We start from the raw sequence: 72,089 nt of genomic DNA on the forward strand, positions 1-72,089 counted from the left end.
TCTCTGACTGTTTAGGCAGAGGGTGCGCACTAACCTTGTCATCGCGCCCTCTGACCTGACCGTCACAGCCAGAGGACAAGAAGACGGAGCCCAGCAGGTGGAACGGGGACAGGTGAGTATTACGCAATGCTCACCCTCCCCCATTATACTCATCCTCCCAGCGCGGTCCCTGCTTTTCTTTCATCCCGGGCCGGCAGCTTGTTCCTGTGTTCAGCGGTCACTGGTACCACTCATTAAAGTAATTAATATGCGCTCCACCGCTATGGGAGTGGAGTCACATCCATATTCATTACTTTAATGAGCTGTACCACATGACCGCTGAACACAGGAAGAGCTGCGGCGCCCGTAGACCATCACATTGGAGAAGCATGGACCGTGCCGGGAGCAGGTGAGTATGATGTGACAGCCGCCGCTCCCCCTCCCCCACGACCCCCTGGGAATGACTCGAGTATAAGCTGAGAGGGGCACTTTCAGCCTAAAAAAATGGCCTGAAAATCTTGGCTTATACTCGAGTATATAAGGTAATTATGTACGTTTTTACACTTTTACATTTTTAGATTATGAACATCATGCAATAGATTTAATGGAGGGCCCGATGCTATGATAGAAACAAATTGAAGAAATTTCATTGTATGTGTATTATACTATGATGGCAACTGAAAAAGCTTAGCTCACCCATTCGCTGCTTACATGACTCCCCCTCTAGTAGTGGTTGGAGCTGATGAATTTGTTCCCATCTTGGCCATGAAAGACTAAGACTAGTAAAATATGATGTACTGTTATCATGTTTAAAAGCCATCTATTGCCTTTCTATTGCCTCATACCTTTCCGATACCTTCAGCATTCAATGTGCCTTTCTTAACCCCTTCACCCCGAAGCCTGTTTTCACCTTCCTGACCAGGCCAATTTTTTGCAATTCTGACCACTGTCAATTTATGAGGTCATAACTCTGGAACGCTTCAACGGATTCTGGTGATTCTGAGAATGTTTTCTCGTGACATATTGTACTTTATGACAGTGGTAAAATTTCTTTGATATGACTTGCGTTTATTTGTAAAAGAAACAGATATTTGGCGCAAGTTTTAAAAATTTTGCAATTTTCAAACTTTTAATTTGTATGCCCTTAAATCAGAGAGTCATATCACACAAAATAGTTAATAAATAACATTTCCCACTTGTTTACTTTACATCAGCACAATTTTGGAAACATAACTTTTTTCCTTAGGACGTTATAATGGTTGAAAGTTGAGCGATTTCTCATTTTTACAACAAAATTTGCAAAACCATATTTTTTAGGGACCACCTCATGTCTGAAGTGACTTTGAGGGTCCTATATGACAGAAAATACCCCAAAATAACACCATTCTAAAAACTGCACCCCTCAAGGTTTTCAAAACCACATTCAAGAAGTTTATTACCCTTCAGGTGCTTCACAGGAATTTTTGGAATGTGGAAGAAAAAAATAAACATTTACCTTTCTTTCACAAAAATTTTCATTTAGACCTAATTTTTTTTACTTTCGCAAGGGTAACAGGAGAAAATGGACATATGGACATATGTGGGGGAAATCTCCTGTTTGGGCACACAGCAGGGCTTGGAAGAGAAGGAGTACCATTTCACTTTTTAAATGTAAAATGTGCTGGCATAATTAGCAGATGCCATGTCATTTTTGGAGAGCTTGTTATGTACCTAAACAGAGGACAAACAAGTGACACCATTTTGGAAACGAATCCCCTTAGGGAACTTATCAAGATGTCTACTGAGCACCTTGAACCCACAGGTGCTTCACGGAAGTTTATAACGTTAAGCTGTGAAAATAAAGAAATCACATTTTTCCAAGATAAATCTTTTTTAGCTCCAAATTTTGCATTTTCATAAGAGTGCCATACAATTTGTAGTGCAATTTCTCCTGGGTACTACAATACCCCATATGTTGGGGAATACTACTGTATGGGAGCACGGCAGGGCTTGGAAGGGACGGAGCACCATTTGACTTTTTGAATACAAAATTTGATGGAATAATTAGCGGATGCCATGTCGCGCTTGAAGAGCCCCTGATGTGCCTAAACAGTGGAAACCCCCCAAAATGACACCACTATGGAAACTAGACTCCTTTATGACCTTATCTAGATGTGTATTGAGCATCTGAAACCCCCAGGTGCTTCACAGAAGTTTATAACGTTAAGTCGTGAAAATAAAAAAAATCATATTTTTCCCACAAAAATCTTTTTTAGCTACAAATTTTGTATTTTCACAAGGGCAAAAAGAGAAAATGGACCCCAAAGTTTCTTGTGCAATTTCTTCTGAGTTAACTGATACCCCATACGTGGTCGAAAACTACTTTTGAGGCACAGTGCAAAGCTCAGAAAGGAAGTAGCGCCATATTATTGTGCAGATTTTGCTGCACTTGTTTGAGGGTGCCATGTTACATTAGCAGAGCCCCTGAGGTGCCAGAACAGCAGAACCCCCCATAAGTGACCCCATTTTACCTATTAAACCTCTCAATGAATTCATCTGGAGGTGCAGTGATTATATTGACATCAAAGGTGCGTCACCAACTTTTATACCATTGGCCAGTGATGAAAAAATAATTTACATTTTTACCACCAAGATTGTGTGTTAGCCCCAAGTTTTATATTTTCACACTGGGAAATGGGTAGAAATGCCACCAGAATTTGTCCCACAATTTCTGCAGAATGTAGAAATACCCCATATGTGGCTGTACAGTACTACTTTGCCATACGGAATGACATGGGAGGGAGTGCAGATTTTGCTAGACTTGTTTGTGGATTCCATATAAAGAGCCCCTAAGTGCTAGAAAAGCAGAAACCACCTCAAGTGACCACATTTTGGAAATTATAACCCCTTGGGAATTTATCTACAGATGTAGTGATGATTTTGACTCCATGGGTGTTTTCCAGAAACAGACAGCAGTGGATATTGCTGAGTAAAATTGCAAACTGCTGTTCTAGTGACCAGTACGTTGCAGTCACCAGTGCATTATGCCAATTCATGCTTCTGGAGAGGTTCTCATTATTACAGAAATGCCAAACATGTGGGTGCTTAATGTTGTTTAGACACACTGGGGCTCAGAAGGGAGGGGGTGCATTTGGATTTGGGAGCGGAGAATTTGCTGAATTTCTTTTGGCGAGAGAGGAGCCATTTCGCTTTTCCAGAGCCTTTGTGCTACCAGTAACGTGGAAGCCCCCTATATTTATAATAACAGATGACAGATCTGAGTGGGGACTTGCTTTTTTGTGGACTGAGTGGAAGCTTTTACTGGGAAAATTAAAAAATCGTTTGGGATCACATTTATCCTGCGCTCTACGTTGAGCACTTACTTTGGGGTTTCCATCTAAATCTCAGAGTGACATGACAGAGGAAACTCCAGAGGCATCCATTCACTATAATGAGGCAGCAGATTTACTCTGGACTCCATCTGACCATTGTTCAGCGGAGTCCTTTTCAGAAGTGCACAAAATTGTGGCCGACGGCACTTCTATGCAATCCTAAAAATACAGACATCGCCGGATCATAGGTTATAGGGAATTTTCTGCTGGGCATTCTGTCTGAATCACTTATATCAGAGGTTTACACGGAAATCCCGGTTTAAGCACTCAGTGCAAAGCAGGATAAACGTGCGATTAGCCTTACTGAGATCTTTGGGAGGCAGAATGAAAAAATCAACAGCATATTTAGAATTGGTTTTATTTATGTTTTACACCATTCATCATGCAATATAAGTGATTAGGCATCTTTATTCTTCAGGTCAGTGCGATTATAGCAATACCAGATTTATATCGGGTTTTTATGTTTGGCAGCTGTCACACACTAAAAGGTGCTTTTTATTGCGAAAACTAGTTTTTGCATCGCCACAGTTTGAGAGCTATATTTTTTCATATTTCGGCCAATGGCTTGTTTTTGGGGAAACGAGCTGACGTTTTTATTGATACCATTATTGGATCCATGACCTTTTTTGATCGCTTTCTATTCTGATTTTTGGGAGACAGAATGAACAAAAACCAGCAATACAGGAATTTCTTTTTATTTTGTTTTTTTTATACTGTTCTGTGTGTGGTAAAATTGGTAAGACCACTTTATTCTTTGGGTCAGTACAATTACAGCGATACCTCATTCATATTTGTTTTATGTTTTGGCGCTTTTACACCATAAAAACTATATTATAGAAAAAAAATTTTTTTTGCATAGCTTTAGTCTGAGAGCTAAAACTTTTTATTTTTCTGCTGATGGAGCTATATGGCAGCTTATTTTTTTTCAGGACAAGATGATTTTTCATTGGAACAATTTTTATTTACATCCGTCTTTTTGATCACGTTTTATTGGACTTTTTGATGAGCAATATGATGATAAAGCATTGTTTTTTCGCTTCGTTTATTATTAATTTTTTTACGATGTCCATTAAAATGGTTAACTAGTGGGACAGTTTTATAATAATAATAATAATAATATTTATTTTTACATAGAGCTAACATATTCCACAACACTTTACAGACGTTATCATCGCTGTCCCCAATGTGGCTCCCAATCTAAATTCCCTATCAGTATGTTACCGTAAAAAAAGAAAGTATACAGACAGAATAGCATGGGATCCCAGCTGATTCCTTCTGTGAGATAAAACATTTCCCTGACTGTTTTTAAACAAAGTTTCACTTCAAAGGAAGAATAATTTACAATCCTGTGCTGTAATGTCTGTATACTCTCTTTTGCTTCCTCCCATGCCCAGGAGCTGTGGTATGATCAAACCATGTTCCTGTACGGTAAGACACAGCCATTACACAGGACTCAGTTCGGGCAAATTTATAAGATTATCTCAGCACAGGAACATTTTATTTAAACACATGCAATTGCGGAAATTATTATTTTTTCCTATTTCTATTGATTAAAATGAAGTTTTAGTAGTTTGAATACACCTTTAAATTAATCTACAATGTACTATACTACAAAGAATGAAACACTATCAAATGTTCTATGATGTACAAATAATTTATTTTTACTCATTTTGAGACCTGTCTGTATTGTGACCTACAAAATTGTTAAAGTGCTGCAAGAATTTTATTGCTGCCCTCCCTATAAGGCCAACCAAACTCTTCTCATGACTTTACATCCCAGGGGTTAAATTTTAGGAAAGAACATACAGGGAATGGCTAATGGAATTAAGGGCAAATAATAGAAGGATATAGTGAGACTATTGTATTAACAAGAAATAAATCTAGATGAGTATAAGGTAAGTGTTTTTTAATTGATTGATTGGAAGGATATTCTGTGGGTTTTATCAAGGCAAGCAGTCATTTACCTTGATATCTGTGCTAAAAGGCCCAATGAAAAAAGCGATAAGAGAATTATGCAGTTTTGAGAGATAAATTATTCACAGGATAAAGCCATTTTCTCCCGACATCCCTAATGTGAAAAAAGCTTTAAATCTTTGGTATAGGTTTCATCCTTGTAGTGAATCTGATAGTTTGTAGGAAATATTGGTGACAACTTGTAATGTATTTTAGGCTTTTTACCCGTCAAGTATCATTGTGCGTTCAAGGTGAAATACCAGGATCTTCTCCAACATTTAGGCAAATTATCAACATGGCAGTGAAAATATTCATATTATAGACCACTGTAACTTAAGTTTACTGTGTTTATTTGTTTATAATGCTTACAACACTTATTAAAGATTATGTAATGTTAAGAAAGTTGGTGGTTATATGGGAGTCTATAATAGAATAATTAGTTGCCAAGACCACTTAAACAGGATGGTTGCTGTCTCACTAGTACTAGCGTTCGACATGTGGTGGAACATGTTGATAAATTATTGTGGGAAGCTGGTGATGATCCATCTGTCTTGTTCCACATGGGAACCAATGACAGAATAGAGATATGTGAAAGATCCTTAAAGTGGTTGTCCACCTTTGAGGAAACAGTAATTTTTATTTTTTACCTACATGCATTTTTTTGGTCTAAAAGTCTTATTTGCAATTGGGTTTCTTAACATATTTTGCACTGTTTTGATTTTAGAGACTTCGTTTGTCTGCACATTGGACAGTAATGTAGTCTGTGGCCATACACTTGCTGGGAGGAGCTCAGAAAAACACAGAAAAAAGAGTTAGAAATTTCCTGAATTATGGTTGCAGACTTCAATAAGGAAACAATTTGTCTATAAAAGCAAAATTTTTAATTAAACTATATTGAAAAAATGATTTTTTCACACAAAATGCATTAATTTAATTATTTCCCAAAGGTGACCACCCCCTTTCACCTATTGCAGACTGCCCATAGATTTTACCTGGTCCCACTCCTACCATGCAGTGACATTCTGAACCACAACTGCATAGTAGTGACGCTACATGAGATTGTGTAGCTGCAGGAGTGTGGATCAAGAGCTGGAATCCCTATTAAGAAGGCACAGACCGTGTTTATTGCCATCTATGCCATCTCTTCCACTGAGACAAACTCTATCAATCAGTGATGCCGGGGCTATCCCCCACCATTGGGAACAGAATAACAATTTTTGTCAAAGCCCCTGGCAATTTCCATACTGTACTGGGGACATGGATGGGAAACACATTTATGTTAATAAGCCGCCACAGTCAGGGTCCTGATACTACAATCATAAGCAGTACTTTCTGTGGTGCTGTTGGCCTTGGACAATAGCAACTACAAGTTTATAATTGTAGATATCTGGGAGGGTGGAAGAACTGGAGATTCAAGTATCTTCTATAATGGATCAGAGGCTTCTTGTGCTCCAGTGGGGACCAAGGATCCTGCTTGGCTCGAGCGAGGAACATGGGCCATTTGTCATAGTTGCAGATGAGGCCTTTGGACTTTCCACCAATGTACTGCACCCTTATCCAAGCTTGATAACCGGTGACGCACATTTAATTACCATCTTTCCATGGCTAGGAGATTGGTGGAATGCACCTTTGGAAACTTTTGTGCTAAATTTAGGATACTCATGAGTGCCATACAATTAAGTGAGCCTAATGTGAATGCTGGAAACAAAGCATGTGCAATCCTTCACAATTACACATGCGTACCCGATTATCCTGTGCCTGTGTGTACATAAAGTTTCACAAAATCGTTCCACCTCTTTGGGATCCGGTGCGTGTTGTCTTTGATAACTATTTTATGAAGCCTGAGGGAGCTACTCCATGGCAAGACAGTTATGTTACTGTACATTTCTGATTTCTGTTTATTGCACTGTGATATAGAACATTACTTCCTTTCAAGTATGTATGTTGTGTAAATCATTACATTCAAGCTGTGAATACCCTGTCAAAGAATTTGACACACACATTGGTAACAATTAGAACACTGCTTTAACTTTTTGCTGTACAAATCATTTCAACTATTTATACCTACCTATTTGTACCTACAGCAATTGTTTTTTGGGGGTGCATATACAAATGAAATTGGGCAGCATTCCCAACAATGCATAAAAAATATGAAAATGATCACAAGTAAAAAAAAAGCGAAAACTGTTACACAACCAATACACACTACAAATTATAAAAAGAAGCGTGTGACCTAGGAGGAGGAACATGGCTGGAGTATACTGACATTTGGGATGTTGTATGTGATGGCTGCAAGTTGAGGGTGAGGCTGATTTACCAGTATATGTCTGGCCTAGGTTTGTTCTAGCTAGTACCCACAGAAATGTGGAGGTCGACGTGCTTGGGCACAATAGACATAAGCGTCAACTTCTGAGCCATTGTCAGCTTTGTAAGGTCCATGTGAACCAGAATATGCCATTGGATAAAGGTCAGGAGAAAGATGGTGGTTGAGAAGCCACAGGGAGTGGAATACCTGTATTAAGGACACTGGTCCCAGTTTACTGCCAAAGCTCCAATAGAGTGCATAATTCCATGGCCTCATTAGGTGAAATAGCAGCTTGAATCAATATTTGTAAAGCAGCCTGGGTCCAAAGCCAAATGCAGTTGGGAACATAGCGCAAATAAGGGGCCAAGACGCTGCAAAAATACTCCTCATCATTTACAGGGGGACTTAACTAATCCAGGACCCTGATATCTATATCAGCCACAGTATTGGTGGTCGACTTCATTCTTTTGCAGCTCCTTCTTGACACACATGAAGGCACAGTTGGTTACTCAAGTGGTACTGGTACTGGCAATCATACACAGCCTCATATTCCTCAGGGTTCACAACCTCTGCTGGGCCAGATATTTCTTAGGGGTTCCCTGACTCTTATTCTAAAGCTGGCTCAACATCTCAATTGTTGATGTCCTACCTGAATTATTAAATAAAATATCACTACAATGCACATGTGTTAACATATTTCCACCAATGACCATACCAAATCTTGCATTTACAGGTTCAGCTCTGTAATAGGAGATAGGAAATTCAGCCATTTGTAATAAAAGTAGGGCTGCTTTTTTTTAGCAGAAGATAAGCTTTTGCCTCCATACATTCTTTCACTCCAGTATTGGTCCCTGCAGTTTCTCCAAATACACCGTCCATTGTAAAGTAATGACACATTTGTTTTTTTTAAAAAATGAGCTATTGAAGTATAGAAAGAATGTGTTATAAATTATTAAAATTGTATTTCCATAAGCTATAACATAATTTTTGTTGAGCTGGCAACTTCATATGGGGAACCCCAAAAGAAGCAAATCTACCATCAATGTTTTATAAAGCAAATGTTATGTTACTCCTGAAGTATGTGCATTAACCCCTGGAACACTTGTACAGTATACAGTAAAATAATTAATTAAATGACGGTAACATATATGACCGAAAAACACATCATAGAGTACCAACCATTCTCCTGCCCATCACAGTACTAGATGACGGTGTGCTTGTGGGGCTAGAGATAAATATATATGTTATATTATATTATATTATATTATATTATATATATATATATATATATATATATATATATATACAGTACAGACCAAAAGTTTGGATACACCTTCTCATTTAAAGATTTTTCTGTATTTTCATGACTATGAAAATTGTACATTCACACTGAAGGCATCAAAGCTATGAATTAACACATGTGGAATTATATACTTACAAAAGAGTGTGAAACAACTAAATATATGTCTTATATTCTAGGCTCTTCAAAGTAGCCACCTTTTGCTTTGATGACTGCTTTGCACATTCTTGGCATTCTCTTGATGAGCTTCAAGAGGTATTCACCGGGAATGGTCTTCCAACAATCTTGAAGGAGTTCCCAGAGGCGCTTAGCACTTGTTGGCCCTTTTGCCTTCACTCTGCGGTCCAGCTCACCCCAAACCATCTCGATTGGGTTCAGGTCTGGTGACTGTGGAGGCCAGGTCATCTGGCATAGCACCCCATCACTCTCCTTCTTGGTCAAATAGCCCTTACACAGCCTGGAGGTGTGTTTGTGGTCATTGTCCTGTTGAAAAATAAATGATGGTCCAACTAAACGCAAACCGGTTGGAATAGCATGCAGCTGCAAGATGCTGTGGTAACCATGCTGGTTACTACGCCTTCAATTTTGAGTAAATCCCCAACAGTGTCACCAGCAAAGCACCCCCACACCATTGCACCTCCTGCTCCATGCTTCATGGTGGGAACCAGGCATGTAGAGTCCATCCGTTTATCTTTTCTGCATCACACAAAGACACGGTGGTTGGAACCAAAGATCTCAAATTTGGACTCATCAGACGAAAGCACATATTTCCACTGGTCTAATGTTCGTTCCTTGTGTTCTTTAGCCCAAAGAAGTCTCTTCTGCTTGTTGCCTGTCCTTAGCAGTGGTTTCCAGCAGCTATTTTACCATGAAGGCATGCTGCACAAAGTCTCCTCTTAACAGTTGTTGTAGAGATGTGTCTGCTGCTAGAACTCTGTGTGGCATTGACCTGGTCTCTAATCTGAGCTGCTGTTGACCTGTGATTTCTGAGGCTGGTGACTCAGATAAACTTATCCTCAGAAGCAGAGGTGACTCTTGGTCTTCCTTTCCTGGGGCAGTCCTCATGTGAGCCAGTTTCTTTGGAGCGCTGGATGGTTTTTGCAACTGCACTTGGGGACACTTTCAAAGTTTTCCCAATTTTTTTCTTAAAGTAATGATGGCCACTCATTTTTCTTTACTTAGCTGCTTTTTTCTTGCCATAATACAAATTCTAACAGTCTATTCAGTAAGACTATCAGCTGTGTATCCACCAGACTTCTGCACAACACAACTGATGGTCCCGACCCCATTTATAAGGCAAAAAATCCCACTTATTAAACCTGACAGGGCACACCTGTGATGTGAAAACCATTCCCGGTGACTACCTCTTTAAGTTCATCAAGAGAATGCCAAGAGTGGGCAAAGCAGTTATTAAAGCAAAAGGTGGCTACTTTGAAGAACCTAGAATATAAGACATTATTTCAGTTGTTTCACACTTTTTTGTTAAGTAAATAATTCCACATGTGTTAATTCATAGTTTTGATGCCTCCAGTGTGAATGTACAATTTTCATAAAAAACAAAGAGACAGCGCCACAATGGATGGTGAAAAAATAGGAGCTTACATTTATTCTGCCTCCTGAAGCAACGTTTCAGTCAACAGACCTTTATCAAGCACAGTATACAGCGTTCTAACCACCATTATATACACATAACCCCACCCACTAATTAGCCTAGCACCAATAGGGTGTCAATACAAAAGTGAAAAAAAAATTATAACCTTAACACACATACAAAAATATTAAAAACAGTCCCATAGAGTCATTACCACAAAGGCCCTTCATATACTAGGCAGTTAAATAGCTCTGATCGCTCTTATAAGTAAATCATATCATTTTAGAGCTACTACCCCTTAAAATGTAAACAAAGCGATACCACCAATCAATAGACAGAATTATAGTCACCATGGCAATAACCACCCCCACAGGTATGTCCTTTTAGTGCACAAAACAATCATGGTAATAGCTACGCCCCAACCCACAGCACACACCAGTGTGAATGTCCACTCGCAATGTTCAGACCCTATCAATCAAACACTGATAGGTAAGATCGATGTAGCTGTGAATCATAAGTTCCTCCATGAGCGTAGTTGAATCAATCCTCTGGTGAACACACAGCTGGCCAAACTGCGCACGTACAAGGCAACTGCGGCTTGCACTTCTCCGGTGAAGGTATTGTGCATGTCATCCGAAGTCCTTCTCAGTCAGCGGTGTCTAAGTACCGAAAGGCACTCGCTGCGTATGTCCCAATCCAAAGGCTCCCTCTGGCCTACCAAACCGCGCACACTTCCCGGAGTTATATTATCGAACCCATTTTATTCACATCACTTTTTCAGGAGTGCAGCTACAGGACCAAGAATGTGCTCAGGGTACATAAATTAAAAATATTATACATATGGAAAAATCTTAATTCCCAAAAGGGGAGAGCCATATATGCTGCCATAAATGTGGATCAATTGTCAAAACAACCAACATATCCATATACAATTATACTACGTGTAATTTGTGTAATCAGTTAGTTCCACGCAATAAATGTAAATGCAACATCAGACCCAGCTGGAGCATAACAGAGTAAATAATGAATGATCAATAGGTCGAAAAGAGTCTCAAAGAGACAGACTGACCATAAACCCATCTCCCTTACTGCTATCTGCCCAGCCTCAAGCTGCTTAGCATTCACAATCCGGCACGGGCATAACCATACTACAAATTCAACGTTCCAGTTGGGTCTGCTGCAAACAACACTCCACCACAAAAGGCAATCATCACAGAATAAATACAATAACATATTTTGTAGGTATATACATATATTAATGCTGACATAAATGTGGATCAATTATCGAAACGACTTACATATCCATATACATCTATACTACGTATAATCTGCGTAATCATTATGTTCAACACAATAAATGCATGCACATGCAAAAAATGCATGTACATGCAAAAAAACAAACATGTGCAACATCAGACACAACCGGAGCATAACAAAATAAATAATCTATATATATAAGAGGCATCGTGATTATTCGCTAATCCCGCCCCTGCACAGTAGCTCTGCCCCACCACATCACACATAATCCCGCCTCCCACCCCATTACCACACACAATCCCGCCCCCCACCACATTGCCACACACAATCCCGCTCCCACCCCATTACCACACACAATCCCGCCCCCCACCACATTACCACACACAATCCCGCCCCCCACCACATTACCACACAATCCACCCCCCACCACATTACCACACACAATCCCGCCCCCCACCATATTACCACACACAATCCCACCCACCACCACATCACCACACACAATCCCGCCCCCCACCACATTACCACACAATCCTGCCCCCACCACATTACCACACAATCCCGCCCCCACCACATTACCACACACAATCCCGCCCCCCACCACATTACCACACAGAATCTCGCCCCCACCACATTACCACACACAATCCCGCCCCCCACCACATTACCACACACAATCCCGCCCCCCACCACATTACCACACACAATCCCGCCCACGCACCACATCACCACACTTACTCCTGCCCCCCACCACATCACCACACATAATCCCACCCCCCCACCACATTACCACACATAAGCCGACCCCCACCACATTACCAAACATAATCCCGCCCCCCCACCACATCACCACACACAATCCACACCACATCACCACATTACCACACACAATACCACCCCCCCAACACATCACCACACATAATCCCGCTCCCCCACCCCATTACCACACATAATCCTGCCCCACCACCACATCACCACACATAATCCCGCCCCATCACCACACACAATAACACCCTCCCACCACATTACCACACACAATCCACACCACATCACCACACACAATCCCGCCCCCCCACCACATTACCACACACAATCCTGCCCCCCAACCACATTACCACACACAATCCACACCACATCACCACATTACCACACACAATCCCAACCCCCACCACATCACCACACATAATCCCGCTCGCCCACCACATCACCACACATAATCCTGCCCCCCACCACATCACCACACATAATCTTGCCCCCCCACCACATCACCACACACAATCCCACCCCCCCACCACGTTACCACACACAATCCACACCACATCACCACATTACCACACACAATCCCGCCCCCCACCACATTACCATACACAATCCCTCCCCCCACCAAAAAACCACATACAATCCACACTACATCACCACATTACCACACACAATCACGCCCCCCACCACATCACCACTCATAATCCCGCCCCAAATAACATTACCACACACAATCCCGCCCCCACCACATTACCACACACAAGCAACACCACATCACCACATTACCACACACAATCCCGCCCCCCACCACATCACAACACATAATCCTGCCCCCACCACATCACCACACATAATCTGGCCCCCCCACCAAATCACCACACACAATCCTGCCCCCCACCACATTACCACACACAATCCACACCATATCACCACATTACCACACACAACCCCGCCCCCCACCACATTACCACACACAGTCCCGCCCCCCCACATCACCACACATAATCCCACCCGCCAACCACATCACCACACATAATCCCACCCCCCACCACATCAGCACACATTCTCCCACCCCCAACATCACCACACATAATCCCGCCCCCCACCACATCAACACACATAATCCCACCCCCCACCACATCCTCACACATAATCCCGCCCCCACTACATTACCACACATAATCCCGTCCCCCCACCACATTACCACACATAATCCCACCCCCCACCAAATTACCACTCATAATCCCGCCCCCTACCACATTACCACAGATAATCCCCCCACCACATTACCACACACAATCCTGCCCCCCACCACATTACCACACACAATCCACACCATATCTCCACATTACCACACACAACCCCGCCCCCCCACCACATTACCACACACAATCCCGCCCTCCACCACATTACCACACACAATCCACACCACATCACCACATTACCACACACAATCCCGCCCCCCACCACATTACCACACACAATCCCGCCCCCCCACATCACCACACATAATCCCACCCGCCAACCACATCACCACACATAATCCCACCCCCCCACCACATCAGCACACATACTCCCACCCCGCCACATCACCACACATAATCCCGCCCCCCACCACATCACCACACATAATCCCACCCCCCACCACATCACCACATATAATCCCACCCCCCACCACATCCTCACACATAATCCCGCCCCCCACTACATTACCACACATAATCCCGTCCCCCCACCACATTACCACACATAATCCCGCCCCCCACCAAATTACTACTCATAATCCCGCCCCCCACCACATTACCACAGATAATCCCCCCACCACATTACCACACACAATCCTGCCCCCCACCACATTACCACACACAATCCACACCATATCACCACATTACCATACACAACCCCGCCCCCACCACATTACCACACACAATTCCGCCCCCCACCACATTACCACACACAATCCACACCACATCACCACATTACCACACATAATCCTGCCCCCCCACCACATTACCACACACAATCCCGCCCCCCCACATCACCACACATAATCCCACCCGCCAACCACATCATCACACATAATCCCACCCCCCCACCACATCAGCACACATACTCCCACCCCCCCACATCACCACACATAATCCCACCCCCCACCACATCACCACACATAATCCCACCCCCCACCACATCACCACACATAATCCCACCCCCCACCACATCCTCACACATAATCCTGCCCCCCCTACATTACCACACATAATCCCGTCCCCCCACCACATTACCACACATAATCCCGCCCCCCACCAAATTACCACTCATAATCCCGACCCCCACCACATTACCACAGATAATCCCCCCCACCACATTACCACACATAATCCTGCCCCCAACCACATTACCACACATAATCCCGCCCCCCACCACATCACCACAGATAATCTCACACCCACCACATCTACACACATAATCTCGCCCCCACCACATCACCACATATAATCCCGCCCCCCACCACATCACCACACTTAATCCCGCCCACCACATCACCACACATAATCCCGCCCCCCAACCCATTACCACACATATTCCTGCCCCCACTCCATTACCACACATGATCCCACCCCCACCACATCACCACACATAATCCCGCCCCCCAACACATTACTACACATAATCCCACCCCCCACCACATCACCACACAATCCTGCCCCTCACCACATTACCACACATAATCCCGCTCCCCCACCACATAATCACACATAATCCCACCCCCCACCACATTACCACACATAATCCCGCCCCCACCACATTACCACATATAATACCGTCCCCAACACATCACCACACATAATCCCACCCCCACCACATTACCACACATAATCCTGCCCCCACCACATCACCACACATAATCCTGCCCCCACCACATTACCACAAATAATCCTGCCCCCATCACATTACCACACATAATCCCGCCCCCCACCACATCACCACACATAATTCCGCACCCCCACCACATTACCACACATAATCCTGCCCCCCACCACATCACCACACATAATCCTGCCCCCCACCACATTACCACAAATAATCCCGCCCCCACCACATTACCACACATAATCCTGTCCCCCCACCGCATTACCTCACATAATCCCACCCTCCACCACATCACCACACATAATCCCGCCCCCCACCACATCACAACACATAATCCCGCCCCCCACCACATCACCACACATAATCCCACCCCCACCACATTACCACACATAATCCTGCCCCCCACCACATTACCACACATAATCCCGCCCCCCACCACATCACCACATCACCACACATAATTCCGCACCCACACCACATCACCACACATAATCCCGCCCCCCCACCACATCACCACACATAATCCCGCCCCCCACCACATCACCACACATAATCCCACCCCCCACCACATCCTCACCCATAATCCCGCCCCCCACTACATTACCACACACAATCCACACCATATCACCACATTACCATACACAACCCCGCCCCACCACCACATTACCACACACAATCCACACCACATCACCACATTACCACACACAATCCTGCCCCCCCACCACATTACCACACACAATCCCGCCCCCCCACATCACCACACATAATCCCACCCGCCAACCACATCACCACACATAATCCCACCCCCCCACCACATCAGCACACATACTCCCACCCCCCCACATCACCACACATATTCCCACCCCCCACCACATCACCACACATAATCCCACCCCCCACCACATCCTCACACATAATCCCGCCCCCCCTACACTACCACACATAATCCCGTCCCCCCACCACATTACCACACATAATCCCGCCCCCCACCAAATTACCACTCATAATCCCGACCCCCACCACATTACCACAGATAATCCCGCCCCCCACCACATCACCACAGTTAATCCCACACCCACCACATCTCCACACATAATCTCGCCCCCTCCACATCACCACATATAATCCCGCCCCCCACCACATCACCACACTTAATCCCGCCCACCACATCACCACACATAATCCCGCCCCCCAACCCATTACCACACATATTCCCGCCCCCACTCCATTACCACACATGATCCCACCCCCACCACATCACCACACATAATCCCGCCCCCCAACACATTACTACACATAATCCCACCCCCCACCACATCACCACACAATCCTGCCCCCCACCACATTACCACACATAATCCTGCTCCCCCACCACATAATCACACATAATCCCACCCCCCACCACATTACCACACATAATCCGGCCCCCCCACCACATTACCACACATAATCCCGCCCCCCACCACATTACCACATATAAGCCCGCCCCCAACACATCACCACACATAATCCCACCCCCACCACATTACCACACATAATCCTGCCCCCCACCACATCACCACACATAATCCTGCCCCCACCACATTACCACAAATAATCCCGCCCCACCACATTACCACACATAATCCCGTCCCCCCACCACATTACCACACATAATCCCGCCCCCACCACATCACCACACATAATCCCACCCCCACCACATTACCACAAATAATCCTGCCCCCATCACATTACCACACATAATCCCGCCCCCCACCACATCACCACACATAATTCCGCACCCCCACCACATTACCACACATAATCCTGCCCCCCACCACATCACCACACATAATCCTGCCCCCCACCACATTACCACAAATAATCCCGCCCCCACCACATTAACACACATAATCCTGTCCCCCCACCACATTACCACTCATAATCCCGCCCTCCACCACATCACCACACATAATCCCGCCCCCCACCACATCACCACACATAATCCCACCCCCACCACATTACCACACATAATCCTGCCCCCCACCACATTAACACACATAATCTTGCCCCCCACCACATCACCACATCACCACACATAATTCCGCACCCACACCACATCACCACACATAATTCCGCACCCCCACCACATTACCACACATAATCCTGCCCCCCACCACATCACCACACATAATCCTGCCCCCCACCACATTACCACAAATAATCCCGCCCCCACCACATTAACACACATAATCCTGTCCCCCCACCACATTACCACTCATAATCCCGCCCCCCCACCACATCACCACACATAATCCCGCCCCCCACCACATCACCACACATAATCTCGCCCCCAACACATCACCACACATAATCCCACTCCCACCCCATTACCACACATAATCCCGCCCCCCACCACATTACCACACATAATCCCGCCCCCCACCACATCACCACACATAATCCCGCCCTCCACCACATCACCACACATAATCCTGCCCCCCCAACCCAGCACCACGCATAATCCCGCCCCCCAACCCATTACCACATAATCTCATCCCCCCACGCCAATACCACACATTATCCTGCCCCCCAACTCATTACCACACATAATCCCACCCCCACCCCATTACTACACATAATCCCGCCCTTCAAATCACCACACATAATCCCACCCCCCACCACATTACTACACATAATCCCCCCCACCACATTACCACAGATAATCCCGTCTCCCCACCCCATTATCACACATAATCCCATCCCCCAAATCACCACACATAATCCCGCCCCCCACCTCGTTACTACACATAATCCCCCCCACCACATTACCACACATGATCCCACCCCCACCACATCACCACACATAATCCCACCCCCACCACATTACCACAAAATCCTGCCCCCCACCACATTACCACACATAATCCCGCTCCCCCACCACATAATCACACATAATCCCACCCCCCACCACATTACCACACATAATCTCGCCCCCCCACCACATTACCTCACATAATCCTGCCCCCCACCACATTACCACATATAATCCCGCCCCCAACACATCACCACACATAATCCCACCCCCACCACATTACCACACATAATCCTGCCCCCCACCACATCACCACACATAATCCTGCCCCCACCACATTACCACAAATAATCCCGCCCCACCACATTACCACACATAATCCCGTCCCCCCACCACATTACCACACATAATCCCGCCCCCACCACATCACCACACATAATCCCACCCCCACCACATTACCACAAATAATCCTGCCCCCATCACATTACCACACATAATCCCGCCCCCACCACATCACCACACATAATTCCGCACCCCCACCACATTACCACACATAATCCTGCCCCCCACCACATTACCACACATAATCCTGCCCCCCACCACATTACCACAAATAATTCCGCCCCCACCACATTACCACACATAATCCCATCCCCCCACCACATTACCACACATAATCCCGCCCTCCACCACATCACCACACATAATCCCGCCCCCCACCACATCACCACACATAATCCCGCCCCCCACCACATCACCACACATAATCCCGCCCCCCACCACATTACCACACATAATCCTGCCCCCCACCACATTACCACACATAATCCCGCCCCCCACCACATCACCACATCACCACACATAATTCCGCACCCACACCACATCACCACACATAATCCCGCCTCCCCACCACATCACCACACATAATCCCGCCCCCCACCACATCACCACACATAATCCCGCCCCCCAACACATCACCACACATAATCCCGCCCCCCACCACATTACCACACATAATCCCGCCCCCCACCACATCACCACACATAATCCCGCTCTCCACCACATCACCACACATAATCCTGCCCCCCCAACCCAACACCACGCATAATCCCGCCCCCCAACCCACTACCACATAATCTCATCCCCCCACGCCATTACCACACATTATCCTGCCCCCCAACTCATTACCACACATAATCCCACCCCCCACCCCATTACTACACATAATCCCGCCCTTCAAATCACAACACATAATCCCGCCCCCCACCACATTACTACACATAATCATCCCCACCACATTACCACAGATAATCCCGTCTCCCCACCCCATTATCAAACATAATCCCATCCCCCAAATCACCACACATAATCCCGCCCCCCACCTCATTACTACACATAATCCCCCCCACCACATTACCACAGATAATCCCGCCCCCCCACCACATTACCACACATAATCCTGCCCCCCACCACATTACCACACATAATCCTGCCCCCCACCACATTACCACAAATAATCCCGCCCCCACCACATTACCACACATAATCCCATCCCCCCACCACATTACCACACATAATCCCGCCCTCCACCACATCACCACACATAATCCTGCCCCCCACCACATCACCACACATAATCCCACCACCACCACATTACCACACATAATCCTGCCCACCACCACATTACCACACATAATCACGCCCCCCACCACATCACCACATCACCACACATAATTCCGCACCCACACCACATCACCACACATAATCCCGCCTCCCCACCACATCACCACACATAATCCCGCCCCCCACCACATCACCACACATAATCCCGCCCCCCAACACATCACCACACATAATCCCGCCCCCCACCACATTACCACACATAATCCCGCCCCCCACCACATCACCACACATAATCCCGCTCTCCACCACATCACCACACATAATCCTGCCCCCCCAACCCAACACCACGCATAATTCCGCCCCCCAACCCACTACCACATAATCTCATCCCCCCACGCCATTACCACACATTATCCTGCCCCCCAACTCATTACCACACATAATCCCACCCCCACCCCATTACTACACATAATCCCGCCCTTCAAATCACAACACATAATCCCGCCCCCCACCACATTACTACACATAATCCCCCCCACCACATTACCACAGATAATCCCGTCTCCCCACCCCATTATCACACATAATCCCATCCCCCAAATCACCACACATAATCCCGCCCCCAACCTCGTTACTACACATAATCCCCCCCACCACATTACCACAGATAATCCCACCCCCATCACATTACCACACATAATCCCACCCCCCACCACATTACCACAGATAATCCCGCCCCCCACCACATCACCACACATAATCCCGCCCCCACCACATTACCACACATAATCCTACCCCCCAACACATCACCACACATAATCCCGCCCCCCAACACATTACCACACATAATCCCGCCCCCCAACACATCACCACACATAATCCCGCCCCCCCAACTCATTACCACACATAATCCCACCCCCACCCCATTACTACACATAATCCCGCCCCCCAAATCACCACACATAATCCCGCCCCCCACCTCGTTACTACACATAATCCCCCTCACCACATTACCACAGATAATCCCCCCCACCACATTACCACACTTAATCCCGCCCACCACATCACCACACATAATCCCGCCCCCCAACCCATTACCACACATATTCCCGCCCCCACTCCATTACCACACATGATCCCACCCCCACCACATCACCACACATAATCCCGCCCCCCAACACATTACTACACATAATCCCACCCCCCACCACATCACCACACAATCCTGCCCCCCACCACATTACCACACATAATCCCGCTCCCCCACCACATAATCACACATAATCCCACCCCCCACCACATTACCACACATAATCCGGCCCCCCCACCACATTACCACACATAATCCCGCCCCCCACCACATTACCACATATAAGCCCGCCCCCAACACATCACCACACATAATCCCACCCCCACCACATTACCACACATAATCCTGCCCCCCACCACATCACCACACATAATCCTGCCCCCACCACATTACCACAAATAATCCCGCCCCACCACATTACCACACATAATCCCGTCCCCCCACCACATTACCACACATAATCCCGCCCCCACCACATCACCACACATAATCCCACCCCCACCACATTACCACAAATAATCCTGCCCCCATCACATTACCACACATAATCCCGCCCCCCACCACATCACCACACATAATTCCGCACCCCCACCACATTACCACACATAATCCTGCCCCCCACCACATCACCACACATAATCCTGCCCCCCACCACATTACCACAAATAATCCCGCCCCCACCACATTAACACACATAATCCTGTCCCCCCACCACATTACCACTCATAATCCCGCCCTCCACCACATCACCACACATAATCCCGCCCCCCACCACATCACCACACATAATCCCACCCCCACCACATTACCACACATAATCCTGCCCCCCACCACATTAACACACATAATCTTGCCCCCCACCACATCACCACATCACCACACATAATTCCGCACCCACACCACATCACCACACATAATCCCGCCCCCCCACCACATCACCACACATAATCCCGCCCCCCACCACATCACCACACATAATCTCGCCCCCCAACACATCACCACACATAATCCCACTCCCACCCCATTACCACACATAATCCCGCCCCCCACCACATTACCACACATAATCCTGCCCCCCACCACATCACCACACATAATCCCGCCCTCCACCACATCACCACACATAATCCTGCCCCCCCAACCCAGCACCACGCATAATCCCGCCCCCCAACCCATTACCACATAATCTCATCCCCCCACGCCATTACCACACATTATCCTGCCCCCCAACTCATTACCACACATAATCCCACCCCCACCCAATTACTACACATAATCCCGCCCTTCAAATCACCACACATAATCCCACCCCCCACCACATTACTACACATAATCCCCCCCACCACATTACCACAGATAATCCCGTCTCCCCACCCCATTATCACACATAATCCCATCCCCCAAATCACCACACATAATCCCGCCCCCCACCTCGTTACTACACATAATCCCCCCCACCACATTACCACACATGATCCCACCCCCACCACATCACCACACATAATCCCACCCCCACCACATTACCACACAATCCTGCCCCCCACCACATTACCACACATAATCCCGCTCCCCCACCACATAATCACACATAATCCCACCCCCCACCACATTACCACACATAATCTCGCCCCCCCACCACATTACCTCACATAATCCCGCCCCCCACCACATTACCACATATAATCCCGCCCCCAACACATCACCACACATAATCCCACCCCCACCACATTACCACACATAATCCTGCCCCCCACCACATCACCACACATAATCCTGCCCCCACCACATTACCACAAATAATCCCGCCCCACCACATTACCACACATAATCCCGTCCCCCCACCACATTACCACACATAATCCCGCCCCCACCACATCACCACACATAATCCCACCCCCACCACATTACCACAAATAATCCTGCCCCCATCACATTACCACACATAATCCCGCCCCCACCACATCACCACACATAATTCCGCACCCCCACCACATTACCACACATAATCCTGCCCCCCACCACATTACCACACATAATCCTGCCCCCCACCACATTACCACAAATAATCCCGCCCCCACCACATTACCACACATAATCCCATCCCCCCACCACATTACCACACATAATCCCGCCCTCCACCACATCACCACACATAATCCCGCCCCCCACCACATCACCACACATAATCCCGCCCCCCACCACATCACCACACATAATCCCGCCCCCCACCACATTACCACACATAATCCTGCCCCCCACCACATTACCACACATAATCCCGCCCCCCACCACATCACCACATCACCACACATAATTCCGCACCCACACCACATCACCACACATAATCCCGCCTCCCCACCACATCACCACACATAATCCCGCCCCCCACCACATCACCACACATAATCCCGCCCCCAACACATCACCACACATAATCCCGCCCCCCACCACATTACCACACATAATCCCGCCCCCCACCACATCACCACACATAATCCCGCTCTCCACCACATCACCACACATAATCCTGCCCCCCCAACCCAACACCACGCATAATCCCGCCCCCCAACCCACTACCACATAATCTCATCCCCCCACGCCATTACCACACATTATCCTGCCCCCCAACTCATTACCACACATAATCCCACCCCCCACCCCATTACTACACATAATCCCGTCCTTCAAATCACAACACATAATCCCGCCCCCCACCACATTACTACACATAATCATCCCCACCACATTACCACAGATAATCCCGTCTCCCCACCCCATTATCACACATAATCCCATCCCCCAAATCACCACACATAATCCCGCCCCCCACCTCATTACTACACATAATCCCCCCCACCACATTACCACAGATAATCCCGCCCCCCCACCACATTGCCACACATAATCCTGCCCCCCACCACATTACCACACATAATCCTGCCCCCCACCACATTACCACAAATAATCCCGCCCCCACCACATTACCACACATAATCCCATCCCCCCACCACATTACCACACATAATCCCGCCCTCCACCACATCACCACACATAATCCCGCCCCCCACCACATCACCACACATAATCCCGCCCCCCACCACATCACCACACATAATCCCACCACCACCACATTACCACACATAATCCTGCCCCCCACCACATTACCACACATAATCATGCCCCCCACCACATCACCACATCACCACACATAATTCCGCACCCACACCACATCACCACACATAATCCCGCCTCCCCACCACATCACCACACATAATCCCGCCCCCCACCACATCACCACACATAATCCCGCCCCCCAACACATCACCACACATAATCCCGCCCCCCACCACATTACCACACATAATCCCGCCCCCCACCACATCACCACACATAATCCCGCTCTCCACCACATCACCACACATAATCCTGCCCCCCCAACCCAACACCACGCATAATTCCGCCCCCCAACCCACTACCACATAATCTCATCCCCCCACGCCATTACCACACATTATCCTGCCCCCCAACTCATTACCACACATAATCCCACCCCCACCCCATTACTACACATAATCCCGCCCTTCAAATCACAACACATAATCCCGCCCCCCACCACATTACTACACATAATCCCCCCCACCACATTACCACAGATAATCCCGTCTCCCCACCCCATTATCACACATAATCCCATCCCCCAAATCACCACACATAATCCCGCCCCCAACCTCGTTACTACACATAATCCCCCCCACCACATTACCACAGATAATCCCGCCCCCATCACATTACCACACATAATCCCACCCCCCACCACATTACCACAGATAATCCCGCCCCCCACCACATCACCACACATAATCCCGCCCCCACCACATTACCACACATAATCCTACCCCCCAACACATCACTACACATAATCCCGCCCCCCAACACATTACCACACATAATCCCGCCCCCCAACACATCACCACACATAATCCCGCCCCCCCAACTCATTACCACACATAATCCCACCCCCACCCCATTACTACACATAATCCCGCCCCCCAAATCACCACACATAATCCCGCCCCCCACCTCGTTACTACACATAATCCCCCTCACCACATTACCACAGATAATCCCCCCCACCACATTACCACACATAATCCCACCCCCCACCACATTACCACACATAATCCTACCCCCCAACACATCACCACACATAATCCCGCCCCCCAACACATTACCACACATAATCCCGCCCCCCAACACATCACCACACATAATCCCGCCCCCCAACTCATTACCACACATAATCCCACCCCCCACCCCATTACTACACATAATCCCGCCCCCCAAATCACCAGACATAATCCCGCCCCCACCACATTACTACACATAATCCCCCCACCACATTACCACAGATAATCCTGCCTCCCCACCCCATTATCACACATAATCCCACCCCCCAAATCACCACACATAATCCCGCCCCCCCAACTCATTACCACACATAATCCCACCCCCCACCCCATTACTACACATAATCCCACCCCCCAAATCACCACACATAATCCCGCCCCCCACCATGTTACTACACATAATCCCCCCCACCACATTACCACAGATAATCCCGCCCCCCCACAACATTGCCACACATAATCGCACCCCCCACCACATTACCACAGATAATCCCGCCCCCCACCACATCACCACACATAATCCCGCCCCCCACCACATTACCACACATAATCCTGCCCCCGAACACATCACCACACATAATCCCGCCCCCCACCCCATTACCACACATAATCCCGCTACCCACCAATTTATGTTTCCTTATGAAATTTGTTTAGATGCTGAAATAAATAAAAAACGCACATCTTACTGAATCCTGTTTGTTTTTGATTTTATACTGTGATTAAAATGTAGTATTAGTATTATTCAGATTTTTAATGATTATTATTGTTATTAACTTCATTTTAAGTTAATTTACCACCTGCATAAGCGCTATTGAATGTTGTCATTAATTACTTTAGGTTTAGATAGCAATGAGCGTGCCGAGCGTTAGCTGGCTGGAAACAGCTAGTAAATATTATAAATAATCAATAACTAAAAAGAACAAAAGTCATAAACTAATCATATACCCGTCTCCCATGCTGATGACTGCCCAGCCACAAGCTGCTTAGCTTTCGTAATCCAAAACCGGCATAAGCATTCTACAAGTTAGACATTCCTGTTTGGTCTGATGTAAACAACAAAACCACAAAAGACAATTAGTCACAGAATAGAAAAAATAAATTGTAGGTATATAGAAAAAACATCAGCTAAGGGGCACTTCCCACCTAGGTTACAGAGGGCAAAAGAAATTCTCATATGGGACAAGGTAAGTATATAATAGAAAGTTAAAAACAATATACAGATGAAGAGCTACATTAGAATCACAGATTACTAGAGGAAACAATTCTACTGATATTCAACATTCATCCCCTTTGGATAAAGGGTATCAAGTTCAAAAATCCATTTTGAAATACTCAGAGATCACCCAAGCATGCTTGGAGAAACTCCAGTAATGAGCATACTCGCTCATCACTCATCAGATCATCATATGTATAACCCCCCTCTGCCCAAGCAAGGTCACATGACTTCAAACCCACCATTTTCATATGCTATCCAGCATAGAAGAGTGTGCTCTTGGTATTTGCTAACTATTATGGCATGTCAGTTTTGTCACATACAAGAAAAACTGACCGATTTGACCAAATCGCTAGGGAATGCTGTGGCCCATATTCAGAATAGGAGGATGCAGCGCTGATGGCGTTCTAGCGCCGGTGTGGACGCGCTGTCCTCACTGGCGCTAGAACGCCATCAGCGCTGCATCCTCCTATTCTGAATATGGGCCACAGCATTCCCTAGCTACTTAGTACACCAAGAGCCCTCACACCTGCATATTGCAACGTCTCACAGCATTAACCCAGAGGGTGTTTTTTCCTTCTGTTCATATGGGCTAATCCAGCAACCCAGATAATCGAAACTGTTCTGATGAAGGTTCACTTGGGACCGAAAACGTTTAACAACAATCATTTTACTCTGTGTCTGGACGTGCAATAAAAACCAATAGTCTTCACTTTATAACCGATTGAGTGCCAAGTTATTGCTACAAATTTGTCATTGGGTTGGATACCCTACTTGAGCACCAACTCTCACCTTGTCACAGAGTGCCGTGTTTCTGCTTAACAAGAGTTGTGAATAGCTATCCAGGCCAAGTTAGAGCAATGGCTCACATCCTCATGCAGGTGGAACAGCAATTTCTCTGCCACTATCCTGGCCTGGATGCGCTGCTGCAGAAAGAATGGTTGCTATGTGCTCACTTTGGATGAACGCACCCCACAGGCCATCAAATTGCATCACTACAGAGGTCTTTCGGCCTACCGGTTAACCGTTTGATTTGTGATGTTCCGACATGGTCAAATTCCACTCTTCAAAGGTTGCAGCAACTGTGGCAGCAGCGAAGAGCTCAGGTGCAATATGTCCTTTTGCATAACCTGGGCCAATGCAGCACAGACATGGTGCAAATCTTGCTTGCAGAGTGGGCACAGATAAAGGACCTCTGCACTCTTCTGCACAGTTTTGAAATGACTATTAAAATGGTTAGCGCTGACGATGCCATCATCAGCATCACTGTTCCAGTCACCTTCATGCTCAAGCAAACCTTGAATAGTCTGAGTGAGGAGGTGGTGGTCCGAGAGGAAGAGGTGGAAGCAGAGGAGGATGCGGAAAGAATAATAATATTTCTACACTGTGTGCAGAATTATTAGGCAAGTTGTTTTTTGGATCACATGATACTTTTTATACTGTACATGTTGTCCTACTCCAAGCTGTTCAGGCTTGAGAGCCAACTACCAATTAAGTAAATCAGGTGATGTGCATCTCTGTAATGAGGAGGGGTGTTGTTTAATTGCATCAAAACCCTATATAAGGTGTGCTTAATTATTAGGCAACATCCTTTCCTTTGGCAAAATGGGTCAGAAGAGTGATTTGACAGGCTCTGAAAAGTCCAAAATTGTGAGATGTCTTGCAGAGGGATGCAGCAGTCTTGAAATTGCCAAACGTTTGAAGCATGATCACCGAACAATCAAGCATTTCATGGCAAATAGCCAGCAGGGTCGCAAGAAGCGTGTTGGGCAAAAAAGGCGCAAAATAACTACCCATGAATTGAGGGAAATCAAGCGTGACGCTGCCAAGAAGCCATTTGCCACCAGTTTTGCCATATTTCAGAGCTGCAACGTTACTGGAGTAACAAAAAGCACAAGGTGTGCGATACTCAGGGACATGGCCAAGGTAAGGAAGGCTGAAAAACGACCACCTTTGAACAAGAAACATAAGATAAAACGTCAAGACTGGGCCAAAAAATATCTTAAGACTGACTTTTCAAAGGTTTTATGGACTGATGAGAGTGACTCTTGATGGGCCAGATTGATGGGCCAGAGGCTGGATCAGTAAAGGGCAGAGAGCTCCACTCTGACTCAGATGCCAGCAAAGTGGAGGTGGGGTACTGGTATGGGCTGGTATCATCAAAGATGAACTTGTGGGACCTTTTAGGGTTGAGGATGGAGTGAAGCTCAACTCCCAGACCTACTGCCAGTTTCTGGAAGACAACTTCTTCTAACAGTGGTACAGGAAGAAGTCAGTATCATTCAAGAAAAACATGATTTTCATGCAGGACAATGCTCCATCACATGCCTCCAACTACTCCACAGTGTGGCTGGCCAGTAAAGGTCTCAAAGAAGGCAAAATAATGACATGGCCCCCTTGTTCACCTGATCTGAAGCCCATAGAGAACCTGTGGTCCCTCATAAAATGTGAGATCTACAGGGAGGGAAAGCAGTACACCTCTCGGAACAGTGTCTGGGAGGCTGTGGTGGCTGCTGCATGCAATGTTGATCGTAAACAGATCAAGCAACTGACAGAATCTATGGATGGAAGGCTGTTGAGTGTCATCTTAAGGAAAGGTGGCTATATTGGTCAATTTATTGGGTTTTGTTTTATTTCTAAATTTTGTGCAGTTATATTGGTTTACCTGGTGAAAAAAAACAAGTGAGATGGGAATATATGTGGTTGTTATTAAGTTGCCTAATAATTCTGCACACTAATAGTTACCTGCACAAACAGATATCCTCCTAAGATAGCCAAATCTAAAAAAAACCTACTCCAACTTCCAAAAATATTAAGCTTTGATATTTATGAGTCTTTTGGGTTGATTGAGAACATAGTTGTTGATCAATAATAAAAATAATCCTCTAACCCCTTAATCCCATATGACGTACTATACCGTCGAGGTGGGGTGGGCCTTAATTCCCGGTGACGGTATAGTACGTCATACGCGATCGGCCGCGCTCACGGGGGGAGCGCGGCCGATCGCGGCCGGGTGTCGGCTGCATATCGCAGCTGACATCCGGCACTATGTGCCAGGAGCGGTCACGGACCGCCCCCGGCACATTAACCCCCGGCACACCGCGATCAAACATGATCGCGGTGTACCGGCGGTACAGGGAAGCATCGCGCAGGGAGGGGGCTCCCTGCGGGCTTCCCTGAGACGATCGGTACAAGGCGATGTACTCACCTCGTACCGAACGTCTTCTCCCTGCAGGCCCCGGATCCAAAATGGCCGAGGGGCTGTATCCAGGTCCTGCAGGGAGCACTTCCGGGTCGGAGCAGGCTGCAGATGAAAGCTGCAGCCTGCTCCGATGAAAGTATGATCACGGATCTGATAGAGTGCTGTGCACACTATCAGATCTGCGATCTGTGATGTCCCCCCCTGGGACAAAGTAAAAAAGTAAAAAAAAAAATTTCCACATGTGTAAAAAAAATAAATAAATAATTCCTAAATAAATAATAATAAAAAAAAAAATTATTCCCATAAATACATTTCTTTATCTAAAAAAAACAAACAAAAACAATAAAAGTACACATATTTAGTATCGCCGCGTCCGTAACGACCCCACCTATAAAACTGGCCCACTAGTTAACCCCTTCAGTAAACACCGTAAGAAAAAAAAAAAAAAAACGAGGCAAAAAACAACGCTTTATTACCATACCGCCGAACAAAAAGTGGAATAACACGCGATCAAAAAGACGGATATAAATAACCATGTTACCGCTGAAAACGTCATCTTGTCCCGCAAAAAACGAGCCGCCATGCAGCATCATCAGCAAAAAAATAAAAAAGTTATAGTCCTCAGAATAAAGCGATGCCAAAATAATTATTTTTTCTATAAAATAGTTTTTATCGTATAAAAGCGTCAAAACATAAAAAAATGATATAAATGAGGTATCGCTGTAATCGTACTGACCCGAAGAATAAAACTGCTTTATCAATTTTACCAAGCGCAGAACGGTATAAACGCCTCTCCCTAAAGAAATTCATGAATAGCTGGTTTTTGGTTATTCTGCCTCACAAAAATCGGAATAAAAAGTGATAAAAAATGGTCACGTGTCCGAAAATGTTACCAATAAAAACGTCAACTCGTCCCGCAAAAAACAAGACCTCACATGACTCTGTGGACCAAAATGTGGAAAAATTATAGGTCTCAAAATGTGGAGACGCAAAAACTTTTTTGCTATAAAAAGCGTCTTTTAGTCTGGTTTCACACTTGCGTTTTTATCTGCATGCGTTTTTTAAAAAAACCGCATGTGTGAAAAAATGCATGTAAACGCGGTAAAACGCATGCGTTTTTATAGAAAAACACAAGAAAACAAGAAAAAAACAAAAAACCCTAACCCTACCCCTAACCCTACCCCTAACCTGAAATACGTGGCACTGAAATACGTGGCACTGAAATATACGTTTATATACGTATATACGTATATAAGTGCCACGATATTTCAGTGGCCACGTATTTAAGTGCCACGTATTTAAGTGCCACGTATTTAAGTGCCACATATTTAAGTGCCACGTATTTCAGTGCCACGTATTTACGTGCCACGTATTTACGTGCCACGTATTTTTCAGTGCCTGAAATACGTGGCACTGAAATATACGTTTATATACGTATATACGTATATAAGTGCCACGATATTTCAGTGGCCACGTATATAAGTGCCACGTATTTAAGTGCCACGTATTTAAGTGCCACGTATTTAAGTGCCACGTATTTCAGTGCCACGTATTTCAGTGCCACGTATTTACGTGCCACGTATTTACGTGCCACGTATTTTTCAGTGCCTGAAATACGTGGCACTGAAATACGTGGCACTGAAATACGTGGCACTGAAATATCGTGGCACTGAAATATCGTGGCACTGAAATATCGTGGCACTGAAGTATTTACGTGCCACGTATTTTTCAGTGCCTGAAATACGTGGCACTGAAATACGTGGCACTGAAATACGTGGCACTGAAATATACGTTTATATACGTATATACGTATATAAGTGCCACGATATTTCAGTGGCCACGTATATAAGTGCCACGTATTTAAGTGCCACGTATTTAAGTGCCACGTATTTAAGTGCCACGTATTTAAGTGCCACGTATTTAAGTGCCACGTATTTACGTGCCACGTATTTACGTGCCACGTATTTTTCAGTGCCTGAAATACGTGGCACTGAAATACGTGGCACTGAAATATCGTGGCACTGAAATATCGTGGCACTGAAATATTTACGTGCCACGTATTTTTCAGTGCCTGAAATACGTGGCACTGAAATACGTGGCACTGAAATACGTGGCACTGAAATACGTGGCACTGAAATATTGTGGCACTGAAATATCGTGGCACTTAAATACGTGGCACTTAAATACGTGGCACTTAAATACGTGGCACTTAAATACGTGGCACTTAAATACGTGGCACTTAAATACGTGGCACTTATATACGTGGCACTTATATACGTGGCACTTATATACGTGGCACTTATGACTGTCAGAAAATGTTCAGTAAACGGTTAGGGGTAGGGTTTCAGGTAGAATTGGGGAGTTTCCACTGTTCAGGCACATCAGGGGCTCTCCAAACGCGACATGGCGTCCAATCTCAATTCCAGCCAATTCTGCGTTGAAAAAGTAAAACAGTGCTCCTTCCCTTCCGAGCTCTCCCGTGCGTCCAAAAAGGGGTTTACCCCAACATATGGGGTATCAGCGTACTAGGGACAAATTGAACAACAACTTCTGGGGTCCAAGTTCTCTTGTTATCCTTGGGAAAATAAAAATTTGGGGGGCTAAAAATCATTTTTGTGGGAAAAAAAATATGTTTTATTTTCACGGCTCTGCGTTGTAAACTGTAGTGAAACACTTGGGGGTTCAAAGTTCTCACAACACATCTAGATAAGTTCCTTGGGAGGTCTAGTTTCCAATATGGGGTCACTTGTGGGGGGTTTGTACTGTTTGGGTACATCAGGGGCTCTGCAAATGCAACGTGACGCCTGCAGACCAATCCATTTAAGTCTGCATTCCAAATGGCGCTCCTTCCCTTCCGAGCTCTGTCATGCGCCCAAACAGTGGTTCCCCCCCACATAGGGGGTATCAGCGTACTCAGGACAAATTGGACAACAACTTTTAGGGTCCAATTTATCCTGATACCCTTGTGAAAATACAAAACTGGGGGCTAAAAAATCATTTTTGTGAAAAAGAAAAATAATTTTTATTTTCACGGCTCTGCGTTATAAACTGTAGTGAAACACTTGGGGGTTCAAAGTTCTCACAACACATCTAGATAAGTTCCTTGGTGGGTCTAGTTTCCAATATGGGGTCACTTGTGGGGGGTTTGTACTGTTTGGGTACATCAGGGGCTCTGCAAATGCAACGTGACGCCTGCAGACCAATCCATTTAAGTCTGAATTCCAAATGGCGCTCCTTCCCTTCCGAGCTCTGTCATGCGCCCAAACAGTGGTTCCCCCCCACATAGGGGGTATCAGCGTACTCAGGACAAATTGGACAACAACTTTTAGGGTCCAATTTATCCTGATACCCTTGTGAAAATACAAAACTGGGGGCTAAATTTCATTTTTGTGAAAAAAAAAAAATATATATTTTCACGGCTCTGCGTTATAAACTGTAGTGAAACACTTGGGGGTTCAAAGTTCTCACAACACATCTAGATAAGTTCCTTGGGGGGTCTAGTTTCCAATATGGGGTCACTTGTGGGGGGTTTGTACTGTTTGGGTACATCAGGGGCTCTGCAAATGCAACGTGACGCCTGCAGACCAATCCATTTAAGTCTGCATTCCAAATGGCGCTCCTTCCCTTCCGAGCTCTGTCATGCGCCCAAACAGTGGTCCCTCCCCACAAATGGGGTATCAGCGTACTCCAGACAAATTGGACAACAACTTTTGGGGTCCAATTTATCCTGATACCCTTGTGAAAATACAAAACTGGGGGCTAAAAAATCATTTTTGTGAAAAAAAAAAATAATTTTTATTTTCGCGGCTCTGCGTTATAAACTGTAGTGAAACACTTGGGGGTTCAAAGCTCTCAAAACACATCTAGATAAGTTCCTTAGGGGGTCTACTTTCCAAAATGGTGTCACTTGTGGGGGGGTTTAATGTTTAGGCACATCAGGGGCTCTCCAAACGCAACATGGCATCCCATCTTAATTCCAGTCAATTTTGCATTGAAAAGTAAAATAGCGCTTCTTCCCTTCTGAGCTCTGCTATGCGCCCAAACAATGGTTTACACCCACATATGGGGTATCGTCGTACTCAGGACAAATTGCACAACAACTTTTGTGGTCTAATTTCTTCTCTTACCCTTGGGGAAATAAAAAAATGGGGGTGAAAAGATCATTTTTGTGAAAAAATATGATTTTTTATTTTTACGGCTCTGCATTATAAACTTCTGTGAAGCACTTGTTGGGTCAAAGTGCTCAACACACATCTAGATAAGTTCCTTAAGGGGTCTACTTTCCAAAATGGTGTCACTCGTGGGGGGTTTCAATGTTTAGGCACATTAGGGGCTCTCCAAACGCAACATGGCGTCCCATCTCAATTCCAGTCAATTTTGCATTGAAAAGTCAAATGGCGCTCCTTCCCTTCTGAGCTCTGCCCTGCGCCCAAACAATGGTTTACACCCACATATGGGGTATCAGTGTACTCAGGACAAATTGCACAACAATTTCTGGGGTCCAATTTCTTCTCTTACCCTTGGGAAAATAAAAAATTGGGGGTGAAAAGATCATTTTTGTGAAAAAATATGATTTTTTATTTTTACGGCTCTGCATTATAAACTTCTGTAAAGCACTTGTTGGGTCAAAGTGCTCACCACACATCTAGATAAGTTCCTTAGGGGGTCTACTTTCCAAAATGGTGTCACTTGTTAGGGGTTTCAATGTTTAGGCACATCAAGGGCTCTCTAAATGCAACATGGCGTCCCATCTCAATTCCAGTCAATTTTGCATTGAAAAGTCAAATGGCGCTCCTTCCCTTCCGAGCTCTGCCCTGCGCCCAAACAATGGTTTACACCCACATATGGGGTATCAGCGTACTCAGGACAAATTGCACAACAATTTTTGGGGTCCAATTTCTTCTCTCACCCTTGGGAAAATAAAAAATTGGGGGTGAAAAGATAATTTTTGTGAAAAAATATGATTTTTTATTTTTACGGCTCTGCATTATAAACTTCTGTAAAGCACTTGTTGGGTCAAAGTGCTCACCACACATCTAGATAAGTTCCTTAGGGGGTCTACTTTCCAAAATGGTGTCACTTGTGGGGGGTTTCAATGTTTAGGCACATCAGGGGCTCTCCAAATGCAACATGGTGTCCCATCTCAATTCCAGTCAATTTTGCATTGAAAAGTCAAATGGCGCTCCTTTGCTTCCAAGCTCTGCCATGCGCCCAAACTGTGGTTTACCCCCACATATGGGGTATCAGCGTACTCAGGACAAATTGTACAACAACTTTTGGGGTCTATTTTCTCCTGTTACCCTTGGTAAAATAAAACAAATTGGAGCTGAAATAAATTTTGTGTGAAAAAAAGTTAAATGTTCATTTTTATTTAAACATTCCAAAAATTCCTGTGAAACACCTGAAGGGTTAATAAACTTCTTGAAAGTGGTTTTGAGTACCTTGAGGGGTGCAGTTTTTAGAATGGTGTCACACTTGGGTATTTTCTATCATATAGACCCGTCAAAATGACTTCAGATGAGATGTGGTCCCTAAAAAAAAATGGTGTTGTAAAAATGAGAAATTGCTGGTCAACTTTTAACCCTTATAACTCCGTCACAAAAAAAAATTTTGGTTCCAAAATTGTGCTGATGTAAAGTAGACATGTGGGAAATGTTATTTATTAAGTATTTTGTGTGACATATCTCTGTGATTTAAGGGCATAAAAATTCAAAGTTGGAAAATTGCGAAATTTTCAAAATTTTCGCCAAATATTCGTTTTTTTCACAAATAAACGCAAGTTATATCGAAGAAATTTTACCACTAACATGAAGTACAATATGTCTCGAGAAAACAATGTCAGAATCGCCAAGATCCGTTGAAGCGTTCCAGAGTTATAACCTCATAAAGGGACAGTGGTCAGAATTGTAAAAATTGGCCCGGTCATTAACGTGCAAACCACCCTCGGGGCTTAAGGGGCTAAAATACAACTTGCCTAATAATTCTGCACACAGAGTTCCGTACTTTCTTTGCACAGGCGGTTGCCAGGAGGATGGTTTTCAGAGATCGAGGGGACTCATGGTACCAGACAAACTGTTACTGAAGGAGCAGGAGCTGAGGAACAAATGGAAGAGGATGAGGAGGATGAGGTGATGGGCGCGCAACAGTCGGGAGATGAAGAGGATAATGATCCCCTTGTCCTGTTGTCTGTGTTTCTACTGTGTGGAAATTGATACCACTTTAGTGGTGTATGACAATAATTTTTTGAAATCTGAAGAATCCAAGTTGGTTCTCCTTCATATGTGTTGCCTGTAGCAGTAGGGCTCCCAGACTGACAGGCCTGTTCTTACTTTCACTCAACTACCTGTGTTAATATCCTTACATTTTTCTACCAATAGTACTCTATAAAATTGATGTTTGTGCCACCTGAGTGTGGCTGGGAAAAAAAAAATTAATTGTTGCATGAGTTTTCAGGGCTCCAGCAAAGAAGGCATACACTGCTCCCTTACACACCATGTCTTATTTGAAACTTCAGTTCAAAGCTTTACATGCTGGCCCAGACCCTGACACCTCATGCATGGCTCATGTCTGACTGCCTGTGTGCCATTATAAAATGTTCTACTCTGGGTCAATTGATCATTCAACTACCTGCATTACTTTCCTGACATTTTTCTACCAATAAAACACTATAAAACTGATGTTTGTGCCACCTGAATATGGCTGGGAAAAAAATAAAATTGAGCTGTTGCATGGGGTATCTGTTGTGAAATTGGATTTTGGGCTCCCCCGGTGGCCACTGGTGGAATTGTACTGGTGTGCATCTTCCTCTCTGTTCACCTGTTTCCATCAGGATGTGGGAGTCGCTATTTAGCCTTGCTCCTCTGTCACTTCCATGCCGGTCAACATTGTAATCAGAAGCCTTTCTGTGCATGTTCCTGCTGCTAGACAACTCCCAGCTAAGTTGGACTTTAGTCCTTGTTTGTTTTTGCATTTTGTTCCAGTTCACAGCTGTAGTTTCGTTTCTGTGTCTGGAAAGCTCTTGTGATCTGAAATTGCCACTCTGATGTTATGAGTTAATACTAGAGTCTTAAAGTAATTTCAGGATGGTATTTTGATAGGGTTTTCAGCTGACCATGAAAGTGCCTTTTCTGTCTTCCTGCTATCTAGTAAGCGGACCTCAATTTTGCTAAACCTATTTTCATACTACGTTTGTCATTTCATCTAAAATCACCGCCAATATTTGTGGGGGCCTCTGTCTGCCTCTCGGGGAAATTTCTCTAGAGGTGAGCCAGGACTATATTTTCCTCTGCCAGGATTAGTTCGTCCTCCGGCCGGCGCTGGGCGTCTAGGGATAAAACGCAGGCTACGCTACCCGGCTACTGTTAGTTGTGCGGCAGGTTTAGTTCATGGTCAGTTTAGTTTCCATCCTTCCAAGAGCTAGTTCTTATGTTTGCTGGGCTATGTTCTCTTGCCATTGAGAACCATAACAGTGGGCCTCTGTCTGCCTCTCGGGGAAATTTCTCTAGAGGTGAGCCAGGACTATATTTTCCTCTGCCAGGATTAGTTCGTCCTCCGGCCGGAGCTGGGCGTCTAGGGATAAAACGCAGGCTACGCTACCCGGCTACTGTTAGTTGTGCGGCAGGTTTAGTTCATGGTCAGTTTAGTTTCCATCCTTCCAAGAGCTAGTTCTTATGTTTGCTGGGCTATGTTCTCTTGCCATTGAGAACCATAACAGTTTGACCGGCCCGAAAAGGGTTAAATTAATTGACAGAGAAAGGAGAGAAAAGAGAAGTCTGCTGAAGATTTTTTTTTTTTTTTTTTTTTCCTTCAGTTCTGAGTGTGCTTGTAATTGAATCTCTTGCAAGTCTGCCTATATTGCAGCCTTTCTCTCTCTCTCTCCTTCTAATCCTGGAATGGCTCTGTGTTCACCTGTTTAAAATGGATATTCAGAGTTTAGCTGCAGGTTTGAATAATCTCACCACGAAAGTTCAAAATTTACAAGATTTTGTTGTTCATGTTCCTATATCTGAACCTAGAATTCCTTTGCCTGAATTTTTCTCGGGGAATAGATCTTGCTTTCAAAATTTCAAAAATAATTGCAAGTTGTTTTTGTCCCTGAAATCTCGCTCTGCTGGAGATCCTGCTCAGCAGGTCAGGATTGTGATTTCCTTGCTCCGGGGCGACCCTCAGGATTGGGCTTTTGCATTGGCTCCAGGGGATCCTGCGTTGCTCAATGTGGATGCGTTTTTTCTGGCCTTGGGGTTGCTTTATGAGGAACCTCAGTTAGAACTTCAGGCGGAAAAGGCCTTGATGTCCCTATCTCAGGGGCAAGACGAAGCTGAAATATACTGCCAGAAATTCCGTAAATGGGCTGTGCTTACTCAGTGGAATGAGTGCGCCCTGGTGGCGAATTTCAGAGAGGGTCTCTCTGATGCCATTAAGGATGTTATGGTGGGGTTCCCTGTGCCTGCGGGTCTGAATGAGTCCATGACAATGGCTATCCAGATCGATAGGCGTCTGCGGGAGCGCAAACCTGTGCACCATTTGGCGGTGTCTACTGAGAAGACGCCAGAGAATATGCAATGTGATAGAATTCTGTCCAGAAGTGAATGGCAGAATTTTAGACGAAAAAATGGGTTGTGCTTCTATTGCGGTGATTCAACTCATGTTATATCAGCATGCTCTAAGCGTACTAAGAAGCTTGATAAGTCTGTTTCAATTGGCACTTTACAGTCTAAGTTTATTCTATCTGTGACCCTGATTTGTTCTTTATCATCTATTACCGCGGATGCCTATGTCGACTCTGGCGCCGCTTTGAGTCTTATGGATTGGTCCTTTGCCAAACGCTGTGGGTATGATTTGGAGCCTCTTGAAACTCCTATACCCCTGAAGGGGATTGACTCCACCCCATTGGCTAGCAATAAACCACAATACTGGACACAAGTAACTATGCGGATTAATCCGGATCACCAGGAGATTATTCGCTTTCTTGTGCTGTATAACCTACATGATGTGTTGGTGCTTGGATTGCCATGGCTGCAATCTCATAACCCAGTCCTTGACTGGAAAGCTATGTCTGTGTTAAGCTGGGGATGTAAGGGGACACATGGGGACGTACCTGTGGTTTCCATTTCATCATCTATTCCCTCTGAGATTCCTGAATTCTTGACTGAATATCGTGACGTTTTTGAAGAACCTAAGCTTGGTTCATTACCTCCGCACCGGGAGTGCGATTGTGCCATAGATTTGATTCCGGGTAGTAAATACCCTAAGGGTCGTTTATTTAATCTGTCTGTGCCTGAACATGCTGCTATGCGAGAATATATAAAGGAGTCCTTGGAAAAGGGACATATTCGTCCTTCGTCATCTCCCTTAGGAGCCGGTTTTTTCTTTGTGGCTAAGAAAGATGGCTCTTTGAGGCCGTGCATTGATTATCGGCTTTTGAATAAAATCACGGTTAAATATTAATATCCGTTGCCACTGCTGACTGATTTGTTTGCTCGCATAAAGGGGGCCAAGTGGTTCTCTAAGATAGATCTCCGTGGGGCGTATAATTTGGTGCGAATTAAGCAGGGGGATGAGTGGAAAACCGCATTTAATACGCCCGAGGGCCACTTTGAGTATTTGGTGATGCCTTTTGGTCTTTCAAATGCCCCTTCAGTCTTTCAGTCCTTTATGCATGACATTTTCCGTGATTATTTGGATAAATTTATGATTGTGTATCTGGATGATATTTTGATTTTTTCGGATGACTGGGACTCTCATTTCCAGCAGGTCAGGAGGGTTTTTCAGGTTTTGCGGTCTAATTCCTTGTGTGTGAAGGGTTCTAAGTGCGTTTTTGGGGTTCAAAAGATTTCCTTTTTGGGATATATTTTTTCCCCCTCTTCCATCGAGATGGATCCTGTCAAGGTTCAGGCTATTTGTGATTGGACGCAACCCTCTTCTCTTAAGAGTCTTCAGAAATTTTTGGGCTTTGCTAACTTTTATCGTCGATTTATTGCTGGTTTTTCTGATGTTGTTAAACCATTGACTGATTTGACTAAGAAGGGTGCTGATGTTGCTGATTGGTCCCCTGCTGCTGTGGAGGCCTTTCGGGAGCTTAAGCGCCGCTTTTCTTCTGCCCCTGTGTTGCGTCAGCCTGATGTTGCTCTTCCTTTTCAGGTTGAGGTCGACGCTTCTGAAATCGGAGCTGGGGCGGTTTTGTCGCAGAGAAGTTCCGATTGCTCCGTGATGAGACCTTGTGCTTTTTTCTCGCGTAAATTTTCGCCCGCCGAGCGGAATTATGATGTTGGGAATCGGGAGCTTTTGGCCATGAAGTGGGCTTTTGAGGAGTGGCGTCATTGGCTTGAGGGGGCTAGACATCAGGTGGTGGTATTGACTGACCACAAAAATCTAATTTATCTTGAGTCCGCCAGACGCCTGAATCCTAGACAGGCGCGCTGGTCGTTGTTTTTCTCTCGGTTTAATTTTGTGGTGTCCTACCTGCCGGGTTCTAAGAATGTTAAGGCGGATGCCCTTTCTAGGAGTTTTGAGCCTGACTCCCCTGGTAATTCTGAACCTACAGGTATCCTTAAGGACGGAGTGATATTGTCTGCCGTTTCTCCAGACCTGCGGCGGGCCTTGCAGGAGTTTCAGGCGGATAGACCTGATCGTTGCCCACCTGGTAGACTGTTTGTTCCTGATGATTGGACCAGTAAAGTCATTTCTGAGGTTCATTCTTCTGCGTTGGCAGGTCATCCTGGAATCTTTGGTACCAGGGATTTGGTGGCAAGGTCCTTCTGGTGGCCTTCCCTGTCTCGAGATGTGCGAGGCTTCGTGCAGTCTTGTGACATTTGTGCTCGGGCCAAGCCTTGTTGTTCTCGGGCTAGTGGATTGTTGTTGCCCTTGCCTATCCCGAAGAGGCCCTGGACGCACATCTCGATGGATTTTATTTCGGATCTTCCTGTTTCTCAGAAGATGTCTGTCATCTGGGTGGTGTGTGATCGTTTCTCTAAGATGGTCCATTTGGTTCCCCTGCCTAAGTTGCCTTCTTCTTCCGAGTTGGTTCCTCTGTTTTTTCAAAATGTGGTCCGTTTGCATGGTATTCCGGAGAATATCGTTTCTGACAGAGGTACCCAATTCATGTCTAGATTTTGGCGAGCATTCTGTGCTAGGATGGGCATAGATTTGTCTTTCTCGTCTGCTTTCCATCCTCAGACTAATGGCCAGACCGAGCGGACGAATCAGACCTTGGAGACATATTTGAGGTGTTTTGTGTCTGCAGATCAGGATGATTGGGTTGCTTTTTTGCCTTTAGCGGAGTTTGCCCTCAATAATCGGGCCAGCTCTGCCACCTTGGTGTCTCCCTTTTTCTGTAATTCGGGGTTTCATCCTCGATTTTCTTCTGGTCAGGTGGAATCTTCGGATTGTCCTGGAGTGGATGCTGTGGTGGAGAGGTTGCATCAGATTTGGGGGCAGGTAGTGGACAATTTGAAGTTGTCCCAGGAGAAGACTCAGCTTTTTGCCAACCGCCGGCGTCGGGTTGGTCCTCGGCTTTGTGTTGGGGACTTGGTGTGGTTGTCTTCTCGTTTTGTCCCTATGAGGGTTTCTTCTCCCAAGTTTAAGCCTCGGTTCATCGGCCCGTACAAGATATTGGAGATTCTTAACCCTGTGTCCTTCCGTTTGGACCTCCCTGCATCTTTTTCTATTCATAATGTTTTTCATCGGTCATTATTGCGCAGGTATGAGGTACCGGTTGTGCCTTCCGTTGAGCCTCCTGCTCCGGTGTTGGTTGAGGGCGAGTTGGAGTACGTTGTGGAAAAAATCTTGGACTCCCGTGTTTCCAGACGGAAACTCCAGTATCTGGTCAAATGGAAGGGATACGGTCAGGAGGATAATTCTTGGGTGACTGCCTCTGATGTTCATGCCTCCGATTTGGTCCATGCCTTTCATAGGGCTCATCCTGATCGCCCTGGTGGTTCTGGTGAGGGTTCGGTGCCCCCTCCTTGAGGGGGGGGTACTGTTGTGAAATTGGATTTTGGGCTCCCCCGGTGGCCACTGGTGGAATTGTACTGGTGTGCATCTTCCTCTCTGTTCACCTGTTTCCATCAGGATGTGGGAGTCGCTATTTAGCCTTGCTCCTCTGTCACTTCCATGCCGGTCAACATTGTAATCAGAAGCCTTTCTGTGCATGTTCCTGCTGCTAGACAACTCCCAGCTAAGTTGGACTTTAGTCCTTGTTTGTTTTTGCATTTTGTTCCAGTTCACAGCTGTAGTTTCGTTTCTGTGTCTGGAAAGCTCTTGTGATCTGAAATTGCCACTCTGATGTTATGAGTTAATACTAGAGTCTTAAAGTAATTTCAGGATGGTATTTTGATAGGGTTTTCAGCTGACCATGAAAGTGCCTTTTCTGTCTTCCTGCTATCTAGTAAGCGGACCTCAATTTTGCTAAACCTATTTTCATACTACGTTTGTCATTTCATCTAAAATCACCGCCAATATTTGTGGGGGCCTCTGTCTGCCTCTCGGGGAAATTTCTCTAGAGGTGAGCCAGGACTATATTTTCCTCTGCCAGGATTAGTTAGTCCTCCGGCCGGCGCTGGGCGTCTAGGGATAAAACGCAGGCTACGCTACCCGGCTACTGTTAGTTGTGCAGCAGGTTTAGTTCATGGTCAGTTTAGTTTCCATCCTTCCAAGAGCTAGTTCTTATGTTTGCTGGGCTATGTTCTCTTGCCATTGAGAACCATAACAGGTATCAGGGTTCCAGCCAAAAAGAGTTACACTGATCCCTTACCCACCATGTCTTAATTGAAACTTTAAATCAAAGCTCTAAATGCTGGCCCAGACCCTGATATCTCATGCATGGCCCATGGCAGACTGCAGCTGTGCCATTAGCACATTTCTACTGTCGGTCAATTGATGCCACATTTCATGGCTTCTGTCCCTAATTTTAGCTGTTTATAAAGCTTTTTGTCACCCGTTAAGGTGTTGTGCATAATTTAGTTTTGCCTCCCATTGAATTTAATGATGTTCGGGTACGGCCAACTGACTGTTCGGCGAACATATTCGGAGAATATCAGGATGCTTGCCAAATCTTGAAAGGTTTGCTCATCTCAAGTCATGAACCGCTCCTGCTTTCGTTTGTGCTGTTTCATTTGGCCTCATGTCTACAGAGCATCTCTTCTGCTCTGTCACTGGCGGCGCCATGCTGATCCCCGCAATTAGGCAGCTGACTGTCAATCAACTTGACATCAGAGATGCCCTGTCAACAGAGCCAATGCGACATCAACAAAAGCTGCGGGATCACCAACAAGATCGGTCCTTGACCTTTCTGGGCTGGCAGAGATATGTGCCTGGAAGAACAGACAGGTAGATAGCAACCAATCCATAATTAGTAGTGATGAGCGAGTGTACTAGTTGCTCGGGTTTACCCGAGCATGCTTGGGTGGTCTCCGAGTATTTGTAAGTGTTTGGAGATTTATTTTTTGTCACCTCAGCTGAATGATTTACAGCTACTAGCCAGGCTGAGTTCATGAAGGGGTTGCCTGGTTGCTAGGGAATCCCTACATGTGTTCAGCCTGTCTAGCAGCCGTAAATCATTCAGCTGAGGTGACGAAAACAAAATCTCCGAACACTTACAAATACTCGGAGACCACCCGAGCGTGCTCGGGAAAACCCGAGCAACGAGTACACTTGCTCATCACTTATAATTAGCAATTGCTATGTAGATTCCAGACTGTACTACTAAAAATCACATAAACATCAGTATTTTTATGTTTTTCTACTTTTTACTAAACAAATCAATATAAGCTTTTCACACTACTTTGTTTCTCAGTCCTAATGAGGGTCAGACTACATTACCAGTTCAATGGTTTTTCTGTGTATACAATTTGCAGATTGGATTGCTCACATCATGTGCCATCTGGAAGGTTTGTGTTACTGAGAGGTTTAACAGCAAATAAAGTGTAATGCAAGAATTAAAAACAAATAGAAGCAATATAAAAAAAATGAAATATACAAATGAAATATTAACATAAAACAAATGTTTTATTATATTAGAACTATGATGGATTCATTTTAGAATGATCATGGAGAGCTTGTGTTTTCCTGTTGTAGATCAAAATGTAAATGAAGTGATATATCAAGTATAGAAACTGAGAATTCTCACAATTATAATTTTCACTTATTTTGGATTGATATTTAAGATACCATAACCTCAAATGATAGTATCACACTTGGGATTGTTAAGAAGTAAATTTATTCAGATTCTTTTAAGATATCAAATGGAACGAGACAGCGCTGACCGCTGTCACCGTTGCTGTATATTATAGTGATGGAGTACCTAGCGGTAGCCCTTAGAGACATCCCCAATATTACTGGTATACAGGTTGGGCCTAGAGTACATAAACTCTCCATATATACAGATGACTTATTGCTATTTATCTTGAACCCAAGACTTTCATTACCCGTGGTGATGAGGGAGTTTGATAGGTATAGCAGGATAAGTAACTTTAAAATCAATCCATCTAAGTCTGAGATACTTATTATTACGGTGCCAGGTCGGTAGAGGGTGGTTCTACAAAACTAATTTCCCTTTCGGTGGTGATCCACATCAATGCAATATCTGGGGATACAGTTGACATCAGAGACTTCCCAATTATATCAGGCCAACTTCACCCCTATTTTAACGCATGTTACAGCAAATCTTCAGAGATATAGGAGAGCTAGGTTGTCATGGTTTGGTGGAAGAAATGTCATCAAAATGGATATTCTCACCAGACTGTTGTACCTGTTCCAGGCAGTCCCAGTGATATTCACAGGCAAATATTTTAAGCATCTAGACGCAGTCTGTAGTAAGTTCATATCGGGACTGAAGAGACCTTGACTTGCTAGCTCATTGCTTAGCAAACTGAAATCAGAGTGCAGAATGGGCATGCCAAACTTGAGAAGCTATCATCGGGAAGCCATAGTGATATGGCCTTGGACTGGTTTCATGATCGGGGAGGAAAACAATGGGTCTCGATAGAAAGGTCTCTTTCAACACTGGCCCTGACTTTGCTACTTTGGACCCCTAAGGCACATCGTAACTGGACCAACTCCCTACCTTTTCTGAGATGTGATCTACTTAAAATATGAGACTCCTCTATATTGGCACAGAGTTTCTCAAACAGCCCTGGTCCCATGACGCCAGTGATTGACAATTTCGAGGACCTTAGAGAGATGGCAATCACTGGCGGAACTGAGTGAGGAATTTCCAGAACTCCACATCTCATGGTTTGTATATTTGCAACTACGTTCCTTCGTGTCGTCCCTCCAGCTGGCTTATTTAAACTAGACAGATCTGATGCCACTAGAATCATTGATGATGCAAGAGATGAGCCCTGCACACTCAGTCTCAGAAGTATACTCAATTCCTATGTCAGAGAAAGCTGAGAATGTAATGGTTTGCCTTGGATTGGGAACGGGAGATTGGGCTAGAGTTTTCATTTGAGCAATGGAAAAGAGCTTTTTTGTGCACACAGGCTCCCTTTGATTTGTAGGGATCAGGAAATGAACCTTTAAACTTTTAACTAGGTGGTACAGATTAAATACACACCTCAGTGAGAAAAACTCACTCTAATACATAATGTCCATTAAACAATCTCAAAACGTCCCAAAGAAAATGAACATTAAACCAAAATGTCAAGAAACATTGTTCAAATAGTTTATTAAATATGATTTAAAAACGGGGAAACTGACAAGATAATTCACAATAAATACCATAGTACAAAAATACATCATGTAGGGTACAGATCAAATATACATACTGGAGAATAGTCTCCTAAAGGACAGACCTATAAATGCAAAAGTGCATCATGAACGATCTAAAAAGACTAAATAAAGTGCATGGAAAATCTCCAAGAAAATACTAGTACCAGTGCAGATATGATCTGTAGTTCCCAAGGACTCCAGCTCCAATGTACGTTTCGCCACATTGATCGCAGGCTCCTTCAGGAGCATCAAGGTAGGACTCCTAAAACATTGCATAACGGCCACTCACTCATACTATTAATCCTAGGAAGTGGCGTTCTAAGATAGCACCCAATATCGGGGATTGGATAGCTGAAATGGATTTCCTTCATCCTCCTGGAGGATGGAGAGGTTATCCACCATTACGACACAGCGTGAGGATACGTTTTACAAAACATGGCAGGATTGAATTATGTTTCGCAAATCACCTGAATTCCTAACACTCTTGGAGACAAATTAGTGGAGTAGGGTAGAACAGAGAGCCAGCCAACAAATGTGGGGGGGGGATTTAACTCTCCTCATACTTCACCCCTCAGTTCTCTTCTCTTCCCCCCTCCCCCCACTTTCTTCTGTCCTCTTAATCCGAACCCCTCATTTCCTCCTTTCTCTTTTTTTCCGTACTTTCTAATACCAACACTACACTCTTTTCTTCTTTTCATTTTATTTTGTTCCTCGGATGTTTATGAAGATAAGGAATATGATACTCAAGACATCATAATGGCAATGCTCTGGACAATCAATGGTTATTGAGTGAATTCGACTCATGTAAGGTGGTTATGTTTTACTTGATTGTTTTGCTGTTTTACTTGACTGTTTTGCTATTTTTGCTTTTCCTTAACCTTGCATGAATACTTTACTTTTTGTATGTTATATATGAAAATATTCAATAAAAACGGTTTAAGAAAAAATAAGTAAGTTTCATGCCTAAATGTAATGATTATACTGTATCTTGAGTGGACAATAAAATCTGTAATATGAGTGTAGATTTGGGGAATCACTGTGGGCAACACAAAATCAGATTTAATGGTTTTCTATAGGACATGGAACTTGGAAGAAAACACTACAAAGTGTCTACATGTGACATTTGGTTCTGTAAGTTGCTTGTCTTTCTAGAGAGAATCAGTTTACGAAAGATATGTTGGAATAATGATTGACGACAAAAATTTTGATTTTATTTTATTTTTCTTGTTATTTTACTTATATCAAATCTTTTCAAGATTAAATTTCATCTTGAGGAATTTGACTAGCCAAAGATTCCATGTTTAAGAAGGTGAAAGTGGTTTCACGCCACTGTCTCACCAAATTTGTTGCCATATTTTTTTGCCGATTGTCAGCTTTGGAAATGTAAATTTGCAGAGCAGAGAAGACTGTGTGCTGAAGAGCATGGTGTCATATAAGTGAGATAGAGGTAGAGAACCAGGAAATAAACACAAAGGCCCTTATTCATTAAGACTTGTGTTTCATACACCAGTTTTATTGAGGGGCATGCAGAATAAGATGCACAGAATTCAGTTAGAGGTTGACGCCGCCTAAAAAATGTGGCTCATCTTATCAGTGGCATGTGCCTTTGTGTGCTTTACCAGAAATATAACATTTTAGGGACTGGTGTAACATTTCTGGTGTAAGAAACACTGTCACTTTCCATGAATTTTGACAGACAGACATAGCCACGCCCTGTCCCACCTTGGCTCCTTTCCAGCTCTATCCATTTTGACTCCTCGAATCTGGCGTGAAAACACCAAAAATCTCAACATTTTGCCACTGTTCAAAGTGTTTTTCACCAGTTTTCTGGCTTACAAACTTTGATGCATTGGTCTTATTTAGTCAATTGAGGAGTGGTCCATCTTATTCACCAGGAGTGGGACTATTGATAGGTGTATTAGTGTCTCTGCTGGAAGTTGAAAGGGTGAAGAGTGGAAGAATCATGACCTGGACTGAAAGTGCCCCTATCTGTTGTGAATGTATGCAGTTTGACAGACGGGTGGATTAGCAGAGACAAAAACCGGGCCCACTCCTGTATCCATCTTGGCGACTTTACTGTTGTAGGTTGATCAGACTTGACAGCAGGCAAACGACTGCAACTTAGACAGAATGGAGATGCCTATTGAATGGTATCACACAAATATGTCTTTAGAGTGTAAAACTATATAATTTTTTAACAAAGTTTTGCAGATGGCCTATTTAGCAGTTAATTTATCAATGAGATTAACCCCTTTACCCCCAAGGGTAGTTTGCACGTTAATAACCGGGCCAATTTTTACAATTCTGACCACTGTCCCTTTATGAGGTTATAACTCTGGAACGCTTCAACAGATCCCGGTAATTCTGGCATTGTTTTCTCGTGACATATTGTACTTCATGATAGTGATAAAATTTCTTTGATATTACCTGCGTTTATTTGTGAAAAAAACAGAAATTTGGCAAAAATTTAGAAAATTTCGCAATTTTCCAAATTTGAATTTTTATGCAATAAAATCACAGAGATATGTCACAAAAAATACTTAATAAGTAACATTTACCACATGTCTACTTTACATCAGCACAATTTTGGAACCAACATTTTTTTTTGTTAGGGAGTTATAAGGGTTAAAAGTTGACCAGCAATTTCTCATTTTTACAACACCATTTTTTTTAGGGACCACATCTCATTTGAAGTCATTTTGAGGGGTCTATATAATAGAAAATAACCATTTGTGACACCATTCTAAAAACTGCACCCCTCAAGGTGCTCAAAACCACATTCAAGAAGTTTATTAACCCTTCAGGTGTTTCACAGGAATTTTTGGAATGTTTAAATAAAAATGAACATTTAACTTTTTTTCACAAAAAATTTACTTCAGCTCCAACTTGTTTTATTTTACCAAGGCTAACAGGAGAAAATGGACAACAAAAGTTGTTGTTCAATTTGTCCTGAGTACGCCGATACCCCATATTTGGGGGTAAACCACTATTTGGGCACATGGCAGAGCTCGGAAGCAAAGGAGCGCCATTTGACTTTTCAAAGCAAAATTGACTGGAATTGTGATAGGACACCATGTTGCGTTTGGAGAGCCCCTGATATGCCTAAACATTGAAACCCCCACAAGTGACACCATTTTGGAAAGTAGACCGCCTAAGGAACTTATCTAGATGTGTGGTGAGCACTTTGACCCATTAAATGATTCACAGAAGTTTATCATGCAGAGCCGTAAAAATAAAAAATCATATTTTTTCACAAAAATGATCTTTTCGACCCCAATTTTTTATTTTCCCAAGGGTAAGAGGAGAAATTGGACTGCAAAAGTTGTTGCACAATTTGTCCTGAGTACGCTGATACCCCATATGTGGGGGTAAACCACTGTTTGGGCGCATGGGAGAGCTCGGAAGGGAAGGAGCGCCGTTTGACGTTTCAATGCAAAATTGACAGTAATTGAGATGGGACGCCATGTTGCGTTTGGAGAGCCACTGATGTGCCTAACCATTGAAAGACCCCACAAATGACCCCATTTTGGAAAGTACACCCCCTAACGAACTCATTTAGATGTGCTGTGAGAGCTTTGAACCCCCAAGTGTTTCACTACAGTTCATAACGCAGAGCCGTGAAAATAACAATTATTTTTTTTTCCACAAAAAATATTTTTTAGCCCCCAGTTTTGTATTTTTCCAAGGGTAAGAGTTGAAATTAGACCCCAAAAGTTGTTGTCCATTTGTCCTGAGTACGCTGATACCCCATATGTTGGGTTAAACCCCTGTTTGGGTGCACGGGAGAGCTCGGAAGGGAAGGAGCACTGTTTTACTTTTTCAACGCAGGATTGGCTGGAATTGAGATCGCCATGTCGCGTTTGGAGAGCCCCTGATGTGCCTAAACAGTGAAGACACCCCAATTATAACTGAAACACTAATCCAAACACATCCCTAACCCTAATCCCAAAGGTAACCCTAACCACACCCCTAACCCTGACACACCCCTAACTCTAATCCCAACCCTAATCCCAACCGTAAATGTAATCCAAACCCTAACCCTAACTTTAGCCCCAACCCTAACCCTAACTTTAACCCCAACTCTAACTGTAGCCTTAACCTTAGCCCTAACCATAACCCTAGCCCTAACCCTAAACCTAACCCTAGCCCTAACCCTAGCCCTAACCCTAACCCTAGCCCTAACCCTAGCCCTAACCCTAGTCCTATCCCTAACCCTAGCCCTAACCCTAGCCCTAACTCTAGCCCTAACTCTAGCCCTAACCCTAGCCCTAAACCTAACCCTAATTGGAAAATGGACATAAATACATTTTTTTAATTTTTTAATTTTTTGCTAACTAAGGGGGTGATGAAGGGGGGTTTGATTCACTTTTATAGCGGGTTTTTTAGCGGATTTTTATGACTGGCAGCTGTCACACACTGAAAGACGCTTTTTATTGCAAAAAATTTTTTTTTGCATTACCACTAGTGTTGAGCATTCCGATGCTGCAAGTATCGGGTATCGGCCGATACTTGCTGTATCGGAATTCCGATACCGGGATTCCGATACTCTTGTGGTATCGGGTATCGGGTATCGGAACAACATTAATGTTAAAATGTGTAAAATAGAGAATTAAAATAAAAAATATCGCTATACTCACCTGTCCGACGCAGCCGGGACCTCAGCGCAGGAACCGGCAGCGTTGTTTGTTTAAATTTCCCGCTTTTACATGGTTACGCGAAGTCCCGGCTTGTGATTGGTCAGGGCGGCCATGTTGCCGGGCCGCGGACCAATCACAGCAAGCCGTGACGAAAATAAGTCACGGCTTGCTGTGATTGGTCCGCGTCCCGGCAACATGGCCGCCATTAACCAATCACAAGCCGTGACGTCACGGGAGGCTGGAAACGCGCTCATTTTAAAAAGGGCGCGTGTCCAGCCTCCCGTGACGTCACGGCTTGTGATTGGTTGCGTCGCGGTCAACCAATCACAAGCCGGGAGGCTGGACACGCGCCCATTTCAAAATGAGCGCGTCCAGCCTCCCGGCTTGTGATTGGTTGATCGCGGCGCAACCAATCACAAGCCGTGACGTCACGGGAGGCTGGACACGCGCCCATTTTAAAATGAGCGCGTGTCCAGCCTCCCGTGACGTCACGGCTTGTGATTGGTCAGGGCGGCCATATTGCCGGGACGCGGACCAATCACAGCAAGCCGTGACGTAATTTCGTCACGGCTTGCTGTGATTGGTCCGCGTCCCGGCAACATGGCCGACCTGACCAATCACAAGCCGGGAATTCACGTAACCAAGTAATAGCGCGAATTTTAAACAAACAACGCTGCCGGTTCCCTCGCTGAAGTCCCGGCTGCGTCGGACAGGTGAGTATAGCGATATTTTTTATTTTAATTCTTTCTTTTACACATTTATATGGTTCCCAGGGCCTGAAGGAGAGTTTCCTCTCCTTCAGACCCTGGGAACCATCAGGAATACCGTCCGATACTTGAGTCCCATTGACTTGTATTGGTATCGGGTATCGGTATCGGATTGGATTCCGATACTGTGACGGTATCGGCCGATACTTTCCGATACCGATACTTTCCGATATCGGAAAGTATCGCTCAACACTAATTACCACATTTTGAGAGCTATAATTTTTCCATATTTTGGTCCACAGAGTCATGTGAGGTCTTGGTTTTTGCGGGACGAGTTGACATTTTTATTTGTAACATTTTCGGGCACGTGACATTTTTTGATCGCTTTTTATTCCGATTTTTGTGAGGCAGAATGACCAAAAACCAGCTATTCATGAATTTCTTTTGGGGGAGGCGTTTATACCATTCCACGTTTGGTAAAATGGATAAAGCAATTTTATTCTTTGGGTCAGTACGATTACAGCTATACCTCATTTATATCATTTTTTTATGTTTTGGTGCTTTTATACGATAAAAACTATTTTATAGAAAAAATAATTATTTTTGCATCGCTTTATTCTGAGGACTATAACTTTTTTATTTTTTCTTTGATGATGCTGTATGGCGGCTCTTTTTTTGTGGGACAAGATGACGTTTTCAGCGGTACCATGGTTATTTATATCCGTCTTTTTGATCGCGTGTTATTCCACTTTTTATTTGGCGGTATGATAATAAAGCGTTGTTTATTGCCTCGTTTTTTTTTACGGTGTTCACTGAAGGGGTTAACTAGTGGGACAGTTTTTTAGGTCGGGTCGCTACAGACGCGGCGATACTAAATATGTGTACTTTTATTGTTTTTTTTAATTTAGATAATGAAATGTATTTATAGGAAGAATATTTATTTTATTTTTTTTGCTTTTTTTTTTTGAATTTTTTTTTTTTTTACACATGTGAAAATTTTTTGTTTTACATTATAACATTGCCCCAGGGGAAACTTAGCTGTGCACTGTGTCAGATCGGCGATCTGACATGCACAGCTCCTGGAGGCTTCCCGGCGCCTGCTCTGAGCAGGCGCAGTGAAGCCACCTCCCTGCAGGACCCGGATGCCGCGGCCATCTTGGATCCGGGCCTGCTGCAGGGAGGAGGAGGTAAGAGACACACATCACATCGCGTTGCCCCGGGGGTCTCAGGGAAGCCCGCAGGGAGCCCCCTCCCTGCGCGATGCTTCCCTATACCGCCGGACAACTGCGATCATGTTTGATCGCAGTGCGCCGGGGGTTGATGTGCCGGGGGCGGTCCGTGACCACTCCTGGCACATAGTGCCGGATGTCAGCTGCGATAGTCAGCTGACACCCGGCCGCAATCGGCCGCGCTCCCCCCGTGAACGCGGCCGATCGTGCTGGACGTACTATCCCGTCGGTGGTCATACAGGCCCACCCCACCTCGACGGGATAGTATGTCCAATGTCAGAAAGGGGTTAAAGTGTTTTTCCACTACTAGTGTAATGTAGGTGTCTGAATGCAACGCACAGAGGGCATGAGGCAAAAACAGACAGGGGTAGTTGTAATTCTATTTATATACAGTGATTTAAAGTAACTTTAACCCCTTAAGGACTGCTGATACACCTTTTAATGGGGGTAGTTAAGGATGCTTAAACCACAACGCCGTTAATTAACTGTGTGGTGGAAAAAGTGTATAGCACGCCCAGAGTAAATTTTCTCCGGGGTCTCGGCTGCTGGGGGTAGCCAACATGATTCGGGTCAGTTTTTCCAACCACCAGGTTGCAATCACCGGTAATTAACCGTTTACTGGCGACCGGAAAAAAAAGTCCGCTGTGCCATTTAATTTCTCTGTCCCCAATTTGATCGCACATTGAGGACAGAGAAATGGGGTCCCCGATCCCTCCCGGTACCTCCCGGTGCTCCTCATGCTTTCCCCCTTTAGCGCCACCATCCTCTTCTGGTTAGAAAATGGTGGGCGCATGCGCAGTGCACCTGCCAAGATCTGCCGGCCGGCACCTGGCAGATCTCGAGGTCTCAGCTGCCAGGGGTAGCCGAGACCCCAAAGAACATGTTACGTGTCGGTTCTTACCGACCCCTGGTTTGTGATCCCCGGTATTAACCATATACCGGTGATCGCAAAAAAAAGTTCGCCATTTAATTTCTCTGTCCTCCGATGTGATCGCACATCAGAGAACAGAGAAAAAGGGTCCCCAATCGCCCCTTATTCTTACCAGTGTCTCCCGGGGCTCCTCGGCACACTTGCTTCCCTCCATGGGTGCTGCCATCTTCTTCCGGGAAGAAAATGGCGAGCGCATGCGCAGTGCGCCTGCCGAGATCGACCGGCCGGCACCAGGCAACAATAGGAATAATTTTGCTATTGGTTCATTTTGGTCACTGTGATAGGGTCAAAATAAAACAAATTGTAAACAACCCCCCTTTATCACCCCCTTAGTTATGAAAAAGTAATAAAATAAAGAAAATGTATTTATTTCCATTTTCCAATTAGGGTTAGAGTTGGGCTAAAGTTAGGGTTAGGGTTGGGGCTAAAGTTAGGGTTAGGGTTGGAGCTAAAGTTAGGGTTAGGGTTGGGGCTAAAGTTAGGGTTGGGGCTAAAGTTAGGGTTAGGGTTGGGACTAATGTTTGGGCTAGGTTTGGGGCTAAAGTCAGGGTTGCAGCTAAAGTTAGCGTTGGGGCTAAAGTTAGGGTTGGGGCTAAAGTTAGGGTTGGGAGTAAATTTAGGGTTGGGGCTAAATTTAGGGTTGGAGCTAAAGTTAAAGTTGGGGCTAAAGTTAGGGTTAGGTTGGGATTAGGGTTAGGGTTGGGATTAGGGTTAGGGTTGGGATTAGGGTTAGGTTTGAGTTTAGGGTTAGGGTTGGATTAGGGTTAGGGTTGGGATTAAATTTAGGTTTCGGATTAGGGTTAGGTTTGGTATTAGGGTTATGGTTAGGGTTGGAATTATGGTTAGGGGAATGGTTAGGGTTATGGTTAGGGTTGGGATTAGGGTTAGGGGTGTGTTGGGGTTATTGCTAGGGCTGGTATTGGGGTTAGGGGTGTGTTGGGGATAGGGTTTGGATTAAGGTTAGGGGTGTGTTGGGGCTAGGGTTGCGATTAGGATTATGGAGAGGGTTGGGATTAGGGATAAGGGTGTGTTGGGGTTCGGGTTGGAGTTAGAATTGGGGAGTTTCCACTGTTTAGGTACATCAGGGGGTCTCCAAACGTGACATGGCGCCCCCATTGATTCCAGCCAATTTTGCGTTCAAAAAGTCAAATGGTGCTCCCTCCATTCTGAGCTCTGCCGTGCGCCCAAACAGTGATTTACCCCCACATATGGGGCATCAGGGTACTCAGGACAAATTGGACAACTTTTGGGATCCAGTTTCTCCTTTTACCCATGGGAAAATAAAAATATAAACTTCTGTGAAGCACTTGGGCAATCAAAATGCTCACCACATGTTAGGGCTAGCGGAACGAGTAAATATAGACGTTTATTATAATTGGTGCGTTTGCAACCTGGGGTCCACCGTGCAGAAGGAACATGCTGCTAGTGAATGGTGGCACTGTTTGGCGGTATAGACTAGCTCTGTTACTTCACAGAGTAGCTGTGACAGGAAGCACTGTTCCCTGTTAGCCTCACAGGAGCACAAGCTTACTGCCGAACTGATAGCAGTCAGTGGTTATGCAAACATGCAATCTCCTCACCGGAGGTGCCGGTATTCTAGGGGCTTATTTCAGCCGGGTCCCTGAATACATTCACACATAACCACACTGGCGCAAAGCACATACTTGGATTGATACTAGCGCATGCCGTGCGGCCATGCGAACCTTTTATAGCTGCAGCAAGTACAGGACCTTCCTAGAAGGACCAATGAGAGGCTGCCACAGAGCCTGAGCACCTTCAGGACCTTCCTGGAGAACTAATGGGTTTTGCTGCAGTATCTAAGCATCTGACTCTCGATCTCCAATGAGAGATCTTACCCTGGGCATGCTCAGCAGGGGAAGAGCATGACTTAGTCCCAAAAGCATCTGCTTGCCACTGCCCAGTACTGGCTTCAATGGCAGAAGCTGGAAAAGCAAAAAAATTTGTGGGGCTAAAAAAAATTTTGTGCGAAAAAAATAATTTTTTATTTTCACGGCTCTACGTTATAAACTTGTGTGAAGCACTTGGAGGTTTAAAGTTCTAACCACACATCTAGATAAGTTCCTTAAGAAGTCTAGTTTCCAAAATGGTGTCACTTGTGGGGGGTTTCCCATGTTAAGGCACATCAGGGGCTCCCCTAAAGCGACATGGCGTCCAATCTCAATTCCAGCCAATTCTGCATTGAAAATGTCAAACAGCACTATTTCCCTTCCGAGCTCTGCCATGCGCCCAAACAGTGGTTTACCCCACATATGGGGTAACGGCGTACTCACAACCCTTGTTACCCTTGTGAAAATAAAAATTTGGGGGAGAAAAGGTCAATTTTGTGGAAAAAATAAGTTTTTTTTATTTTCATGGCTCTACGTTATAAACTTGTGTGAAGCACTTGGGGGTTCAAAGTGCTCAGCACACATCTAGATAAGTTCCTAAGGGGGTCTACTTTCCAAAATGGTGTCCTTTGTGGGGGTTTCAACTGTTTAGGCACATCAGGGGCTCTCCAAACGTGACATGGCATCCAATCTCAATTCCAGCCAATTCTGCGCTGAAAAAGTCAAATGGCGCTCCTTCCATCTGAGCTCTTCTGTGCACCCAAGCAGTGGTTCACCCCCACATATGGGGTATTGGCATACTCAGGACAAATTGCCTAACAGATTTTGTTGTTCATTTTCTCATTTTACACTTGTGAAAATAAAAAAAATTGGTTCAGAAGTAAAATGTTTGTGAAAAAAAGTTAAATGTTCATTTTATTCTTTCACATTGCTTCAGTTCCTGTAAAGCACCGGGGGTTAATAAACTTCTTGAATGTAGTTTTGCGCACCTTGAGGGGTGCAGCTTTAGAATGGTGTCACTTTTGGGTATTTTCTGCAATATAGACCCCTAAAAGTGTCTTCAAATGTGAGGTGGTCCCTAAAAAAATGGTTTTCTTAATTTTAACCCTTATAACTACCTAACAAAATTTATTTTTTTTCCAAAATTGTGCTGATGTAAAGTTGACATGTGGGAAATGTTATTTATTAACTATTTTGTGTGACATATCTGTGTGATTTAAGGGGATAAAAATTCAAATTTTGAAAATTGCTAAATTTTCAAAACTTTCGCCATATTTCCATTTTTTTCATAAATAAACGCAAGTAATATCGAAGAAATTTTACCTATATCATGACGTACAATATGTCATGAAAAAATATTCTCAGAATCAGCAGGATTCGTTGAAGCGTTCCAGTGTTATAACCTCATAAAGTGACAGTGGTCAGAATTGTAAAAATTGGCTTGGTCATTAAGTACCAAATTGGCTCTGTCACTAAGGGGTTAAACAATTAGTGTTATTAACTAGGCAGATCAACATTCAAACAAAGATAATACATTTGCGAAAACAAAAAAAGTATTTCTCTATATTTAACATTAATTTTCTTTGCACAAAGGTGGTGCGCCAGTCATGGGAGCCACCACGCAAGCAAGTTCTCTCTCTCTGCAAATCTGGCCCTATCGGGGGGGTCACCTGGTTTTCCCACTAGGCCACAAGACTCTTTTTGATGTAGTCTATCAGAGGCCGTTGAGCCTCCCAAGCACCAAGCGGTCCTCTCACAACCTGTGACCCTAATTCTAGCCGACCCTGCTCATACGCACAGTCTCTTCACAGTTGTAAGCTTGACCCGGCTTCTACGCCGAAAAGTACATAGGGACTACAGGCGCAACAGTATATTTCTGGTAAACATCTGCCTAATACTATTTACCCCTTGCATATGTTTACCTTGTTCTGTGACACATCACATGGTTTATGGTTGCCTCATTTTCGCATTTTGCATCACTGTTTATTATTTAACAATTTTTTTTCCTATGTCACACTTCATGTGCGGGTTTTAGTTAATTTACTGCATTTATTTACTATGCCTGTAATATTACTGGTGGAGCCATCTTTTAGCTAACTTGGATTATACAGTGTGGGCCATTTATATGGATACACCTAAATAAAATGGGAATGGTTGGTGATATCAACATCCTTTTTGTGTCATATTAGTATATGGGAGGGGGAAACTTTTCAAGATGGATGGTGACCATGGTGGCCATTTTGAAGTTGGACTTGTTGGATCCAACTTTATTTTTTTCAATGGCAAGAGGGTCATGTGACACATCAAACTTATTGAGAATTTCAAAAGAAAAACAATGGTGTGCTTGGTTTTAACGTAACTTTATTCTTTCATGAGTTATTTACAAGTTTCTCTTTGTTTACAGCCATTGACATGTCGCAGAGGTTAACACGTGAGGAGCTGATAAAAATTGTGTTGATGACTGGTGAACACAGTACCAGGGTCATTGCAGCAGATTTCAATGCAATATACCCTACGAGACCACCCATTTCCCATGCTACAGTTGGCAAACTGCTTGCCAAATTTCGTGAAACAGGTTCAGTGTTAGATTTGACAAAATGTGGATGCAAGAAAACTTCACTAATGAAGAAACATCAGCGGCAGTCCTAGCTTCATTCAGCAAGAGCCCACAGCATAGCACTCTCCGCATGTCACTGGAGAGCGGCATCAGTCGAACATCCCTTCGGCGGATATTAGCTATAAACAAATGTCACCCTTTCAAAATCCAGCTGCTGCAGCATCTCATCGAGGATGACCCAGATCGGCGCGCTTAATTTGCAGAATGGGCAAAACTAAAATTGGAACAGGACCCTCAGTTTACACAAAACATTATGTTCAGTGATGAGGCAAACTTTTTTGAAACAACTGATACTGGAAGCCTGTGCTAGCATTTCTTCTGCGGTGTTGCTATCAGTGTGTCAAAAGTGGGAGAAGAGGGTTGCATTGACAATCCATCACAATGGGCAGCACTTTGAGCACATTTTATAAGTGGTAATAAACTTGTAAATAACTCATGAAAGAATAAAGTTATGTTAAAACCAAGCACACCATTGTTTTTCTTGTGAAATTTTCAATAAGTTTGATTTGTCTGAAAGCAGGTGAGAGGAGTAACAGTCGGAGGCAGAGAAAGGGTTAACAAATGAATTTTATTTTATAGGGTTAATCCACACAGGGAGGGCGGTAAATGAAGGATAGGGTAGTAAACTGTATGCAGTTAAGTTGGGGGCAAGAGGTATAAGGATAGATAAAGAAGAGTTCAAAAGCATCAAATCAATCCAGCGTTGGTGAGGAGTAGTTTCTGAGATGGTCACGGTGGCGTTCTGACCTGAACGCTTGAAGAATCCGGCGTTGTCCTGGTATGGAAAGGGTCTTGAAGTCTGGTGTCGTCAGTGATCCCAGAATGTCTGGTCATGGGCTCTGGGTCCAAGAAGAAGATTCACTGAAGGAGGAACAGTCCTTTCTCTTAAGTACTGTCACAGTACGGGAGTGTGTACTGTATGTCAGGTTGCTGCACTCTGTCTGCAGCCTGGTGGTCCCATCTGGGAGTGTGTCATCTACAGTCTGGCTGCATGGAGGAATCACTCACGGTCGGTAACGCTACGGGAGTCAGCACGGTCAGCAGTTTCTGGAAATGTCTGCACCTATGGCCTCCAGTAAGCTGGCATAGGCCCCTCTGTCTCAGGCCTACTTCGTACTGACCATGCTGTGCAGGAAGGCTCGCACTCTGTACCCGCACACTATCGCTTCCTGCCCAAACTGACCTGGTTCCCCCATATTGTCACCCTTTTATCTCCTCCACGCCCCCTGGTCTTAAGTTCAAAAGTCTGTCTGGGGAACTAAACTCTTCCCCCCTGCAACACGGGCGACAGCACTGATGGCTACAGAATCATTCTGGAAAAGACATGCTGCAGCTGTCTTTCCTCCTTACATGTCATATGACCCTCTTCCCATTGTAAAAAATAAAGTTGGATCCAAAATGGCCAACTTCAAAATGGCCACCATGGTCACCACCCATCTTGAAAAGTTTCCCCCCTCCCATATACTAATGTGCCACAAACAGGAAGTTGATATCACCAGCCATTCCCATTTTATTTAGGTGTATCCATATAAATGGCCCACTCTGTACTTATGTTAATCACACTGGCCTCACTCTGGGATTCTGGGAGGCTTATTATAGCCTCATTGTGGGTCCATTCCTTGTTGCTTATACTCTGACCCTTGGCTGAGTGTGTCTCACCCTGTTGCGACTGTGCCAGTGCTTTGTGCCTCTACTACATTTCATCTGTCTGGTTCTGATTTGGCTGTGTCCCTGTTACGAGTTTTGCTTGCCCCTTTTGTACTGCGCTGCCCGCTCTGTGTATGACCTCTTGGCTACGTCCTGACTATCCATTCTGTCTATGCCCCCTGGTAACTTTGTCCCGTAGTTATCCTTCTAGGAGTTTTCCTTCACCTCCTAGCTCTCCAGAGTTAGGCCACGCGCCCAGAAGTCACGTGCTTCAGGTCCTGTTTGTCTGAAGCACGCATCTTAACTGCTGCTGCCCTGCTCCACAGGTATTTTTGGGCACAGTTTTTTCTCAGAACACACGCACTGGCTCAGTTAGCAAGTGCAGTGAAGTGTGAAAGTGATCCTCTGGAGGGATGGTGGCAGGGGCCCCCTTGATGCTGCACAGCTCACTTTGAATGTTCCTGATCTCCTGACATATCTCCTGCACCCAGTCTGGCTCAGTATGGGCTGACTCAAGGGTGACCACTTCATGAGTCTAGACCACGTTATTGACTCTAGCTTCGGCAATGACCTAAAGGAGGCCCAGATCAGGATTCAGGCATAGTCGCTCCCCTCAGACCTGCCTCAGGGAGAGATCCCTCAGTCCAGCAGATAGTTGATCATGCAGCACTTCATCCAATGGACTCAGTCCTCGTTGACCATCTTGAGTCTTCTTGGTGATATGGGCCGTCGCTTCCTGCACTTGAACCTACAGCACATTACAGATTGTACCATATGACTACATATATAATATGTGAGGTCCTGTGGGCAGGTCCAGGTGTGATCGGTCCAGTGTATATCCGTGTACATAATATAGCACATCCAGTATACAGACTAGTGTATGATCTTCTGTGATACAAACATCAGATGTGTTAAAAAATACCCATTGCTAAATAACATCAGATGTCTGTCACAGTCACCGTATATCATATACTAGTCATGTATTCTATTTACTGTATATGGTATACTAGTAACATACAGTAGTTAGCAAGGCCGAAAGATACTATCTGTGTGAACAGACATCAGAAGTTATGCACAGGTTAATATGTGTAGAGTATATATGATCCCTACCCATGTCTGGTATGTATTATACTGTAAGTGTGCATAAAAGATCCCTTTAAAACATGAATTTATTAGATTACCAATAAAAAAACACTGAGCCCTGTGCACGGTATTAATAAGACAAGAAATTGTTTGTGTACCAGTGTAAGCCACTAAACACTTGAATGATAATGATATAGAGATGACATGGTACTAAGAAAATGCTATCACCATAACAGGATGAATCAGATAATTCATAATACCACTATTGCAGGTTGGTGGAAATAACCCCTGGTCATATCACAAAATGTATAAGGCTTATAAGAGGATGTCATTGTTTGAAAAAATGCACAGAATAATAATTTATAGGTACGTATATATCTAGCAGACCTGTGCTTCTGTGTGACCACCTTAACTGGTCCAAGTGCTGTCAGTTTTTTTCCACGGGTAGCACTTAGACAGACAATACAGTCTTGTGAATATAGCCAATGAAGCAGCTGGAAATAAACATGTTAAGGAAGGGCCGCTACTCATGGGCCACTGCTGTATGCTTGCTCCCCTGGCTAAAATTTGCAGGCCAGCCCCTGCCCTTTTTGATTGGAATGTTTGGCGCCGATAAAACACTTTTCTCAGCTCCATCCCCAGCCCTGTTCTAGCGGTGTCTGCACTCGCGCTCCCATGCTCACGTGAGGTTGTTATGACATGTGTGCACTGCTCACAATCAGCGCTGGGTTCACTGTCCCCTCCTTTGGACAAATCGAACATCAACAGGAAGTCAGGGCTGTGGCTGCTCTCTGACTTCCTCTTGATGTTCGATTTGTCCAAAATCAGGGACAATAACGCCAGTGCTGATTGGGAGCAGGACTCACCTGTCATAACAACTTCACTTGAGCCCCGGGAATGTGAGTGCTGACACCACTGAAACTTCGCTGGCATAGGAGGTGAGTATAGGTGTTTTTATTTTATCGGTACCAAACATTTAGATCGAGAAGGGATTGTCCTAGGAGTGGACAACCCCTTTATGTTGAATGAAAGTGCAGTAATATAATGTAATAGACTTCAATTGAAAGACTGAAAGGAAGCCACTATTCATCATCATTGCTTGCCCCCAAATATAATTAAAAATAAACAGAAATACATTTAGCGTTGAACCTTAAATCATTTTGCTAGTTTCTAAGCAAATGCAAATAAATTGTCAACTTGTACTTGTCTGTATATCGAGACATATTGGTTATAATTTTCAGCATTTTGTTATATATATATATTTGAGATTTCTTGAAAAATCTCTCTGCCTGGTGCACAAAAAAACGTTGCATGCTCTCTCCCTAGTTAACCATTGAACTTTACGTCACAGTTGCACACATCAAGTGAGAAGCGCTCCCCTGATACTGATCAGTTCAGCTATTATGAGCATCACAAACAGATGACAAATCTTTGAACACAGGAAAGTAACAAGGGCCAGATCAGTAGCTTCAGTTATCTTTCCTTCATGTTTATTGCAGTCTGCTGCAGTTATTATAAAAAAAGGGCTGACATTGATCGACAGCTTCTATTAACATCCATCCCCGGCAGCTGGAGGGAACAGATACATTAAATAAGGCAGTTATTGCTTTTCATTGCCTTTCTGTAAAATATCACTGCTAAATAGCTTCTGCCATCAGATGCAGTTAGGTACATGGTTTTAATTTGAGCGACTGCTTTATAACACTGCACAATTGACACAGGCCTTTGTTTCCCCAACAATAATGGTTGTGTATATCTTGGAGAATTGATGGGCTGTCTGTTATATTGGTGGGTGGAAAGTGGCTGCTGCTTTGTCATTTGGCTTTTTATACATGCCTTGCTTGTCAGCTCTCTGCAGTTCAGGCAGGAATAATGACAATCCAGCCACCTTATCTTGGGATGTTGTAATGTGTAGCTGCTGTAAACCCTTGCATGAAGACCAGATAAGGGAATTCTTACAAGAAGAGCACACAAGCAATAAGATGAGCCTGGGCGTAATGAAGACAACAATGGCGGATATGTCAGTCGTGCATAACATCTCTTTCTGGCACCAAGGAAATATGTGCACACTCAGTAGGGAATAACAAGCATAGAAATAAAGGCTCCAAATGTTCGTCTAACAATGATACATTTTCGACAGGAGAATTATGCAGGCCAATGATATTGTGTCTTTTATCTCTACGCTAAATGGTCGGGCAGCTGTGTGCTTTGGCACGGTGAGCTGTCCTTTCCTTTTGTATGTTGCATATTAATTCTTTATTGAAGAAATTAAATCCTCACTTAATGGCAATGAGCAGGGTGAAATGAATGTACAATTGAATTAGCATTTAGCAGTGATGATTGGGAGCATGCGGCAAGATTAACTAAATGCAATTACTGTAGGCATTCCTTACTCTAATCTGGCTACATGACATGACTTAATTACAGGCTGTTATACACTGACTCTCTGATCTTCTACTCTAATATTAATATTTTAGATACATGGTACATTAACTATATGCTTATGTAAGATGCATCAATGCAATGCTTGTACATATTACTATGCACCATGAAAGTAAATTTGAATATAAAAATAACGTTTTGGCTCCAAAGAGTCTTTATAAATAGTCTCCTTTGGCTCAAATAAGAAGTCCAGAACTATATAATATCCACTCCAGTTGAGGGCCTTTTTGGACACTTTGGAATGCAGTCATATTTATATTATATATAACATTTATTTATATAACTAGGGTGAATATTTTATAGTGTTGAACTTTTCATTTAGGCCAAAGGGGACTTTTGACACAGACTCGTTGGAGCCGAAACATTACTTTTTTGCACACATGGCAAATTAAAAGTTTTAACTTTTTTTGATATTCCTACAGGATGCTGCCTGCTTTTTTTCCATTTATATTACTAGGTTACAGGGCTGTAATCTGCAGGCTGCTATCTACCAATTATATTTTGTCTATGCTCGTGCTGCCTCATCTTATACATACCGTGAGTGTATATGCCGATACAAAAATATTTAGAATTGAGAGTCTTCAGTGGTTGATACCTTTTAATGGCTAACTGAAAAGATGGTATTAAATTGCAAGCTTTCGAGACTACTCAGGTCTTTTCATCAGGCATAGACCTGAAGATACCTGATGAAGGGGCCTGAGTAGTCTCGAAAGCTTGCAATTTAATACCATCTTTTCAGTTAGCCATTAAAAGGTATCAACCACTGAGGACTCTCAATTCTAAATATTTTTCTATCTACTGGCTAACACGGTACCAAGATATATATCTTTCCTGTATGCCGATACACACATTTAAATTTATGTTTGATCAGTGCTTATATGTACAGTGTGGGAAATACGTATTTGATCCCTTGCTGATTTTGTAAGTTTGCCCACTGACAAAGACGTGAACAGTCTATAATTTTAAGGGTAGGTTAATTTTAACATTGAGAGATAGAATAGCAAAAGTAAAATCCAGAAAATCACATTGTATAAATTATATAAATTTATTTGCATTTTGCAGTGAGAAATAAGTAGGGTATTTGATCCCTCTGGCAAACAAGACTTAATACTTGGTGGCAAAACCCTTGTTGGCAAACACAGCAGTCAGAAATTTTTAGTATTTGATGATGAGATTTGCGCACATGTCTGGAAGAATTTTGGTCCATTCCTCTTTGCAGATCATCTCTAAATCATTAAGATTTTGAGGTTGTCGCTTGGCAAATCGGAGCTTCCATTTCCTCCATAAGTTTTCTATATAAGGTCTGGAGACTGGCTAGGCCACTCCATGACCTTAATGTGTTTCTATTTGAGCCACTCCTTTGTTGCCTTGGCTGTATGTTTTGGATCATTGTCTTGCTGGAAGACCCAGCCACGACACATTTTTAATGTCCTGGTGAGGGGAAGGAGGTTGTCACTCAGGATTTGACAGTACATGGCTCCATCTACTCTCCCATTGATGTGGTGAAGTAGTCCTGTGCCCTTAGCAGAGAAACACCCCCAAAACATAATGTTTTCACCTCCATGCTTGACAGTGGGGACCGTGTTCTTTGTGTCATAGACAGCATTTCTCTTCCTCCAAACACGGCAAGTTGAGTTAATGCCAAAGACCTAAATTTTTGCCTCATCTGACTACAGCACCTTTTGCCAATCACTCACAGAATCATTCAAGTGTTCATTGGCAAACTTCAGAAGGGCCTGCACATGTGCCTTCTTGAGCAGGGGGACCTTGCGGGCACTGCAGAATTTTAAACCTTTACGGCATAATGTGTTAGCAATGGTTTTCTCGGTGACTGTGGTCCCAGCTGCCTTGAGATCATTAATAAGATCCCCCCGTGTAGTTTTAGGCTGATCTCTCACCTTCCTCATGATCATGGATACCCCACGAGGTGAGATTTTGCATGGTGCCCCAAATCAATGTCAATTGATGGTCATTTTGTATTTCTTCCATTTTCTTACTATTGCACCAACAATTATTTCATTCTCACCTAGCGTCTTACTTATGGTTTTGTAGCCCATTCCAGCTTTGTGCAGGCCTATGATCTTGTCCCTGACATTCATATAAAGCTCTTTGGTCTTGCCCATGTTGTAGAGGTTAGAGTCTGACTGATTGAGTCTGTGGCCTGGAGCCTTTTATAAAGGTGACTATGTTAGGGTATGTGCACACATTGCGTATTCCATTGCAGTTTTACCTTTGGATTCACAGCGGATTTACTGTGTATTTATTGCAGTTTTTGTGCGTATTTCACCTGCATTTTTACACCTGTGGATTCCAATTATGGAACAGGTGTAAAACGCTGCAGAATCTGCACAAAGAATTGACATGCTGCGGAAAATAAACCACTGCGTTTCCAAGCTGAATTTTCTGCAGCATGTGCACTGCAGATTTGGTTTTCCATAGGTTTACATGGTACTGTAAACTGCACGAAAAACTGCTGCGGATCCACAGGGCCAAATCTGCTGCAGCCAATTCGGCAATGTGTGCACATACCCTAAGAAAGCTGCCTTTAATGCAGGTAATGAGTTGACTAGGAGCATCTAACTGATCTGTAGGAGTTAGAACTCTTAATGGTTGGTAGGGGATCAATTACTTATATCTCACTGCAAAATGCAAATAAATTTATATAATTTACACAATGCGATTTTTTAGATTTTATTTTTGATATTCTATCTCTCAATGTTAAAATTAACCTACCCTTAAAATTATAGACTGTTCATATTTTTGTCAGTGGCAAATTACAAAATCAGCAAGGGATCAAATACTTATTTCCCCCACTGTATATTTGACTGTTATTCACTTCACTTTATCTGTCAGTCGTATAATGACATTTTATGACTGATCAGATGATAACTGTGTGTGTATATATATAGGTGTTTCTCACAAAATTAGGATGTCATCAAAAAGTTATTTTAATTCAGTTCTTCTATACAGAAAGTGAAACTCATGTATTATATAGAGTCATTACAGAGTGATCTATTTCAAGTGTTTATTTCTCTTTTTGTTAATAATTATGGCTTACAGCCAATGAAAGCCCAAAAGTCATTATCTCAGTAAATTAAAATAATTAACAAAAAAACACCTGCAAAGGCTTCCTAAGCATTTAAAAGGGTCTCTTAGTCTGTATCAGTAGGCTTCACAGTCATGGGGAGGACTGCTGACTTGACAGATAATAATAATAAATAATAATAATCTTAATTTATATAGCGCCTTTACAGCTTAACAGTTTCAAACGCAAGTCATAAGTAACAACGTTAACAAAACAATAATTAAAGCACTATAAGTAGTGTTGAGCGATACCTTCCGATATTCGAAAGTATCGGTATCGGATTGGATCGGCCGATACCGGCAAAATATGGGATCTCGCCGATACCGATACCCGATACCAATACAAGTCAATGGGACACAAATATCGGAAGGTATCCTGGATGGTTCCCAGGGTCTGAAGGAAATGAAACTCTCCTTCAGGCCCTGGGATCCATATTCATGTAAAAAATAAAGAATAAAAATAAAAAATATGGATATACTCACCCCTCCAGCGGACCCTGGACCTTAGCAGTGTAACCGGCAGCCTCCGTTCCTAAGAATGCAGAGTGAAGGACCTTCGATGACGTCGCGGCTTGTGATTGGTCGCATGACCGCTCATGTGACCGCTTACACGACCAATCACAAGCCGCGGCGTCATCGCAGGTCCTACACTCACTGCATTCTTAGGAACGGAGGCTGCCGGTTATACCGCTAAGGTCCAGGGTCCACCGGAGGGGTGAGTATATCCATATTTTTTATTTTTATTCTTTATTTTTTACATGAATATGGATACCAGGGCCTGAAGGAGAGTCTCCTCTCCTCCAGACCCTGGGAACCATACGCACCGCACACGCCTGGGAGCTTATAGGAACTTCCGATTCCGATTTCCGATATCACAAAAATATCGGAACTCGGTATCGGAATTCCGATACAGTGAATATCGGCCGATACCCGATATTTGCAGTATCGGAATGCTCAACACTAACAATAAGACAACCCTACTCGTGAGAGCCTACAATCTACCATGAGGTGGGGGAGATACAAAGTACAGTAGCTTATTTACAATGATGTATTTGTAATGATGGTCCAGCATCTTCAGGGGGTGGGGGATAGATGGAGATAGTGAATGGGCTACACATGCGCCCTTACATATAAAATGACTTTTATTAGGGAACATGAAAGGCCGCTCTGAACAAATGTATTGAGGGTGTGCCTAAAACTATGCAAATTGTGAATGATCCTAATTTCTTGGGGTAGAGCATTCCAGAGGATTGGCGCAGCGCTAGAGAAGTCTTGGAGATGGGAATGGGAGGTACAGATTAGAGCAGAGGTTAGTCGAAAGTCATTTGCAGAAATAAGGGAGGAGATGTAAGGGGGTGCAGCACTGTGAAGAGCTTTGTGGGTGAGAACAAGTAATTTGAATTGGATCCTATAATGAATGGGTAGCCAGTGAAACGACTGGTGACGAGCGGCTGCATCTGAATACCAATAAACCAGGTAGATGACCCTGGCTGCTGTATTAAGGATAGATTGGAGAGGGGAAAGTTGAGTGAGGGGGAGGCCAATTAATAGAGCATTACAGTAGTCTAGTAGTGTTATTATGGTGCCACCCACAGTGAGGGTAATGTCAGGTTTAAGGAGGTTAGTAGACGGTGGGAGCAGAAGAAGCTCAGTTTTGGAGAGGTTGAGTTTCAGATAGAGGGCCGACATGATGTCGGAGACTGCAGACAGACAGTCACTGGCATTCTGTAGTACAGCAGGAGTAAGGTCAGGGGATGACGTATATAGTTGCGTGTCAAGGACTAAGCCCTGAGGTACCCCAACAGTGAGAAGAAGAGGGGACAAAGTGGAGCCAATGAGCGATATACAGAAGGAGCAGTCAGAAAGATAGGAAGAGAAGAGAACCAGGATATAGCAGTGTCCTTAATGCCTAGTGACTGGAGCCTAGAGAGTAGGAGATGGTGGTCAACAGTTGCAGAGAGGTCGAGAAGAATGAGCAGAGAGTGGTCATCGTTACACTTTGCTGTCAGAAGGTCATTGGTCACTTTGATGAGCGCAGTTTCTGTCTAGTGTTGGGGGTGGAAGCCAGACTGTGAAGGGTCTAGGAGGGAGTGAGTGGAGAGGTAACGGGTAAGGCGTGAGTAGACCAGGTGCTACAAGCGGTTAGAGATGAAGTGGAGGTTGGAGACTGGTCTGTAGTTATTTGTGCAGGATGGATCAAGAGAGGGTTTCTTTAAATAATGGAGTAATGATAGAGTGTTTGAAGGAGGATGGGAAGATGCCCGAGGAGAGGGAGAGATTAAAGATTGTAGTTAGGTGAGTTGTGACGACTGGAGAGAGCGACTGGAGGAGGTGTGAGGGAACGGGGTCAGTAGTGCATGTAGTTGGAAGAGAAGAAGAGAGGAGCCTGGAGAGGCAGCCATTGACATACTCCACAAGGAGGGTAAGCCACAAGAGGTCATTGCTAAAGAAGCTGGCTGTTCACAGAGTGCTGTATCCAAGCATATTAATGTAAAGTAGAAAAAGGTCCACAAGTAACTGGGATAACTGCAGCCTTGAAAGGATTGTTAAGAAAAGGCCATTCAAAAATTTGGGGGAGATGTGCAAGGAGTGGACTGCTGCTGGAGTCATTGCTTCAATGACCACCACACACATACATACATACGTATCTAGGACATGGACTACAAGTGTCACATTCCTTGTGTCAAGCCCCTCATGACCAATAGACAACACCAGAAGTGTCTTACCTGGGCCAAGGAGAAAAAGAACTGGACTGTTGCTCAGTGGTCCAAGGTGTTGTTTTCAGATGAAAGTAAATTTTGCATTTGATTTGGAAATCAAGGTCCCAGAGTCTGGAGGAAGAGTGGAGAGGCACACAATCCAAGTTGCGTGAGGTCTATTGTGAAGTTTCCACAATCAGTGATGGTTTTGGGAGCCATGTCATCTGCTGCGGTAGGTCCACTGTGTTTTATCAAGACCAAAGTCAGCACAGCCGTCTACCAGGATATTTTAGAGCACTTCATTCTTCCCTCTGCCTACAAGCTTTTTTAAGGAGATGGAAATTTCATTCTCCAGCAGGACTTGACACCTGTCCACACTGCCAAAAGTACCATTTCCTGGTTTAAAAACAACAGTATTACTGTGCTTGATTGACCAGCAAACTCGCATGACCTTAACCAAATAGAGAATGGCAGGCCAGGACCTCCAACGCATAGCTTGGAGACCCAAAAGTTGTATGGCACAGAGGAATCACAGAGGATTCTTGTACGGTCAGCAAGATCCGTCAGCATCTTCCAAAACTTTTCTCTTCTTTTCAGAGTGCTCCGTGCATCAGCGCCTGGGCAATCTGAGGGTCTGAGAAAACTCACCCAGACTTTTCATAGTGTTTCTCTGCCTCTACTGTACCTGCTGTGTGTCTCCCTCATCTCTACTCCATGGTTGTCCAAAGAACTGTGACCTCTGCTGCTAGCACTGTCAGATTGCATTTTTTTAAAAAATTCTTCAATTATGGCTTTCTGTTACTGCAACATTTTATTAGACCTCTCTGCAATGGGAAAAAGAAATGAGCATGATAAATGGCGCATAAAATTTCACTGCTGAAAAACTTTGCCGTATTGCTATTGCAGGAAAATGTGCACATCTCAGACGGACTGTTTACACTGTAGGCGCAAATGAGATCCAAACAAGACTGGCTGTATGCTTTTGACGCACATCTGATACAGTAAAAATTTTATATAATATTTCCCTGCTCAGAACAACTAGCAGGATTAAGAGCAAAAAAAATATTATTTGCCCTGAGAAGGGGTATGAGTTGCAGGATGTAGCATAAAGGATGTGCAATTCACTCTATCCTGTCCTACACGATGTCTTCAACACAATCTCTCTCTTAGTGCTGCTAATAGCAGTATTACTATAGATTATAATAAGCCCCAAGAAGCACTGTCATTGTACTTAAAAGAAATGTAAATGTGGTTAAATTCCTGGCTAATCCATAGCTACAATTCTGTCACTCTTTCACCAGTACCTGTCCCTGATATGCTTGTTTGTGATGAGTGTGATGAGCATAGCGTCACGGGTCTGATATAGACCTGATGACACTAGGCAGCCAGCCAATCAGAGTCATATCACAACTAGTGTTGAGCGATACCTTCCGATATGCAAAGGTATCGGTATCGGATTGGATCGGCTGATATCCAAAAAATATCGGTACCGATACCGATACCCGATACCAATGCATATCAATGGGACACAAAATATCGGAATGGTTCCCAGGGTCTGAAGGAGAGGAACTCTCCTTCAGGCCCTGGGATCCATATTCATGTATAAAATAAAGAATAAAAATAAAAAATATTGATATACTCACCCCTCCGACGGCCCCGGTTCTCACCGGTCCAAGCGTCTGCCTCCGTTCCTAAGAATGCAGAGTGAAGGACCTTCGATGACGTCGTGGCTTGTGATTGGTTGCGTGACCGCTCATGTGACTGCTCACGCGACCAATCACAAGCCGCAACGTCATCCAAGGTCCTTCACTCCCTGCATTCTTAGGAACGGAGGCACCGCTAAGAGCCAGGGTCCGCCGGAGGGGTGAGTATATCAATATTTTTTATTTTTATTATTTATTTTTTACATGAATATGGATCCCAGGGCCTGAAGGAGAGTCTCCTCTCCTCCAGACCCTGGGAACCATACGCACCGCACACTTCCGATTCCGATTTCCGATATCGCAAAAATATCGGAACTCGGTATCGGAATTCCAATACAGCAAATATCGGCCGATACCCAATATTTGCAGTATCAGAATGCTCAACACTAGTCACAACCAAAATAGAAACGGCATTACAGTGACTGGCAGGCAATACCCACATGTTTATTGGCTGTCTAAAATGCACCAAACATGCAGGGCAGGGACTCAAGCATTCAAGAAATACTCGCCAAGCATCTCGAGCACCATGATGCTCGAGCGAGTAACAAGTAGTGTTGAGCATTCCGATACCGCAAGTATCGGGTATCGGTCGATACTTGCGGGTATCGGAATTCCGATACCGAGATCCGATACTTTTGTGGTATCGGGTATCGGTATCGAAACAACATTAATGTGTAAAATTAAGAATTAAAATAAAAAATATTGCTATACTCACCTCTCCGACGCAGCCTGGACCTCACCGAGGGAACCGGCAGCGTTCTTTGCTTAAAATGCGCGCTTTTACTTCCTTCCGTGACGTCACGGCTTGTGATTGGTCGCGTGCCGCCCATGTGGCCGCGACGCGACCAATCACAGCAAGCCGTGACGTAATTTTCAGGTCCTCAATGCCTAATTCTAGGCATTCAGGAATTTAAAATTACGTTCCGGCTTGTGATTGGTCGTGTCGCGGTCACATGGGCGACGCGACCAATCACAAGCCGTGACGTCACGGGAGGCAGGAGACGCGCGCATTTTTAAAATTACGTCACGGCTTGTGATTGGTTGCGTGCCGCCCATGTGACCGCGACGCGACCAATCACAGCAAGCCGTGACGTAATTTCAGGTCCTCAATGCAGAAATAGGCATCAGGACCTGAAATTACGTCACGGCTTGCTGTGATTGGTCGCGTCGCGGTCACATGGGCGGCACGCAACCAATCACAAGCCGTGACGTAATTTTAAAAATGCGCGCGTCTCCTGCCTCCCGTGACGTCACGGCTTGTGATTCACAAGCCGGAACGTAATTTTAAATTCCTGAATGCCTAGAATTAGGCATTGAGGACCTGAAAATTACGCCACGGCTTGCTGTGATTGGTCGCGTTGCGGCCACATGGGCGGCACGCGACCAATCACAAGCCGTGACATCACGGAAGGAAGTAAAAGCGCGTATTTTAAGCAAAGAACGCTGCCGGTTCCCTCGGTGAGGTCCAGGCTGCGTCGGAGAGGTGAGTATAGCAATATTTTTTATTTTAATTCTTTATTTTACACATTAATATGGTTCCCAGGGCCTGAAGGAGAGTTTCCTCTCCTTCAGACCCTGGGAACCATCAGGAATACCGTCCGATACTTGAGTCCCATTGACTTGTATTGGTATCGGGTATCGGTATCGGATTAGATCCGATACTTTGCCGGTATCGGCCGATACTTTCCGATACCGATACTTTCAAGTATCGGACGGTATCGCTCAACACTAGTAACAAGTAGTGACAAGCATGTTCGCTCATCACTGCTCTGTACTAGTCTGTGTGGGAGTACTCTGCAAAAAAGCATCTGTGGGGGTACTCTGCAAAAAAACCCTCTGTGTCAAGACTCAAACCCAGCAGCTCTTCCCTCTGAGCTAATCAGCTTCCTGGACACTACTGTGCTAACCCAGATACCTGTACCTGTGTTGTTTCTGAGTGTCTCCACCCTGAGTTCCAGATTGGCTCCACCCTGATTAAATGCCCTATTTAAACATGGCAGTACACGCCCTTCCTTGTGAGATTATTGAGCTACCAGCCTCTAGTCAAGATTCCTTTCATCTGCTCCTTCATTCTAAGATTACATTTATGCTTCTGTGTATCGACTACTTGGCTATCCCTGACTACGCCACTTGCTGCTTTTTTAAACTACAATTGCTGCTCCTGTGTACAGACTCAGTGGCTATCCCAACTACACTACCTGCCGATGCTGCCCATAGTGGTTACAATTAGAGATGAGTGAATGTAGTCGGAAAACGTTCG

Source organism: Ranitomeya variabilis, chromosome 1 (genome assembly GCF_051348905.1).
Source record: "Ranitomeya variabilis isolate aRanVar5 chromosome 1, aRanVar5.hap1, whole genome shotgun sequence".
In the NCBI taxonomy this organism is placed as follows: Eukaryota; Metazoa; Chordata; class Amphibia; order Anura; family Dendrobatidae; genus Ranitomeya; species Ranitomeya variabilis.